The sequence below is a fragment of the Oncorhynchus kisutch genome, linkage group LG3 (genome assembly GCF_002021735.2).
Source record: "Oncorhynchus kisutch isolate 150728-3 linkage group LG3, Okis_V2, whole genome shotgun sequence".
Lineage (NCBI taxonomy): Eukaryota > Metazoa > Chordata > Actinopteri > Salmoniformes > Salmonidae > Oncorhynchus > Oncorhynchus kisutch.
The window spans coordinates 45,893,427-45,962,890 of record NC_034176.2 but is presented as its reverse complement, the minus strand read 5'-3'; the positions used below and the strand labels follow the sequence as shown (position 1 = coordinate 45,962,890).

Here is a 69,464-nt window from a genome sequence, read left to right as displayed (position 1 = left end):
ATTTTGGAATGAGATGTTCGACGAGCAGGTATCGGCATACTTTTGGCTATATAGTGTATCCACTGCTGTACATATAATTCTTAGGATATCTTGTGTATATTCATCCATGCACTGTAGGTATTCCTCTTGTCCAGATGGGATAGGGCAGTGTGCAGTGGCACTGTGTTATCCTCAAAGTTGGCGAAGAAGTTGTTTAGCTTGTCTGGAAGCAAGATGTGATCAAAACAATCTTGAAACGTGGATTCCAATTGGTCAGACCAGCGTTGAATAGTCCTTAGCACAGCTACTTGCTGTTTGAGTTTCTGCCTATAGAAAGGGAGGAGAAAAATGGAGTCGTGATCAGATTTGCTGAAGGCAGGGCGGGGGAGGGCCTTGTAGGCATCCTTGAAGTTGGCGTAGCAGTGATCGGGTGTTTTAGTAGCGCGAGTACTACAGCCAATGTGTTGATAGAATTTTGGTAGCATTTTCCTCAAATTTGCTTTGTTAAAATCCCCAGCTACAATAAATGTGGCCTCAGGATATGTGGTTTCCAGTATCCATAAAGTCCAGTGAAGTTCTTTGAGGGCCGTCGTGGTATCTGCTTGAGGGGGAATATACACGGCTGTGACTATAACCAAAGATAATTCTCTTGGGTGGTGACGTATTCTAGGTTAGGTGAACAAAAGGACTTGAGTTTCTGTATGTTATCACAATCACCCAATGAGTGGTTAGTCATGAAACATACACCCCCACCTTTCTTCTTCCTGGAGAGTAATTTATTCCTGTCAGCGCGATATACTGAGAACCCAGCTGGCTGTATGGACAAAGACGGTATATCCGGAGAGAGCCATGTTTCCGTGAAACAGAGTTTGTTACAATCCCTCATGTCTCTCAGGAAGGAGATTCTCACCCTGAGCTCATTTACTTTATTATCCAGAGACTGGACATTAACGAGTAATATACTATGGTGTGGACATATCAGACCAAAGGACAGATTTACACCGGTCTAATGTCTATTGCTCATGTTTCTTGGCCCAAGCAAGTCTCTTCTTCATATTGGTGTCCTTTAGTAGTGGTTTCTTTACAGCAATTTGACCATGAAGGCCTGATTCACACTGTCTCCTCTGACCAGTTGATGTTGAGATGTGTATTTTACTTGAACTCTGTGAAGCATTTATTTGGACTGCAATTTCTGAGGCTGGTAACTCTAATGAACTTATCCTCTGCAGCAGAGGTAACTCTGGGTCTTCCTTTCCTGTGGCGGTCCTCATGAGAGCCAGTTTCATCATAGCGCTTGATGGTTTTTGAGACTGCACTTGAAGAAACTTTAAAAGTTCCACATTGACTGACCTTCATGTCTTAAAGAAATTATGGACTATAGTTTATCTTTGCTTATTTGAGCTGTTCTTGCGCTAATATGGACTTCGTCTTTTTCTTCGTCTTTTTCTTTATACCACCCCTACCTTGTCACAACACAATTGATTGGCTCAAACACATTAAGAAGGAAAGAAATTCCACAAATGAACAAGGCACAAGTGAAATGCATTCCAGGTGAGAGCCATGTTTCCGGAGAGAGCGTACTAACGCTTGGCCTGTCTACGGGAAGTTGATGCTGTTGCTATGCAACCTCTTGCTAGCTTGTTAGCATAACAAATTAATAGTTAGACATTTTACGACTTGGGGTTGCGTTTCAAACTCATAAAATACACACCTTCGTCCACTTACCCTCGCCTTATGCCCTGGGGGAATCCCCGCAGCCATATTTGTCAACGGTCCAAATGATTAGCCAAGCAAGGGAAGTTTGCAACCCAAGCAGCCCTCGTTTTTAATGGAGTTTGCGTGTGTTCACTTCGGGGATTGAAACTCCCTATAATTAAATTTGCGACGATTGTACATCCGCTAAGAAAAGTCTGCGAAAACTTAACCTCAACGTCAATATGGAGAATGTAAATAAGTCAGAAATTGTGCTACTAATGCACAAACACGTCTCATAAAAGTAATTATGTTTTTGTTTGGTTAGCTTTTGGAAATTGTAGAAATATTTTCTTTCCTTCTTCAGAAGTAGCTAGGCAGGCTAACGTTAGTTAGCTAATTCATTTGCTAGCTATCATACAATAGGCGTATATTAATTAATAATGATATAGTTAATATAAGTAGACATGTAATCATAATTGACTGTAATGCATATAAAACACCCATAAGCTATTGGTGGCTGAAAACACAATCATCGCGGGACGAACTAGTGACGAATTTCCGGGCACTTAATTTGAGGGCTGAGGGGAGAGGGTGTGTCTGTTAAGTGTTTGGAATGCAGCCCAGGTGTGTTATTAAATTCAATCTGGAGTGCCAGAGTGCACTCTGGGCATTGTAAATTGAGAGTGTTTCCCTCTCGAAGCGTTCAGAGCGCACACTGGACGCTCTGGGTGAGGAGTAGGGTTGAGCCGACAAGCACACAAGCTAACTGGCTAACTTGCTAGCTATTCCCTAGCAGAGATGGTCAGGCTGTTTTCATGTCATCCTGAGCGTTGGTGACTGTAATTGTGCTGCTGGCAACAATTTAATCATGCTTTTTTGACAATGTTTACTGACACTGGCCATATTCAACTGATGTTGAGCGTTTTGCCTTGAATTGGCAGAAATCCCAGTGGCTAGATGTGCCAAGCTCATAGAGACATATCCCAAGAGACTTGCAGCTATAATTGCTGCAAAAGGTGGCTCTACAAAGTATTGACTTTGGGGGGTGAATAGTTACTGTATGCACGCTCAAGTTTTCTGTTTTTTTTGGTCTTATTTCTTGTTTGTTTCACAATAAAAAAAATATTTAGCATCTTCAAAGTGGTAGGCATGTTGTGTAAATCAAATGACACAAACTCAAAAATCTATTTTAATTCCAGGTTGTAAGGCAACAAAATAGGAAAAATGCCAAGGGAGAAATACTTTTGCAAGACACTGTAGCTAGCTAACATACCGGTGCATTCTGCTGTAATGCTATGCGGTTCGTAAGGATAGTGTAGCTAACAAATTGTCAGCCAACATTACTTGTTAGGTAACTTATTTGAAAAGTCAATACTTTATTACATTGCTCAACATTTTTTAAACATTTGGCATATTTTCTGCCATTTTCTTCAAATTTTAAAACGTTTAGCCACGCCCGTTTTCTGAAGAATTGTATTATGGGCCCTAAAAGCACGGAAATGGTGTCCTCTGCTTGTATACTTCATATTTGGTGAATGTAACTATATCCATACTATTGTCCAACCCTCTAAATTGTCCACCCCTCCTTTTGTGGCATTGTAATCCATTATGATTTCAGTTTTTTTTTAATGTTGCTGGCCACAGAATCTCCCATTCCTATACGTACTCATGAGTCCCAGATTTTTGCCTTTCTTTGTCACGTAGGATACTAGGGACGTGTCGGCTGTGAACACAAACTCAGAGGAATTGATAGGCCTGTTCCGTGTATTCAACAGCTGAGTTGGGAGCTCTGGGTTGTTTTTTCGTTCTGTTCCTACCGTCATCAGCTAGCTCCTGCCCCAGCTTGTGAGAAGTAAAAAAGTTATTGCATGTGATGTTGTGGCCACGGAGTCCCTATGTCACGTCCAGGACAACCCGCATCCATTGGTTCTTCTCAGGGGCTCCTCCATCTGGCTTCCTTGTATACACTTGCAAGTTCCACATATATGACGAAGCAGCATCACAGGCAGCCCCGATCTTGATTCCATAATTTGCAGGTTTAGACGATATGTACTGCCTGAAGTGGCAGTGGCCCCTAAATGGCATAAGCTGCTAATCAACAGTAACGTTGGGCCCAGGGTTGTAAAACGGGAAGGCGGTCCATCCACTTGTTTACTGACCTGATTGCAAATAGCTTGTCTCTCTGCTGCCGAGCTGGTCTGGTGACTCGGTTATCGAAGCGGATAATCCTGGAAAAAATGTTGAAGTTTTCCAGAGACATTGTTGCATGTAAAAGTTCTCTGCCAGTTTCTGCATCCCAAAAGGATTCTGTGGATTCCCAATTGGATCTGAAAATACCAGCAAGGATAAGAACCCCAAAGTATGCATGTAAATGTGTTTGGTCCATCTCGTTCCATCTCTCTCCAAAAACATGCCTTCCCTCCAATTAGTGAAGTCCAGAATGATTTTCTCAATGGTTTCTGGGATGAACAGTTCAAAAGAACACTTGATGTCCTGCACATGAGAAACAGCCATCTGCGTCAGGTTGCATTCTCATCACATTGGCAGCAATGCGAGGTGGCTCATTCCTTGGGCAATAAGACCATTCAATTTCACAACTTTTTGACATCCATATTGCTCCTCCTCCAGGCTGCTGATGCTGGGGATGGACTAGGGTCAATCTCACCCTCTTCTTCCAACTCACTGTCAGAATCCGAATTGACAGAGACAATGATCCTCATATTCGGAATATTCTTAATCTTCCAAAGTGGAAGATGCTCCTTCCACACTAGCTTCTCTCTCTGAAAAAAATGATTTTATTGCCCTCTGAGCAGAGATTATTTTTGCCAAACTGATTGATTGTGGTAAGGAGCCACACATGCAAAGCTATTTATTTGTTGTGTCCCTCCCCCAACTTGCACCTTGCTGGGATAGAGAGTGGGAAAATTCAGATTTTTTATTTTTTTATTTTTTTTACAATGTATCAAAATAACGTATTGTAATAACATTATGCAGGTTCCCACAGGACATTATGTAGTTTCACACATTACAAATGGTAAAGAGTGCGAGAAATGCAGGATACAGGCAGGGAGACAGTCAGGTTCTTGGTGCTATGTTGAAACAGCAGGCCCAGGGAAGAGGAAGACAGTGAAGGCACACAGCAAAACTTTTTGTTACATTTTTACTTGTTTTCACATACATACACACTTTTCCACACTTTTATTACCCTACGGTTAGTGAGGTTAGTATGAGTATTCGAACACAGCTTTGGACAAAAAAAAGGTCTAAGAAGGCCTCAAGACACAGTAAGTGTTATGTACCTATTTAGTTTTGTGTATTTGTTTACGCAAACAAAAAGTGTAACCATTTTCTCTATGGCAGTCCTGGCTGCCTCATGTTAATTGTATATTATTGTCATCAAACATCACAGCGGAGGACATTGATCTTACCGGAACAGGTGACCATATTGCAGCTAATGGCGGGGGTGCGTATCGCCCTTAACAGAGCTTTACCCTGGGGCATCTAACCCTAAAACAGGGTTTCCCAACCCTCTCCACCAGCTCCCCCAGATTTTTCAAATTTTTGTTTTAACGCTAAACTGCCACACTTGATTTAATTAGTCAAAGGCTTGATGATTAGCTAACTAATTGAACCATGTGGGCCAGTTAAGGGTTAAAATAAAAATGTGAAACGTCTGAAGGGGCCTGAGAAGAGGTTTGGGAAACCCTCCCTTAAAGGAACCCCAAGGGAGATCTTGCTCTTGGCATCTCCCTTGGGGTTCCTTTAAGGGCGATCATTACACTGCTGCCTCGGTCAGGATCGAGGGAAAGATGAACGGAGCAAAGTACAGAGAGATCCTTGATGAAAATCTGCTCCAGAGTGCTCAGGAGCTCAGACTGGTGTCCTTGAGTGGCCCAGCCAGAACCCGGACTTGAACCCGATCGAACATCTCTGGAGAGACTTGAAAATAGCTCTGCTGCCAGGCTCAAAATCCAACCTGACAGAGCTTGAGAGGATCTGCAGAGAAGAATGGGAGAAACTCTCCAAATACAGGTGTGCCAAGCTTGTAGTGTCATACCCAAGAAGACTTTAGGGTATAATCGCTGCCAAAGGTGCTTCAACAAAGTAATGAGTAAAGGGTCTGAATACTTACTGAATGTAATATTTTCATTTCTTTTTTTTTTATAAATTTGAAAAAATGTCTACAAACCTGTTTTTGCTTTGTCATTATAGGGTATTGTGTTTAGATTGATGAGGACAAAAATACTATTTTATAAATGTTGTAATACAACTGTAACGTAACAAAATATGGAAAAAGTCAAGTGGTCTGAATACTTTCCAAATGCACTGTATCTGTCATAGTGGATTCTCATTACTTCTCCTAAAAAACGAATTCCTTTAAGTTAAGTTGATTAATAAATATAACACCATTTTTATTTAATAGTTTCCATTACCAGTACCCATCCTGCTGCATTAAGAATGCTCCTGCACCTATCCCACAATATACAGGTACAGTGTGCTAAAATGCCAAGCAAATGCCATGCCAACCTTAACATTTGTTATCACAGCCAAGATATTATTTTCATTCATATTTTCATGAAAGTATTTGGTTTTTAAGGACTTCTAGTCACATGTTTTTAAAGAACGTAATTCATTACATTCTAATAATTACTCCTGACTCAGGGCGCTACATCCTGTCACTTCCTGCTCTGAACTGCATCTGGGTGTCTGAGACATTGGACAGTGGGGGTGGACGAACTTGTAAAGAGTGGCTACTGGCCAGCCACCGTGACTCACCAGACCATCTTCACAGTGGACCTCTTCAACTCCTTTGAAAACACAAAGGTGTTGGCCACAAGCCTTTGTGGAAATGAAGAACAAAGCACTTTGGCAGGGTAAATGTGTACATACTGTTAGGTTCTAAACAAACAGAGTAAAAACTCAAATGGTTGACTAGGAAAAGCTCAAACCAAGTGTATTCCCCCAATGGGTAAACAGCTGCAAAAGACAAAGACATGTTTCCACCAGCACTAGAATTTATACCATCCTGTTAGGCGATGTCAACTCCTTGCACATCTAGACATCAAATACAGCTCTGTTGCTAGGCAGGAACTTAGGTGGTGACTGTTCCTTCTCACTTCATCTGACCTCGGGCTGAATTCCTAACTCCGGGTCTGAGGTCCTGAGCAGGTTTTCATCAAGGATCTCTCTGTACCTTGCCGCTGAAACATGATGCTGCCACCACTGTGGGACTGTGAGTGCATACAGGGATGGTGCCAGGTTTCCTCCAGACATGTCTCTTGGCATTCAGGCTAAAGAGTTCAAACTTGGTTTCATCAGACCAGAGACCAGATAGTCTTGTTTCCCATGGTCTGAGAGTCTTTGATGCCTTTTGGCAAAGTCCAAGCGGGCTATTATGTGCTTTTTACTGAGGAGTGGCTTCCATCTGGCCACTCTACCATAAAGGCCTGATTGCTGGAGTGCTGCAGAGATGGTTGTACTTCTGGAAGGTTCTCCCATCTCCACAGAGGAACTCTGGAGCTCTGTCAGAGTGACTGATTCTCCCCTGATTGCTCAGTTTGTCCGGGTGGAAAGCTCTAGGAAGAGTCTTGGTAATTCCAAACTTCTTCAATTGAAGAATGATAGAGGCCACTGTGTTCTTGGGGACTTTCAATGCTGCAGACATTTTTTGGTACCCTTCCCTAGATCTGTGCCTCGACACAATCCTCTCTCAGAGCTCTATTGACAATTCCTTCGACCTCATGGCTTGGTTTTTGCTCTGACATGCACTGTCATGTTTAAGGTGGGACCTTAAATAGACAGGTGTGTGCCTTTCCAAATCATGTCCAATCAATTGAATTTACCACAGGTGGACTCCAATCAAGTTGTAGAAACATCTCAAGGATGATCAATGGAAACAGGATGCACCTGAGCGTAATACTTACGTAAATTAGGTATTTCTGTTTTTTACTTTTAATATTTGCAATAATTTCTAAAAACCTGTTTTCACTATGCCATTATGGGGTATTGTGTGTAGCTTAATGAGGGGAAAATGTTGAAATCCATTTTAGAATCAAGCTGTAACGTAACAAAATGTGGAAAAAGTCAAGGGGTCTGAATACTTTACGAATTCATTGTAGGCCCACCCACTTGGGAGTCAGGTCCACCCACTGGGAAGCCAGGCCAAGCCAATTAGAATGAGTTTTTCCCCATAAAAGGCCTTTATTACAAACAGAAATACTCCACAGCACCCCACTCCCCCTCCTTAAACAATCCCGCAGGTGAAGAAGCCGGATGTAGAGGTCCCGGGCTGGCATGGTAACACATGGTCTGCGGTTGTGAGGCCGGCTGGATGTACTGCCAAATTCTCTAAAACGATGTTGGCGGGCGGCTTAGGGTAGAGAAATAAACATTAAATTCTCTGGCAACAGCTCTGGTAGACATTCCTGCAGTCAACATGCCAATTGCATGCGTTGGAAAACCTGGTCTGTTTTAAAATATGATACTCAGCTAAACTAGCACATACTGCTAAGTCTTGAGTTAATTGTGTACTAATTAGATACCAATTTATTTTGTGAGGCAAATGTATATTTTCGGTCACGCAGTTAGTTTGCAATTTTGGGTCTATGCTAGGCAGCGGATAGTGGTCGCTAGATCTGCACTATGGTCTAGGGTTGATGTGCCCAGTAATACACGTGTCCCCAGTGCACCAGCTTGTACACAAGGCTGCAAAGGCGTCATTTCTCTCATTAACTAGCTTTAATGGCGGGCCTTAGGAAAAAAAATGGAAAAATGTGTACTGTCTTAATAAAACACATGTTTCCACCACCATTTTCGGACAATCTAGGATGTTATACAACCTTGGCTGAACGCTATGTGCAACATCATAAATTGTCCGAAAATGTATAAATCAACCAAGATAAGACTACAGCCTGTCGTTTCAAATTGAAACAAATCAGTCAAAGTGGGCAGAACCAAGCTCGAGCTAGCGAGATCTTATTTGCGCGTTCTAGCAACATCTGCATATTTCCCGTAGGGAAGGCAAATCCATCTTCTGTCACTGAGTGGAAACGCCAAGCGGTAGCTTCACTTTTATACATCCGTGATATATCTGTCTCATTGTTCTGTCTGTGGTATACCGGCTGGGCACATCAACACTAGATGCAGAGAAAGATTTGATAACTAACCCATTGTTAGCTCATTGTTAATAGCTGTGGTGTAGATCTAACGCACGCTATCGGCTGCCTAGGCTACATATATGCATGCATTATCAAAGACGAGTTGTGTATGCAATCTCCAGTTATGCACATGCACGTAGTATATTTCAGAATTGTATTAGTGAAGCAAGTGAATTATATTGAGCGTAATTTTTTTTTTAAAGCATACATTTTGAGTGGCATTTTCTAGCTACAGCGAACCCGCCTACTTGTTGGTCTCGTGGGCAAAGAAAGACACGCCGATTTGGGGGGTGGGGGGTAGAAATCTGTACAAGCAGCGCTGTGATTGGTCAGAAAAAAATATTAAAATAAACAACAGGAATTCCCATTGGTCAACATCCATTCGCAAGGAGTCCCGGGTATAGTATTGTTAAAGGCTCTATTTTTTCTCTCGGTCTTGAACCGAAATTGTTTCCGATCTCCTCAGTTCCACAACCAAATAACGAAATGGTATGTGTTTATTATCTGTAGCGATACTTTTATTAACTACAGATTCGTATAGAATTTGTTTATGGTTTAATTGTACATTCGCTAGCATTACGTGCTACTTCTTCAAATTGACTGAAAAGCAACGCTAAATTAGCGTTTACCAGCTAAGTTAGCAAGGTCGGGTTCCTAGCTACTAACGTTACTGTAGCTAGTTAAGAGTTACTTTTAAACTTTATTTTCTGTTTGGTAATTGCTGGTGTTACATTTCCCACATGCATTACATCTTATGCTATTTCTGCATGCAAATAATGTGGCAAGTAGGCTACTAACGTTAACTAATTTCAATAGTTAACGTTAGCCTAGCTATTTTTTTTCGTGTTGGCTGGTCTGGTTGCTCCGCGGCAGTTCTCTATCATGTCAATATTGCAAAATCTGTCGAGGTGCTCTAACTAGATACTAATAATTAGCCATCAGCAAATGACTAATTCAATTAGTTTATGTAACGCTCCACTTTGCAATAGTGTTATCCAGCTTAGTTAGTTTTCTCATTTGATGCCAGTTGAGTTGTTGCTTGTCAAGAATTGGCGGGAAACGCAAACCAAAATGGGGTGATTCGCCTGGCTTTCTAGTTAGCTAACCATCTTCATAATTAGGTATTTATATACGGACATATTAATCAATCTTGAGTTTTGTCTAGGTAACGTTAGCTATGTCAGCCAGGCAAGTGAAGATTGCTGACCTGGGACACAGTCAGGTTATTTGGGCTCCCTTTGGGTCCCAAGGATTTAAGAAACACTGACATTTGATGACAAATGTTGACAGACGTGCAAAATAGCTGTGAAGAGATTATCGCTGTACGAATTCCATGGTTGATGGTGTAGGAATTGATAAACAGAACAATGATTGATTCAAAAGTTTTTCTATTTAAATTATAATTCAAAACTCTTGCCGCCGACAATCATTAGATAATTTACTGTTATTCCCCAAATGTAGATTGTTTCATCACAGGTTGAGGAATGGCTGAAAAACACTCATTTAAAATGAACCCTACAAATAGCAGTGTTGGGTGATTTGGAAAGCATCGTCAGTCAACAATATTATAATAATACTCATCGGAAAAGGTATCTTTAACTTGCACTGGATACTATGCCATTTTTTTTAAGGCTTGAAATGAATTGGGTAAAGTAGTTGGCACATGGAAATCAAGAGGGTGGTCTACAGAGGTAGATGGGCTGGGATTAAAAAGCTCAAGGTTAATGGTTATTACTGGTAACACTAAGACATTTACAGTATACATGTGTGCATAAAACCAATCTTTGTTGTGAATGCTGTATGTCAAAATGTTTACTTTGTCTGAAGAGGTAATATGGGCCAATTAACAAGAGTTAGGATTTATCTGGTCATTTGGGGAAGGGGTACTTGACTAAAAAATAATGCATGCAAATGACATGGTTTCAAGTCTCATTCTACTGGCTAATTTTGTAATGCTGTGTCTTGCACCATCTATTCCAGGCTGGTGGTAAGGCAGGGAAAGACAGTGGCAAAGCTAAGGCGAAAGCGGTGTCGCGCTCCCAGAGAGCTGGACTGCAGGTAAGATTTGAATACCACTACAGAGACCTTATATACTGAACAAAAATATAAACGTAACTTTTAAAGTGTTGGTTGCGTTAGCTGAGAAATTATCCTGAAGTGTTCCGTAATCAAAGCTTATTTCTCTCAATCTGTGTACAAATGTTTACATCCTTGTTGACGAGACTTTCTCCTTTGCCACGATAATCCACCTACCTGACAGGTATGGCATATCAAGAAGCTGATTAAATGTCATGATCATTACACAGGTGCAGCTTATGCTGGGGACAATAAAAGGCCACTCTAAAATGTGCAGTTTTGTCCACAGATGTCTCAAGTTGCAGGAGTGTGCATTTGGCATGCTGACTGCAGGTATGGCCATCAGAGCTGTTGCCATAGACTTGAATATGGACTTTCCTGCAGTTAGCATGCCGGTTGTACACTCCCTTAATCTTGACACATCTGTGGCATTTTGTGGCAACTGCACATTTTATTGGCCTTCTATTGTCCCCATGCTGTTTAATCGGCTTCTTGATATTATCACATTTATGCACAGAATTTGAGAGCAATTACCGTTTCATGCATATTGAACATTTCTGGGAACTTTTATTTCAGTTTGAAACATGGGACCAGTGCTTAATATGAGCCGGATCCTGCTGGAACAGGATCTGGCACCTCTCAGTTTGGGGCCGTTTTGTTCTGCATTTGGCCGGATCCTCTCGTTGCATGAAGAATCATTTTCACTTTTTGCAATATGTCGATTCTAACAAAAGCTCATTGAGTTGCCTCTGTTAATTAATACACACACACAAATCACCTGAAAGTTGGGCCCAATATTCTAAGTTTATTTGGGTTGATTTGCACAACATTAACTTGTGTTTGAGACCAACGCGTGGCTGTGTGAAGCACTCCAGTATGTCTCAGAACTAGAATGAAATTCACTTTCTGTAATTTCTCTACTCTGCTAGACGTGAGCCTGCAACTCATCTCTTTAGCGTTGCATTTCCTTATAGAATGATAGCTGAACGAACTGCAGCACCCCTGATAATTATAAACACATTTGCCAAAGTTATAGAATTACTGCTGTCTGTTCAGAAATTAAATAATTCAGAATAGCCTACTACACCATGAGGAGGCCTATAATTTAGCCACAGGGGATTAATAGATTTATTCTTTGGAAATGGTCTAGCTGTATTGCAGCCCAATAACCAGGAATAGCCTACAGTCAGGAATGTGTGGCATATCTGTCAGTGAAAACAATGTGGACAACAGCCCATTAGCAAGATTTCAAATACAATTAAGGGGAAACGCGTTGTAAAGGGAAGAGTATGCTGTAGGCTACTAAAATATTTGATCCACTTCCAAATATTGTTTAACGAGAGGCTTTTGGCACGAGAGCTTTGACAATCACCAGCGAGTGAGCTGCCCATCATTGGGTAATCCTAAAAAATGGTTTACAGCTTAATTTCCCCCTCTTATTGTAGCCTACAGTACGTCTCCATATACGTAGGCTATTGATGGAATCAAGGCATGGCAGTTTTTATTGATCTGTTTGACAGTGTCAAAGTACCCTGCCATTCTGATCATTTGTGCGGTATTAAAGATTCTGCCAAAGTCTCCAGTCATGTAAAATGATGTCAAATTCCATGAAATGTGTTAAAAATAACACATTTTTCCTGGACCCTAGGCTACTAAAAACACTCCCATTTGTGCCACATCTGTAAGTCCCTCTACTGATCTATACCATGACGCAAATGTGACTATGCATGCAATGCTTTATTATAAAGCTGATAAACATTTTACTCCCCAGGTCACCCCCCCCCTCCCCTCATGTGTACTTTGGGCTGGCACCTCACGATTTGACAAATGAAGCACTGCTTAACACTTTACAAGTTGCATTTCATATTTGTTCAGTATGTTTAAATTGACTGACTTCCTTTATGAACTGTAACTCGGTAAAATCTTTGAAATTGTTGCCTTTCTATTGTTCTCTCTGTGTACAGGAGATTGGGATAGTAATTCAGACGGACTTTATCCAAAATGGATAGTTATTTTTCCTCGTTAGTCTACACCATGCCCTATAATAACAAAGCGAAAACAGGTTTTTAGTAATGTTTGCCAATGTAATTTTATATTTTTATTAAGTTCCTTATTTACTAGGGATGCACGATATATCGTAATCACCCGATTATTGGCTAAAAATGCCAGCATCGGCCCGGCGTCAAAGCTTAGGTGCATACCTATATAACGTAGGTAGATGATTCCATGAAAAATAGTGCTAAACAGAACAAAAGCAGAAATGCTAGGCGCACACTTCAAGTTCAAGTTGAGCAGTCATTTGAAAGAGTAAGAACTTCAGTGAGAACTCAAAGGCGAAATCCATTAACGCCAAAATAATGAGATTCATTGCCCTTTACAATCAACTGTTCTGTCATGGATGATGTTGGCTTCCACCGACTGGTCAAGCACCTCGAGCCCCGGTACACACTACAAAGTAGGTGCTATTTTCCAGATGTTTCCCTACTGGAGTTGCACAGTATTGTTGAAATGCACATCTATGGGCGTCACTGCTATTAGCTTCACGGCTGACATTTGGACCAGCGACATCAGCCCCATGAGCATGAGTCTGGCGGCACAGTGGGTCGATGAAGATTTCGTACAGAGGAAAGCTGTATTGCTCGCACAAGAAAGTGCTGGTTCTCATACCACTGCTGCCATTTCGATGGCATTTGAGAACGTTTAACTTGGAAACATGAACATGTTCCTAGTGCCAATCCAACAACTGACTCAAGAAATAAGCTAATCAAATGCATCTGCAGCAGACGTGATACCCTCTGTCATGGCAATGAAACGCCTGCTAAATTGCCATAAATGTTTAATGATTTTCAACTTGTTCCCAAATTTAATGTAATTGGTTCAGTTTGTTTTTGATATTTTAAACTGCGTGTCGTGATCGTGTTTTGGTGTAGGGGGACAAAATAATTCTATACATGATGCGCGCAGTTATTTTGGGTTCCGTTTAAGCCAGTGCTACAGGGAGACAGAACCGACAGCTGATTGTCGTGGTTGACCAGGAACTTACAATCCCTCCATCAGTGCTCCCTGTCTGCAATAGGCTGGACTGGGGGCTTGTAAGCCTGTTGTCTGGTGAGGACCTGCCTTACATCACCGGCAACAGCGTCACCTTTGGGCACAAACCCACCGTCACTGGACCAGATAGGACTGGCAAAAAGTGCTCTTCACTGACGAGTCGTGGTTTTGTCTCACCAGGGGTGATGGTTGGATTCGCGTTTATCGTCGAAGGAACGAGCGTTACACCGAGGCCTGTACTCTGGAGCTGGATCGACGTGGCGGGTCCATCATGAACAGATACTCACTGTTACTTTTGAACCCCCCCCTTATTCAGGGACCCATTATTCATGTCGCATGTCTGTGGAACTTACTCGATTTATGTCTCACTTGTTGGTTCTTGCTATGTTCATACAAATATTGACAGTGAGAATTTGAACATGTTTTTTTTTTTTGCTGAGTTTATATATTGTATATATTATTGCATATTTAACGTGGGAAAAATATCCACATAGTATTAAAGTTGTCTTAAAGTTCTCTTAGCTGTGTGTGGCTCCGCTCATTAATTATTTTGCTCCAGTGAGAACAGAGCTGAGACTGTCGTAGCAGCAATTAGCTTATGAAGGAATTAGCAGTTAGCTAAATGCAAAGGAGCAACATGGCACGCATTGGCGAGCCAGGACTAGAAAACGCCCAAAATCATTCATGTCTGGTAACATTTCGGCTTCCCTGTAAACTATAACAGGGCTTGCCAACGAGTGGTGGATATAATGTCTACAACATGTAGGCTCTGATCATTGCTGATAGTCTATTTGAGTGGCAATGCGAGTAACATGACTACTCATTTCTGCGAACATCACCCTGAAGTTCCAATTTGGCGAAAAAATTAAATGGCAACAACTTCTCCCCACAGCTTTCAGGCAACAATATGCGGCTGACTCCCGTATGGCTAAAGAAAGCAACGCAGCGATAGCAAAATTCATAGCGGCAGATGAGACCCTTCTCTATGGTAGAGAATGCAGGGTTCAGGAACATGTTTGAAGTGGTCGAGCCGCACTTCACTATTCCTTCCCGGACACATTTTGCCCAGACATTAATACATGCCTTCTACAAAACAACTTGCGTGCGAGTTGTCAAACGCGGTCTGTCACTCTAACAGACAGTTGGACGTCGAGAGCTACCTTACTGTAACGGCTCATTTCATTACAGCAGAGTGGGAGATAAAAAGCCATGTCCTTCAAACACGTCCCCTTCAGAGTAGTGAGAAGTGTAAACTTGAAGAGCTAAGAGAAGTAGTTGCAGTGTGGAAGTTGGGGAGATATAATATAATGATCCCTGTGACAACGCTATAAATATTATAAATGCATTTACACTAGCTGGATTGGGGCCACAGAGGATGCTTTGTTCACATTGTTGACTGGGGGGCAGTATTGAGTAGCTTGAATGATTAAGGTGCCAAGAGTAAACTGTCTGCTACTCAGGCCCAGTTGCTAATATATGCATATCATTAGTGGATTTGGATAGAAAACACTGAAGTTTCTAAAACTGTTGTCTGAGTATAACAGAACTCAGGTGAAAACCTGAAGAAAAAAATCTAACCAGGAAGTGGAAGTGGGAAATATTGAAGATAGGAAGTGCAACATGACCAATATCCTACTAAGGCTTCCACTAGATGTCATCAGTCTTTAGAACCTTGTTTGATGCTTTTACTGTAAAGTGGGGCTGAATGAGAGGTGAGTCAGGTCTGGCAGAATGCTTTTAGCTTGTGATGTGCGGTCTTGTGAGTGACTCACGGTCGCGTTCCATTGCTTTTCTACAGACAAAGGAATTCTCCGGTTGGAACATTATTGAAGATTTATGTTAACATCCTAAAGATTGAGTCTATACTTAGTTGGACATGTTTCTACAGACTGTAACGGTACTTTTTTGACTTCGTCCGAGTGTTGAGAGAGGTTTGCCCAGTCACAGCACTGAGCATTCCATCAGTTTCCATGGTCCTGAAAACAATGATTCAGAAATCAATGGTGGTATCCCTGCAGTAAGGGATGTCAAGACTGCTATCAGAGGTAACTTGGAGCCTAGATATGCTAAATAAATATATTGGCTCACAAGATTAGCCTTTTGTTAACAACACTCATCTCAGATTTTCAAAATATGCTTTTCAACCATAGCTACACAAGCATTTGTGTAAGAGTATTGATAGTTAGCATAGCATTAAGCCTAGCATTCAGCAGGCAACATTTTCAAAATATTATTTGTGTAGGAGAAATCGCTCCGTTTTGTTCATCACGTTTGGCTAAGAAAACCCCCCAGAAAATTCAGTCATTACAACGGCAAACATTTTTCCAAATTAACTCCATAATATCGACAGACATGGCAAACGTTGTTTAGAATCAATCCTCAAGGTGTTTTTCACATATCTATTCGATGATAAATCAGTCGTGGCAGTTTGGTTTCTCCTCTGAACAAAATGGAAAAATGCACGCACTTGGAGATTACGCAATAGTTTCGACGGAGGACACCGAGCGGACACCTAGTAAATGTAGTCTCTTATGGTCAATTTTCCAATGATATGCCTACAAATACGTCACAATGCTGCCGACACCTTGGGGAAACGCCAGAAAGTGTAGGCTCATTCCTTGCGCATTCACAGCCATATAAGGAGACATTGGAACACAGTGCATTCAAAATCTGGCTCCCTTCCTGTGAAATTTCATCTTGGTTTCGCCTCTAGCATTAGTTCTGTGGCACTCACAGATAAAATCTTAGCAGTTTTGGAAACGTCAGTGTTTTCTTTCCAAAGCGGTCAATTATATGCATAGTCGAGCATCTTTTCGTGACAAAATATCTTGTTTAAAACTGGAACGTTTTTCATCCAAAAATTAAAAGAGCGCCCCCTATCTCGAAGAAGTTAAACGGAATAAGTTTGGAACCAACAAGATGCTTCCTAGAGCTGTCTGCCTGGCCAAACTGAGCAATCAGGGGAGAAGGGCCTTGGTCAGGAGGGTGACCAAGAACCTGATGGTTACTCTGACAGAGCTCCAGAGTTCCTCTGTGGCAATGGGAGAACTTTCCAGAAGGAGACTCATCTTTGTAGCACTCCACCAATCAGGCCTTTATGGTAGAGTGGCCAGGCGGAAGCCACTCCTCAGCAAAAGGCACATGGCCGCTCGCTTGGAGCTTGACTGTCAGACCGTCAAACCACGATTGAACTCTGGCCTGAATGCCAATCCTCATGTCTGGAGGAAACCTGGCACCATCCCTACGGTAAAGCACAGTGCTGACATCAGCATGCTGTGTGGATGTTTTTCAGCAGCAGTGTCTTGGGAAACTAGTCAAGATGAATGGCGCAAAGTTCAGAGATCCTTGATGAAAACCTGCTCAGGACCTTGAACTGGGGGCGACGGTTCACCTTTCAACCACCCTACGCACACAGCCAAGAGGATGCAGGAGTGGCTTCAGGCAAGTGTCAATGTCCTTGAGTGACCCAGCCAGAACCCAGACTTGAACCCAATTGAACATCTCTGGAGAAACCTGCAAATAGCTGTGCAGTGACGCTCCCCATCAAATCAGAGCTTGAGGATCTACAGAGAAGAATGGAGAAACTCAATACAGGTGTGCCGAGCTTGTTCTACCCAAGAAGATTTGAGGCTGTCGAAGGTGCTTCAAAGTACTTAGTAAAAGGTCTGAACATGTATGTGATATTATTTATTTTTTTTGCAAAAAAATGCAACATTTCTTGCTTTGTCATTATGGGTCTAAATACTTTCCGAATGCACTGTATATGCACCATGTCATTCATTTATAATGGACCTTGAGTTTCCGTGGTGTTCTCTTTTCAAAGCAAGAGTAGCAATGCTGTTTTGCATGTTCCTGGTATTAAAAATAACTCTTCCATTCAACTGGTTTGTAATTTTTTGTTTCTCATGTCTCAGTGCTCCTATTACTAGAAACCACTCATTCCACGCAGAGCCTTGGTGTAGTGGCAACACTCCCTGGCAACTGTCCAACAGATGAGATTAAGTCCCTATGTCTGTCCTTCAAGGTTTTTCCCACTTGTCTCTCCACCTAATGTTGCTATGTATAAAAAGCCACTCATCCTCATTCCCCCCCCCCCTGGTTTCTTCCTTCCAGTTCCCAGTGGGTCGTATCCACAGGCACTTGAAGACTCGTACTACCAGCCATGGCCGTGTAGGAGCCACAGCGGCCGTGTACAGTGCTGCCATCCTCGAATACCTCACTGCTGAGGTGAGCCGAACACACCATCTGACACCAATACATTCTGTTGGATTAGACTATTGCTGTCGTGTAAACAATGTCATTTGTGGGATTGGAAAGATATTCTAAGAGTGCTATTGAATAGTAGACCTCTGAATCGTTATTTTTGAGTTAAGGTTTGCTGATTTGTTTCCAGGTGCTGGAGTTGGCGGGCAACGCTTCCAAAGATCTGAAGGTGAAGCGCATCACTCCTCGCCACTTGCAGCTCGCTATCCGTGGAGACGAGGAGTTGGACTCCCTCATCAAGGCCACCATTGCTGGAGGAGGTGAGTTGAGAAGGCACACTGTTATTAGATCACTTGCTCTCACACCATTATACAGACAAACACCACATATGCACCTGTTTTTGGATAATTTATATTGTGTAGTACACACACACACATCGTGTGTGAATGACATAAATGTTGTAACATGCATACACTCAATTCTTGTTTGCTGCTTTTTCTAGGTGTGATCCCTCACATCCATAAGTCCTTGATCGGGAAGAAGGGCCAGCAGAAGACTGCATAGACAGACCATCTTGTTGACTGTGAAGGCTTGTATTCTGACTGGACTGTGTTCGGAGACACTTGTATTCAGACTGACTTGACTGACCAGAACTTCACATTTGATATTTTATTAATATTATAGTTAACGATGAGTGATTAAGTTTTTTTTTTTTTTTTTTTTCATTATTGTAATATTTCCCATAATGAGAGAACTCTTAAGACAAACACATTTGTATTAGGGCTGGGCGATTATGGTCTAAAAATCTGTTATGTTTAAAAAAAAAAAAAGTCTGACTTATGGGCGGTTCCTAAATGTAATTTTAAAAAGTTATTGTACAATTTAAGTCATACACTGCATTTAAAAAAAGTCGAGCAACAATCTAATCCATTGCTTGTGAAATTATACCTAGGCTAAATATAAGCCTTCCACAACACACAAATTATTTTATCAAAGTAGTTTAACATGCTTTTTGCCATCGCTGATCAAGTTTATGGAAATTCCCCTTTCCTTACAAATTTAACCAGAAGCATACATAATATACATTCACTAATAATTAACTTATTGTAGCAGGCATTGAAAATTAACACCAGTTTCAAGCACAAGCCCACGTGCTAGTAGGTAGCCAGCTAATCTTTATATTTCAGGTTTTGCAAACTTGGATCTATTTGCTAGCTAAACAAGGCAGAACAGTGGAGTTATGAACACACCCTTCTGTCTCAACTGTTGAAACAGCATGCTATCCTGTACTTGGTTAAGATTGAAATTTAATGGCCTAATTAATCAGAACGAGACATTGCCAATCATTTTGTCCTTATTGCAGATTTAAGACTAGACCACTACTATACGTCTTTGCTAAAATGCTGCTCGCTGTACTTGGTAGTGCAAGGCTGCATGTGACCAACTGAGCATACATTTTTGTTAGTGTTTGCAATTTCAGTAGTTCAGACAAAGGGTATTAACTTCTCTAAATTGTCCATATGATTTATTTTTTTGATGGACCAAACCTTAATTGTAAATAGCAACTTTTTTGTTGTCAGATCTGTCCAAAATGAGCCCAATGGTTTGAGTTTAGCTTGGATTTAAGCTTGTCACCTGCCTTCCCGCCTTTGGGACATCTCCCATTTTTAGGGTGGAGACGTTCATCTAGTCATTTATATACAGTTCTCTGGTGTTAGTGGGAAGGAGCGACTAAGTCGAGACCAAAAAGACATGAGAACAAACAGACCACAACACTCATGAGAAATACAAACATTGATTCTTGCGATGTAGGCATTTGGAATATCGCTCAAATTAATTTGATCGCTCAGCCCTAATTTGTCTGCCATTTTTTAGATTGTTGGGCAGGACAGAGGAAATAATCATACCTTTGTCAGATTGTGACAGTTGAATTCGATTTGGCAGGGCTTCATAAATGTTTTATACTGAAATGGAATTAAAACTCATTTTTATAAAAACCACAATCAGCTTCGTTTTCTTTGTTTGGCTAAATTTTTAGAATATCCTGTAGTGTTATGAAACTTCGGCACGTTATGCTATGATAAGTGTTGTAATGTTTTTTTATTTGCAAACAGTTCCAACACTATCATGGCTAGGGCTAGAGTGGGTATACTACTGGAAACCTTTTTTTTTTAAATTCATTGTTTATAAAGAGTTGGCCAATTAAGAAATTAATGGCCTTTTTAATAATGAACTCCACAAAAATAGTCTGGTAAACGCAGGCTTAGAATAAAGAATCAGAGAATCAGCTAGTCACTTTCTGTGAATTTTTAAGCAGTTTATGTAATCCAAGTGAGTACGTTTTAAGGCTTAATAATTCATGAAGGTCATGTTAACTGATCATCTTATAGAGAGAACGTATGATCTCCTCAGCCTGTTAACCATGGAAATGTTTCCGCATTTATCCCAATTCCTTTCCCCCATAGGAATGGCCGAACCATAAGAGATGGACTCATCTTTATACCATTATAGCGTCTGTGACAGCGTGGGCAGCGCCATTGAGGCTACAACCCATAGGAATCCCCACCCGGTTGACTACTTTAAAATGGAGTACGCCCTCAATGTCCCTGCCCATGCTAAAATTGCTTTTTGGCCACTACAGTCTTCGGTCTTAATGAACCAGAGTTGACTCATTTCTGTTTTTTAGGACTTCAAGCTGGACTTATTCTATTTGGAATTGTTTTAGATGACCGTGAAGGTGGAAAGCTTCAAGTTCCTTGGCGTACACATCACTAACAAAGTGAAATTGACCACCCACAGTGTTTTGAAGGTGCAACAGAGACTTCAACCTCAGGAGGCTGAAGAAATTTGGCTTGTCACCTTAAACCCTCACAAATCTTTACAGATGCACAATTGAAAGCATCCTGTCAGGCTGTCTCACCACCTGGTACGGCAACTACATCACCCTCAACCGCAAGGCTCTCCAGAGGGTGGTGTGGTCTGCTCAACGCATTACCGGGGGCAAACTACCCGTCCTCCAGGACACCTACAGCACCCGATGTCACAGGAAGGCCAAAAAGATCAAGGATGTTTTCAGTCCCCAAATTCAAGAAAGCGTACAGTATTATACAGAGCCTTAGTTGCATGGAACTTCCATCTTATATTGCTCAAAAAACAGCAAACCTGGTTTCAAAACAGATAAGGCGGCACCTCGTGGCGCAACGCCTCTCCCCTATTTGACCTAGAGAGTTTGTGTATGCATTGATATGTAGGCTACGTGCCTTTTAAAAAAAAAAAGTCTTGTTCTGTTTGTCTTTGAGCTGTTCTTGTCTATTGCTGTTTTGTGTAGACCCCAGGAAGAGTAGCTGCTGCTTTTGCAACAGCTAATGGGTATCCTAATAAAATACCAAACCACCCCACTATTTAGTGGTTAGAGCATTGATCCAGTAACCGGAAGGTTGTCGAATCAAATCCCTGAGCTGACATGGTAAAAAAGTAATTAACCCACTGTTCCCTGGCAGGCTATCATTGTAAGTAAGAATTAGTTCTTAACTGACTTGCCTAGCTAAAAAAAATTTAAACTCATGTTTGGAGTGTTTGCACATTCAGATCAAAATTGCTTTTTTATTTTTTATTTTTTTTAAAGTTCTTTGCCCATAACAAATATATAGTTCTCCCTCCCAGTCATTTTTCAATACAACCTAATCTGTAATTGTAGAGTGAGTTTCCTGTAAATAATATATTCATTTTCTTTTAGCCAGGTAAAGACTGATAGTCTTTTATTATAATCTACTAAACCATTATAATTATAACTAGCTGTACTTATTTCACCACTTACAATGATGGGACGAGTATCAATTAATCTTACCATAATATATGCCTGTATATGTACTACCAAAAAGTACCATAATGACCAAGCTGCTAGACACCCTGAATTTATCCATTCTTACCAATACTACCAGAATCAATATCTGACATCTTTCCATGTAGCTGTACCATAATGCACAGTATATACAAAAGTATGTGGACACCACTTTAAATTAGTGGCTTTGGCTATTTCAGCCACACTGTTGCTAACAGGTGTATAAAATCGAGCACACAGCCATGCAGTCTCCATACACCCACATTGGCAGTAGAATGGCTTACTGAAGAGCTCAGTGACTTTCAACGTGGCACCATCATAGGAAGCCACCTTTCCAGCAAGTCAGTTCGTCAAATTTCTGCCCTGCTAGATCTGCCCCGTTCAACTGTAAGTGCTTGATACCGAGTTCTAAACTGCCTCTGGAAGCAAAGTCAGCACAAGAACTGTTCTTCGGGAACTTCATGAAATGGATTTCCACGCTCGAGCGTGCAACCGCACGCACAAGCCTAAGATCACCATGCGCAATACCAAGTGTGGAGTGGAATGGCTGGAGTGGTGCCATTGGACTCTGGAGCAGTGTAAACATGTTCTCTGGGAGACCAACTCTGTATTAATGCCCATGATTTTGGAATGAGATGTTCATACTGTTGGTCATGTATTGTATATGCATTGCTAAACATGCTGCAACTAACTCCCAAGTAAACCTCCAATTGTCTTCCAAAAAAGTCCTTCCACGAAGGATAATTTGTTTTCTTTTTTGTCAATGTACCTCTTCAGTGTCATTCCGTCTTTTTTCATAACTTGATGCTGCTCGAATGGACTCATTCCTCTCACTTCCTTGGCTGCTCTCTCAAGAACTTCAAGGGGTGGCTAGACCCCTGCTTGTTTTACGTTTGTACACATAGGGCATGATTATGTCTGCTCTGTACCAATAAAAATGCTATCTTGAGTTCATATTCATGACACATTGCAAAAATACTATGTGTAAAAATGACAATGTTATGAATCATAATTTGTATGGGGTTGGTGGCCATTGGCGTTTTGGCTATATTAACCCACACAGCTACAAGGATGCACTTTCATGCTTAGTTTAGGACCTCATATCGTAGCTTATATTTTATTTATTTAATCTTTATTTAACTAGTCAAGTCTGTTAAGAACAAATTCTTATTTACAATGACAGCCAACCAAAAGGCACAAGGCCCTTTAGCAAGAGACAGCACAGCACTACATAAAGAGAGACTTTAGACAACACATGGTAGCAACACAACATGGTATTAGCTCAAAACGGGGTACAAACATTGTTGTGCACAGACAACAGCACAAAGGGCAAGAAGGTAGAGACACCAATACAATGCAGCCACAACTGCTTTGCAGAATTGCATCTTGTCTATGCCGCTTGGTCATCGCTCATCCATATATTTATATGTACATATTCTTATTCCATCACATTACTTAGATTTGTGTGTATTAGGTAGTTGTTGTGGAATTGTTCGATTACTTGTTAGATATTACTGCACTGTCGGAACTAGAAGCACAAGCATTTCAATACACTCCAAAAACATCTGCTAACCATGTCTATGTGACCAAAAAAATTTTATTTTATTTTTAACTGTCAGTAAAGTGTCCATGATTGAGTCTTTGAATGAAGAGATGGAGATAAAACGTTCAGTTTGAGGTTTTTTTTGCAGCTCGTTACAGTCGTTAGCTGCAGCAAAGTGAAAAGAGTGCTTTGGGGACCTTTAACAGAATATGGGCAAGGGTGGAACGGGTGTTGCATGTGGAGGATGAGGGCTGCAGTAGGTATCTCAGATATTAGGGAATGAGGCCTAAGAGGGTTTTATGAATAAGCATCAACCAGTGGATCTTGCAATGGGTATATAGAGATGACCAGTTTACAGAGTAGTATAGAGTGCAGTGATGTGTCCTATAAGGAGCATTGGTGGCAAATCTGATGGCTGAATGGTAAAGTCAATCTATCTGCTTGAGAGCACCCTACCTGCCAATCTATAAATTACATCTCTAATCTAGCATGGGTAGGATGTTCATTTGAATCAGGGTTAGTTTGGCAGCTGTGGTGAAAGAGGAGTATTACGATAGAGGAAAACAAGTCTAGATTTAATCTTAGCCTTCAGCTTTGATATGTGCTAAGAGAAGAACAGTGTACCGTCTAGCCATACTCCCAAGTACCTGTATGAGGTGACTACCTCAAGCTCTAAACCCTCAGAGGTAGTAATCACACCGGTGGGGAGATGGGCATTCTCCTTACCAAACCACATGACCTTTGTTTTGGAGGTGTTCAGAACAAGGTTGAGAGAGCTTCCTACTGCTTGAGTTATGTTGTTGATGTAAATTGAGAAGAGTGTGGGGCCTAGGACTGAGCCTTGGGGTACTCCCATGGTGACAGGCAGTGACTGAGACAGCAGATATTCAGACTTTATACACTGCACTCTTTGAGAGAGGTAGTTAGCAAACCAGGCCAAAGACCCCTTAGAGACACCAATACTGCTTTGCAAGAATGGAATGGTCTACCGTGTCAAAAGCTTTGGCCAAGTCAATAAAAATAGCCGCACAACATTGTTTAGAATCAAGGGCAGTGGTGATATCATTTAGGACCTTTAAGGTTGTAATGAGACATCCATAACCTGAGCGGAAACCAGATTGCATACCCGAAATAATACTATAGACATCAAGAAAGCCAGCCAGTTGATTATTTTCTTGTTTTTCAAGACTTTTGATAAACAGGGCAACATAGACATTGGCCTAGACAAGGTCTGAGATAGGCTCGGCGATGATAGGGGCAGCAACCTTAAAGAAGAAAGGCTCTAAACCATCTGACCCAGATGTTTTTTAGGGGTCATGTTTAAGGAGCTCCTTTCGCCCCTCGGACTCAGTGATCGCTTGCAGTTAGAAACTTTGTAGCGGGCAGGGGGAAAATAATGAGGAGCATTGAGGATAGTCGCATTAGAAGGAGTAGTAGATGAGGAAATGTTGGACGTGCAAGGAGGCATGGCAGAGTCAAATAGGAATCCTGACTTAATGAAGTGGTGATTGAAGAGCTCAGCCATGTGCTTGTTGTCAGTAATAACCACATCATCAACATTAAGAGACATGGGCAGCTGTGAGGAGGAGGGTTTATTCACCAGGTCTTTAACCATTTTCCAGAACTTCTTGGGGTTAGACCCACAGTGAGAGAACTGTTCCTTAAAGTAACTAACTTTGGCCTTCCGGATAGCCTGAGTGCAATTATTTCTCATTTGCCTGAACTGGCATCATTTTGGTCGGCATCCTGGGGTACTGTCACGTATGCTCCCTCTCCGGCCTCTAGGTCATCAGGCTGCTTGTTATGGCGCACACCTGTCACCATTTTTACCTGAGTATCATCCGACTCACCTGGACTCCATCACTTCCCTGATTACCTTCCCTATATTTGTCACTCCCTTTGGTTCCTTCCCCAGAGAGACAGTTAGCCTGAGTTATGCGTGTGCTAAGCGATTTGCCAAATGGAATTCTTGAGGTGAAGTAAATCACAGATTAACCAGGGGCTGAACCTGTTTTTAATTCTAATTTCCTTTATGGGGGTGTAATAGCAGGTGGGGCTAATTACATTCATAATGCTAGGGGATTGTGTCAGTGTTTAGAAGGACTTGTGATTACGGTTGCAAAGAGTCGGAAACTTTCCGGTAAATTTCCAGCATTTTCCCGGAAATTTTCCAGTTAAGCCCGGGAATTTGGGGAATTTTGCTTAAATTAATTAAAAAAGTTCGCTTATAACAGTGAACCTTTTTTTGTGGGATACACATTTTTTGGTTAAACTATCCCCAATTCAATGGAATTGCAACCCTCTGCATGCACAGTGCATTCTTCAATCACATGTACAGCTGATTCTTGCACACTAATGAGATGCTATTAAGCCCACACTACTACACTGTCTGAGCCAAGGACTACATGCTTTTGGGTAAGTTTAGATTACAATACTGGGTGGGGTGAATATATTTTACATGATATACATGATTTTTTTGTTAACTAGTAAACAGTAGCCTACGGCAAAGTGTGTTTACATCATTTCTAACTTAACAATTTCTGCTAGTTCGTTTTTGCTACCATGCGGGTTTTTAGCTTGCTTGAGCCTGCTAACTGAAGAGTGTTATTTCACCTGTTTCCATACATTTATCTTACGAAGGAGTTGTTTAATCTAACTGCTTAACTATTTATCTGTACATGGAATTGTATATTTTTTTTCTACTCATTTACTCAAAATTATTAATCAGACACCTTATCGATAGCAACAGCTCATGGTCCTCCTGGAATACAACGTTTTTTTTGACTCAATGGAGGAACGTAGCCAGAGAAATGATGATGAATGTCTTGCTTGAGCTGTGTATGCAACTGGTTCACCTCTGATGCTCACAGGCAACGTGTATTGAAAGAGATTTCTGAATGTTTCTCACCCAGCATACACCCCTCCAACCAGACATGATTTATCTACTCATTTGCTGGATGCCGAGTTCAAGTGAATGTCAAGCAAATCATAAGAGAAAGCAGACTGTATTGCAATCATCTCTGATGGGTGGTCGAATGTTCGTGGGCTAGGAATAATTAACTACATCAAATCAAATGTATTTATATAGCCCTTCTTACATCAGCTGATATCTCAAAGTGCTGTACAGAAACCCAGCCTAAAACCCTAAACAGCAAGCAATGCAGGTGTAGAAACAGGGTGTCTAGAAAAAACTCCCTAGAAAGGCCAAAACCTAGGAAGAAACCTAGAGAGGAACCAGGCTATGAGGGGCGGCCAGTCCTCTTCTGACTGTGCCGGGTGGAGATAATAACAGCACATGGCCAAGATGTTCAAATGTTCATAAATGACCAGCATGGTCAAATAATAATAATCACAGTAGTTGTTGAGGGTGCAACAGGTCAGCACCTCAGGAGAAAACTTTGCCAAAGCACAGCCCCCACACCACTAGAGGGATATCTTCAACCACCAACTTACCATCACGAGACAAGGCCGAGTATAGCCCACAAAGATTTCCGCCAAGGCACAACCCAAGGGGGGGCACCAACCCAGATAGGAAAACCACGTCAGTGACTCAACACGCTCAAGTGACGCACCCCTCCTAGGGACGGCATGGAAGAGCATCAGTAAGCCAGTGACTCAGCCCCTGTAATAGGCTTAGAGGCAGAGAATCCCAGTGGAGAGAGGGGAACCGGCCAGGTAAAGACAGCAAGTGCGTGCCTTTCCGTTCACCCTCACATTCCTGGGCCAGACTACACTCAATCATAGGACCTACTGAAGGGATGTGTCTTCAATAAAGACTTAAAGGTTGAGACCGAGTCTGTGTCTCTCACATGGTTAGGTAGACCATTCCATAAAAATAGAGCTCTATAGGAGAAAGCCCTACCTCCAGCTGTTTGCTTAGAAATTCTAGGGACAATTAGTGGGCCTGCGTCTTGTGACCATAGCGTACGTGTAGGTATACACGGCAGGACCATATCGGGAAGGATAGGTAGGAGCAAGCCCATGTAATGCTTTGTAGGTTAGCAGTAATACCTTGATATCAGCCCTTGCCTTAACAGGAAGCCAGTGTAGGGAGGCTAGCACTGGAGTAATATGATCACATTTTTGGGTTCTAGTCAGGATTCTAGCAGCCATATTTAGCACTAACTGAAGATTATTTAGTGCTTTAGTAGTTTGCAGTAGTCTAACCTAGAAGTGACAAAAGCATACTACATCATCTCCACCCTTCAACCAGTATTCTTCAAGAACACAGACACAAGGGACAACATACACACCAGTCTCTACATTGCAGATGAGCTGAAGACAGTTATCAATGACCTTGGACCACAGAAGGTATTTGCACTGGTGACAGGCAATGCTACGAACATGAAGGCTGCTTGGTCTAAAGTCCTACCCTCACATCACACCCATTGGCTGTGCTGCTTATGCAGTGAATCTGCTCCTCAAGGACATCATGGCACTGAAAACAATGGATACGCTTTACAAGAGAGCAAAGGAAATTGTTAGGTATGTGATGGGTCATCAAGTTATAGCAGCAATCTACCTCACCAAGCAAAGTGAGAAGAATAAGAGCACCACATTGAAGCCTCCCAGCAACACACTTTGGGGTGGTGTTGTCATCATGTTTGACCATCTCCTGGAGGGGAAGGAGTCTCTCCAAGAAATGTCCATATCACAGTCTGCTGATATAGACAGCCCCATCAAGAGGATCCTCCTGGATGATGCATTTTGGGAGAGAGTGGTAAACAGCCTGAAACTCCTGAAACCTATAGCAGTAGCCATTGCACGGATTAAGGGAGACAATGCCATCCTGTTTGATGTTCAGACTCTGCTTGCAGATGTACAGTGAGGGGGAAAAGTATTTGATCCCCTGCTGATTTTGTACGTTTGCCCACTGACAAAGAAATGATCAGTCTATAATTTTAATGATAGGTTTATTTGAACTGTGAGAGACAGAATAACAACAAAAAATCCAGGAAAACGCATGTCAAAAATGTTATACATTTATTTGCATTTTAATGAGGGAAATAAGTATTTGACCCCCTCTCAATCAAAAAGATTTCTGGCCCCCAGGTGTCTTTTATACAGGTAACGAGCTAAGATTAGGAGCACACTCTTAAAGGGAGTGCTCCTAATCTCAGTTTGTTACCTGTATAAAAGACACCTGTCCACAGAAGCAATCAATCAAATCAGATTCCAAACTCTCCACCATGGCCAAGACCAAAGAGCTCTCCAAGGATGTCAGGGACAAGATTGTAGACCTACACAAGGCTGGAATGGGCTACAAGACTATCGCCAAGCAGCTTGGTGAGAAGGTGACAACAGTTGGTGCGATTATTCGCAAATGGAAGAAACACAAAAAAACTGTCAATCTGCCTGGGGCTCCATGCAAGATCTCACTTTGTGGAGTTGCAATGATCATGAGAACGATGAGGAATCAGCCCAGAACTACTCGGGAGGATCTTTTCAATGATCTCAAGGCAGCTGGGACCATAGTCACCAAGAAAACAATTGGTAACACACTGCGCCGTGAAGGACTGAAATCCTGCAGCGCCCGCAAGGTCCCCCTGCTCAAGAAAGCACATATACATGCCCGTCTGAAGTTTGCCAATGAACATCTGAATGATTCAGAGGACAACTAGGTGAAAGTGTTGTGGTCAGATGAGACCAAAATGGAGCTGAGATGTGTGCACACCTGGTGGCCAACTACGAGAAACGTCTGACCTCTGGGGTTGCCACCAAGTACTAAGTCATGTTTTGCAGAGGGGTCATATACTTATTTCCCTATATAAATGCAAATCTATTTATACAATTTTTGACATGCGTTTTTTTTTTGTTATTCTCTCTCACTGTTCAAATAAACCTACCATTAAAATTATAGACTTTGTCAGTGGGCAAACGTACAAAATCAGCAGGGGATCAAATACTTTTTTCTCTCACTGTAAGAGAAGAAATCTGTACTGCCCTGCCCACTTCACTGTGGCTCCAAGCAGAGGAAACTGCAGTTCTGAAATACATCAAAAGCGTGAGGACTTCTGCCTGAAGCCCATACACGCCGCAATGTACATATTGGACCCCAAGTGTGCTGGCACGAGCATCCTGTCTGGTGCAGAGATCAACACAGTCTATGGTGTCATCATTACTGTATCTCGACACCTTGGCCTGGATAAGGGTAAGGTTCTTGGCAGTCTGGCAAAGTACACTTCCAAGCAATGACTTTGGGATGGAGATGCTCTATTGCAGTCATGCCAACATATCTCATCAGCCACCTAGTGGAAGGGGCTTTGTGGATCTGAGGCTCTTTCAGCCTGTTGCCTCCATCATCCTCCAAATCCCACCAACATCAGCCGCCTCAGAGCGCAACTGGTCCTTGTTTGGGAACACACACGCCAAAGCACGCAACAGGCTGACCAATACAAGGGTTAAAAAATTGGTGGCCATCCGGGCAGATTTTAGGCTTTTTGAGCCTGACGACCAGCCATCCTCAACAAGGTTGGAAAGTAACAGTGAAGATGAGGCCTCAGAGTCTGATGTTCAAGAGGTGGACATTGAGGAGGTCCAGGGAGAAGACATGGAAGCCCGAGAGGAAGACAACCAAAAGCTTTAGTTTTCAGACTATCATTTGTTGGTTCCGTTTTTCGTTTTTTGGTTCCGTTTTATTTACTTAACAAATAAGGAACACTCAAAATGTGCACTTATAAATTATAACAATTTTAATCAAAATACAGCTATAGACAGAAGTCAAAGATCAAACATCACACATACAACTGATATCTCTCATGAGTTCTGCCCCATAGGAAAAGTCCAAGTTGCTTTAATCATGCCTGTAGTCAACCCCCTGTGATGTCACTGCATACGTCATTACCTGCTACTTCTCAGACCAAGCCCATGCACACACAGCTATACTAACTTGCAAGAGATACAATAGTTCCAGTGTTTTCTAAGGCCTCGGCAGTAAATGTCCACTCCTCCAAGTTGATTTATAGAGGTATGTCTGACTAGCCTCTTATCTCTTCTACTCCCCTGCAGGGCTCTTTGTTCATCTTTGTAATGCTTTCTCACAGACTCCATGTATTTATAAGAGGCAGAGACTTAGAAAAGATTGGAACAATTCTAAAACCTTACAACGAATATATGTATTATTAATCTGTAGTCTAGGACCTTATAAATGTAGATGAGGAGGGGTACCATAGCCCCTCCCCTTCTATTAATACAACATAAGAATAATCAATTATTATAATACATCTAACATTTAGTGCAGCCCCTATCATGACCCCAATTTGACCCCATCACATTTTATGTTGAAAACGTTTTTGGGAGATGCGATGGATCGTTGGGGATCATTCAATATTCCCTTTCTTTTGTTGTTCAGTGAAATCATCCCATGTGAATAGTCAGCTCATTTAATTAAAGTTAAATTTGTAACTAAATTGTTTTTTATTTCTATTGGAAGGATTTAATCATTGCAATTATGTCTACTTATGATAAGGTAAACGGTTTATGTTTCTGTCTCCATATTATATGGTAAATATATCCCATGCAAAAAACATCTACATTTAAATAGTATTAATATTCATTTGCATATATTTCCTTCCCATATATTCCCATTAATTCCCACAGAAAGTTTCCACCTCTGAATATTCCCCAAAATGTACAACCCTACTTGTGATATTGATGTCATCTCTCTCTTTCTCTCTCTCTCTGCAGAATGCAAGCACACCCACTGAGCTAAGAGAGATGAAGGGAAACCTCTCCCCTTGTTTCACTCCTAGCCTTTGAAAGCCCTATCTCAGTGGCAATTGAGACACATTTCCTGTGTTTTCTTCTGTTTAAGACAAGACCCCTGGGAGTCTACTGATGTTATACACCTCTCTCTCTTTCTCTTTCTTTCTCTCTCCAAACACACACACACCTAGTCTGTTTCTTTGTCGTCACTTGTGACCTTTACCTTACTCAAAGTGAGGTAGTGGTAAAAAAAAAATAGGTGTGTAAACTTCCTACACTTTCAATACATTTTTCTGCAAAAGGTGAGTAAAACTGTACCGCAAAAAAAGTGTTTACTTGCGTTTAGCCTCCACTACACCGCTGCCTCCTCGCTGTTGAATCTGACCCAGAGATGAACTTTCTGCTGTCAACCTGCATTTACAGTCTACATGTTTATCCAGTGTTAGACTGTCACAACATAGATATATATCAAAGCACTTGAACAACCCCAGTCAGGTTCATAATTATTGGCACCCTTGATAAAGATGTGCAAAAAATACTTTAAAAACATTATACAAATACTGAGCTATATTGTATGCTCCAAAAAATTGGGAAATTATGTTATTCTATGCAAATATTATTCCTCATAGAAAAATTATTGGCACCCGTTTTCAATATCCCTTGCGAGGATAACGACGCTAAGCCTTTTTCTTAACTGTTTTATGAGATTGGAGAACACGATGGGAGGGATCTTAGACCATTCCTCCATACAGAATCTTTCCAGATCCTTGATATCCTTCATCTGCTCTTATGGACTGCCTTCTTCAATTCAAAACAGCTTTTCAATCAGGTTCAAGTCCGGAGATTGAGATGGCCATTGCCAAATGTTGATTTTGTGGTCAATTAATAATTTCTTTGTGGATTCTGATTAGTGCTTGGGGTTATTGTCTTGCTGGTGTTGCAGACATCACACTGCTATCTAAAAAAGAAAATAGCCCCATAATATCAAAGATCCACCACCATATTTTACTGTAGGTATGAGGTACTTTTCTGCATACAGTATGCTTCTGTTTTTCAACACCTAACACAGCACTGGTGTGTGTGTGGCCAAATAGCTCTATTTTCAGGTCATCTTACCCAAAGCAGGGTTCCAGTCCAAGTGCCAGTGCCATTTATCAAACTCCAGGCGGTGCTATGGCCAGATGACATGGAAATAGAGCTATTTGGCCACACGCACACCAGTGGTGGGTTTGGCGTTGATAAAACGGAAGCATATGAATAAAAGTACCTCATACCTGCGGTAGCCTAGTGGCTAAGAGTGTTGGGCCAGTAACTGAAAGGTCGCTGGTTTGAACCCCTGAGCTGGCAAGGTAGAAAAAAATCTGATGTTCCTCCCTTGAGCAAGGCAGTTAACCCTGAATAACAACTGCTCCCCAGGCACTGATGATGTGGATGTCACTTAAGGCAGCCCCCCAACACCTCTCTGATTCAGAGGTTAAATGCAGAAGACACATTTCGGTTGAATGCATTCAGTTGTGCAACTGACTAGTTATCCCCTTTCCCTTGAAATACGGTGGTGCTTCTTTGATGTTATGGCGCTATTTTGCTTCCACTGGTCCTGGGGCCCTGGTTAAGCATCATCAACTTGGGTGGCTAAATAAAAACACCCGTAGGCCTCCAGGTGGGCAACCCTGGTGTAAAATAATATAATTTCACTTAAAAAAAATATATATACACTTTTTTGCTAATCTTTTCAAGGTTACCAATAATTATGAACCTGATTGAACATAATAATAATAATAATAATAGAGATTGTGGTTTGACTATATTTTAGAATAGCACATACATGGTGCTGACCTGTAACTGTTGTAAGTGTAGAGATAATACATGTATTAGACTTACACACAACTGTTAAAAGTAAACACACTGTATGTGTATTTAAAGCCTTACGTGTTATTATGTATTTGACCTGCTGAGATATAGGTCATATGTGTAATGAACACGATGGGAGACAGAGAGCTGGTTTTAAGCGCAGCAGGTGTTTATTGCAAAGAACCACAGGAGGAGGCAGGTAGCTGGGTCCAGGGGCAGGCAGAAGGTCATACACAGGGGTCCAAAAGGGCAACAGTACAGGCAGGGAAAAGGCTAGTTGTCCGGGAGATCAGGAAATAGGTAGATTACAGGAAATCCGATAGTGAGTCAGGCAACAACTATCATACAAGGGAGGAGTAGAATCACGGCAAAAACTGCTCCGATAGACTTGTGTCGCAAAACATATAATACCTCACAGTGATGGGGGCAAAGAACTGAACAAAATAATGTGTGATAATGACATACAGGTGTGTGAACAGGTGATTAGAATTCAGGTGATTGGGATCTGGAGAGTGAGCTGCGTTCAGGGGATCTAGGTTTTTGAGAGTGTGGGTTGGAAGCAGACATTACAATATGATCTTTACAATACGTTCTGTCTAGGCCTAGTAATGTATTTTAGTTGGTACCCCCCCATCGCTATGTTCTATTAAATATAGTTATTTTCTCTGGGTTAAAGTACAACAGTACACATTTATTGAAGAAGATTTTAGAAAACATACTTACAATGCATTACAGCTCAAACACCTTAAAATCTAAATTCAACAATCCCAAAAATATACATTTCTATTGAACATTTCATAGTAAAATATTAGAATAATAACAAGATAAGTACACATGATTATCTAAATGAGGACATTATTTTAGCTCACAGGCATACTTTTTACAATGGTAAACGATTTTGTGAAAATGGTAAGCAGCCTCAATCTTCAGACTCGGTTTTGAAATAGCTTCATATGGGTACAGTAGATCTTCAGATGGACTGACCTTTTATGCAATTAAGCATTCAGTTATAGTGCAACAATAAGCCCCATCTAATTTCAAAGCCTTCTTCTACCCTCTATTTTCTGTACACTTATACATTTCCTCCAATGGTATCTGCTCTGAAACTCATTTTAATGACCATCAAAATGACAAGATTTGTTTTTGTCGTGATTGTTCACGATACAATTGTATGGCACAGTTTATTGTAATTATTTTCTTACACTCGATTTCATTCCAGTTTGTGCAACCAAGGCCAACAATGACAGGCACCAGCAAGAGTCATGATCAGGTGCTATTAGGACCACCAGGCATACAGTATTAGAGAATGGGCACTTCAGTTCATGTTCTCCAGCAGGTAGTACCATTAAAAAAAAACAGATCACTAGAATGGATATTCCCATTCAAGTCAATGTTCCGTGATGGGTGGACCAGCTGCCATATTGAATGTACCCACCATCTATTTCTATGGGTAGTTAGAAATAGTGTCCCTCAGTGAGAGTTATCTTACACAGTCTATGCTTGTTGTGCTTTTCACTCCCAGGCCTGGCTTGGTTCAGCTCATTGACAGTAAGACAATTGAGAACATTCAAAACGTAACACCTCTAAAGATCTTTAAAATCGTCTGTGTGCATCTGTGGTTTTATCCTTTCATCTCTCAGTCAATTCATCCACCCACACCCTTCAATTAACACATAAATTAATCCATCCGCACACCCAACAGTCTGCACAGCAATCTATTCATCCATTCATCCCATCCACCCCCCTACCTGACAGTCAACACACCAATCTATCTATCCGTCCAATTAATCAACAGTAACTTCACACAGGCCAATGTCTTTTCACTGTTGACCTGCTCTTAGTGTCTCTAAGAGTCTCTAAGATTACGTTCTAAATGGTACCCACTCTGCCCAAAAGTAGTGCACTACATAGGGAACAGGTGACCATTTCAAAGGCATCCCAAATATTTGCTATTATGGCCAATATCTCCAGTTGGCCCTGTCTGTCCCCTCTCTCTGTCCCATTAAAGGTGGTATCAGAGAAATAAAGGGCCTTTTGTTTCTTGATGCACAGTCAGCACCAGGAGAAGGAACGTCCCACCATTTCAAAGAACAGGCGGTTGGGTTCTTTGAAGTATCGGCAGAGCTTCCTGAAGGCCCGGGAGCTGAGAGGAGCGTGGGGCCTCCCCTTGGACTCATCCAGACACTTGTCATGGCCCCCAGCAGAGAGGAGGCAGTAGAAACCTTTAGTTGTGTTGAAGTAGAAGTTGGAGGGAGTGATGCGGGGCAGCAGGTCCAGGAACCTATAGATCATTTATTTATATTATTTAACGAGGCAAGTCAGTTAAGAACAAATTCTTATTTACGATGACGGCCTACTACAATGATGGCCTACATTAGATGAGATTAGATTAAACACTTTAATCTCCTCAATGAGGCAACTGAATAGCATCTTACACAATATAAGTTACATATAGACAAAAGTAACAGGTGGGCCATGAAAGGATCTTCTCTTGGAGGCCATTTTTTATTCAGGCCAAAGGGAAGATGGCGGAAATGGATGTTCTGTTCGAAACTGATGGCGGGTCGCATAAAGATGAGAGTGAGAATGAGTGGGCTACAGTCATGAAAAAGAAAGGAAACAAAATAAGTAAAGTTGTGATGGAAGCTAAGAAGTTTCATGGGTGCTTTGGGTGAGGTGGCGTTGGTGGCAACCGCAAATTCTGGTTTTAGTTGGATTTTTAGTGTGTCCGTGGAACATACTTTGCGCCTCAAAAATATTTTTGAATGCAGTTTTGTGTATGGATTTACGAAGCAGGGCGCTTGTCTCTGGGGTTGCGCATGAAGTGGATGCAGATGATATACCTGAGGAAGTAGATGAAGTGATTTGTGCATGATGACTGACCTGTGTGGCGAATGGAGTAAGGAAACCCACTTCGTCCATATTATAATGTCTCTCCCTTCTCATGTAAAGCTAGGCTTTATGAAATATCCTTTAAGAGCTGTTGTTCTTAAGCTCCTCCAGTGTAATAAATGCAAAAGATTTGGGCATGTCTCAAGTGCAGATAGGGGGGAAAAAAATCATATGCTGCAACTGTGGTGTCCACAGAAGTTTGGTGGCACCTTATTTGGGGAGGATGGGCTCGTGGTAATGGCTGGAGAGGAATAAGTGGAATGGTATCAAATACATCAAACACATGGTTTGATGCCATTCCATTTGCTCAGTTCCAGCCAGTATTATTGCTCAGGAGCCTCCACTGGTGGTGGCGAACATATTCTCTAGTCCCTGGATTGCGCTGTTAGGGTGAAGGAGACAGGTGTGGGGAGAATAAGGGCTGTCCAGTTTGTCTCCTATCTGGAGATGGAGAAAAGAGTTGAAGGAGCGAGTGGCGTTGAAGACGCCATGGTAATTGAGACTGCACCAGTGAATGTTTCTCGGCAATCAAGGGAACCTGATATATAACATGTAGAAAAGGTGGACTTTGCAGCATTTATTGCAGTGGTCATAAACTGCACAGCACAATCAGACAACATTTGAATTATCGTGCAGCAGTATGCTTTTTGGGACTCAGTGAGTTTACAGCCGAGGCATTGCAAGAAATCTTGTCAAAGGATGCTCCGCCCTCACGTGCCCCTCAGCCTGTGTAGGGATGTGATGTTATTTTTTTTGTGTCTGTTTTTGTTTGTTTACATGATGTCGTTTTTATCCCCCTTTAATACAATGGATATTTTTTCTATAGTTTACCACCTGTACAGTAGGTGGCGGCATGCACCTCTAACGTGTGTTTGTGGACCGCCATAATAACATATAAGATGAATAAGAAGAAGACTGCTATTTCCGGGTCCTTTCAATGAACTTCCAGTTCGTTGTGTTTGGGGTGCTCATCTCTGTGAATTTTTACCAACAATAGACATGAGGCTAAATGTATTCAAAAAGCACGGTTGGTTAAATATGTAGGCTACAAGTTAAAGTGCGTGGTGATAAAGTTGAACTTAGGCCGTTTTATTCAAGTATAAGCCTGTGTCCCAAATTGTACCCTATTTCCTATATCGTGTAGTATTTTTGACTAGCCATCCCATTATGGAATGTCATGTTGAACAACAAAGGAGCTGATTGACTGACTATCCTTTGAAAATGTCTGCTGTGGCTTTGGCTACCTAGCATCTCCATCCCTGGATTGAGGTATGTTTTCCTGAGCTATATCTCATGCCGGCTCCATGGTTTCCTGGGCAGCCTGCCGTTCCAACCTTACAGGGAAGATGATCAGTGATCGTAAGGTCATAATCTTATAATGTCTACTTTTGACCAGAGGGTGTGTTTTTGGAACACACCCAAAAATTACATTAGGTATAACATTACCTCTCCGCCCTCCGGAGCTCTGGGAAGGGGTCTCTGATGAGGGCCTCTCCGTCCACCACATGGACCTGCTCCCTGGGGAAGACTTCCAGCCAGCGGTCCAGGTGTTGGTGGTACAGACTCCTCTGCAGGGCTTTGTAGGCCGGGTCAATGTGGCCCTGGCGGAGCAGCAGCTCTTCTACAATAGAATACATGAAATAGAGTAGAATATAATATAATATTTAGAACAGAAATGTATATTGTCTTTGCTTTTTCCTAACTCTTGGCACTCATATAGGTTAAGAGGAACAGGATCTGAGGTATGGAGCACTGGAGGGATTTACATTTTTGTTGTTAACTGCATTTCTCAAGTGAATGATGGTGGTGGTAGTAATGATCTGACACAAGCAGCCCCCAATTATCTATCGCCTGGGACTTGAACTAGCAACCTTTCGGTTACTGGGTCACCACTCTAACCCCGGTGCAACTTACCTAGAGACTTGTAGGGCTTGTGGCGGGTCACCCTATTATGGAGAACCTGGGTGTAGTCGGAGACGAGGCGCTCAGCGGGGTCCCGGACGATCAGCAGGAGTCGGACAGCAGGGTTCATCTCCCAGACCCGCTGAGGGACCTGGGGAGAGGAAAAGTAGCCAGGAGTTTTCTCCACCGTCACTTGCCCAGGCAGGGTGAAGGGCATCTGGGCACGATACCACGCCAGCCCACGCCGGTAGTGCTCTTCCACGTTGAAGTAGTGCACCTAAAAATAAAGTATGTAGGGTTGTTTAATACCTTACCCCCCCCCCCCCCCCAAAAAAAATGTACTTCTGTAAAGTCTGCATTCTAGGATTTTATCTTGTTCTTTCATTCTGTTATGCTGCATGACTATTTTCATACCATTATGTTAAAGCTTTGAGAGTAGTCTATTGTGTGAAAGTGCTTTACAATTTAAGTTGAGATGGTCATGATGATGTTTCTATTTATCATTACCTCAGCCTTGGCCACCTCTACGTCCGGATGGAGGTTGAGCATCTCCAGGAGGGCCCTGGTGCCACCTTTACGCACGCCGATGATGATGGCTCCAGGTAGTCGCTGCTTGGTGGCATTACGAGAGGGGGAGGATGAGGGGGAAGAATAGCCAGCAACTCTGAGCACCCGTAGACAGACACATAGCTGGGTCTGCAGCAGGAGGAGAACTAGCAGGGCTAGGAGAACAGTCCACAGCATGGTGGACTATGGGCTCTGGAGGTGGGAGGATGAGGAGGGGGGAGTTACACACACACAGATACAGGAAGATACCCACAGGCTGTGGGGCTGGGGCAAGGAGGAGGGTGGGGGTAGGGGCTCCTAGGTGAAATGGGTTCAGGATCCAAGGGTCTTCAGTGAAGAGACTGCAAATGAAGAGTTATTTTCCACTGTCAAAAGCAGTTTTAAATATCTGAGTTCATATTTTAGGTCATATAAATGAGTTACATTTAGGGTAGAGAACTCATGAAGACTGGAACTTCTTGTCTGTATTAGGGTTTCAAAGCTACCAGTTAGTCACTGGAACCTTCAGTGATTTTGGCAATTAACAGAAAATCAATGGCAATCTATTGTAACTTTGATCATTTATATTTTAATAACTGTATTCATATATTATAAATGTATTATATCTGTGTCCATGTGTCCATTAGTTTCTAGTATATAGACCATATTGTTAAATACAAAATAGCCCAATTAATGAAAAACGATTCTAGTGAACAATGGCATTATTTCGAATTAACTAAAATCCTTGAAAGATACCAGCCCTAATGCGCATTGTCCCTGCATGTGTCAAACTCAGTTTCCCCCCTGGGGAGCAATATTGTTAATTAAATAATTAATTGAAAGAAAAAAACAAAGTATTTGGTGCAATGTCAAATGGTAAAAGTAGGCTAATGTTCAAGTTCAATTTGTTTTTTAATAACCACATGGAAGTGATGGACACTGAACTATGTGGATGTGGACTAACATCAGAGAATGAACAGTTCCACACAATTTAGATGATAAGTCTCCATCTTGTTAATCTGGTGGAATAAGTAGGGTATCTCTCAGTCCTGGCGTGGGTGGTTCTGTCTGTCACTTGTCCTCAACAGACAGGCAACCAGTCACAGAAGGAGGACTTGTAGAGAGCGATTGCAAAGTCAAGGCACCATGATGACATAGTTTGTTGCTGTGTTCACCAGGCCTTAACATCACTACACAGCGGCGTCAATACATGTAACATGATCCTTCCTCTGACATTGTCTCTCTGTTTCTATTGTTGTTATTGTGTTCAGGCCAGCCTGATGGGGCTGAGTTATTTATTCACTTGTTGTGTGTGTGTGTGTGGGGGGGGGGGGTTCCTGTGTTCGGTTCCTGTGTTCCTTTTTAATTGCACCTTAGGGGAATGTTGTTGCTCCAGCCGCCCCGAGAGTGTGTCTAGTCTCCCTGCTCTGTGTCTCTTTTGTCATCATTACCTTCATCAAGTTAGCTATCAAGGCTGAAGGGTTTGTCTAGTCTCCCTGCTTGGTGTCTCAAAAATAAACATATCCAGGTGTTAGAATGGCCAAGTCAAAGTCCAGACCTGAATCCAATCGAGAATCTGTGGAAAGAACTGAAAACTGCTGTTCACAAATGCTCTCCATCCAACCTCACTGAGCTCGAGCTGTTTTGCAAGGAGGAATGGGAAAAAATGTCAGTCTCTCGATGTGCATAACTGATAGAGACATACCCCAAGCGACTTACAGCTGTAATCGCAGCAAAAGGTGGCGCTACAAAGTATTAACTTAAGGGGGCTGAATAATTTTGCACGCCCAATTTTTCAGTTTTTGATTTGTTAAAAAAGTTTGAAATATCCAATAAATGTCGTTCCACTTCATGATTGTGTCCCACTTGTTGTTGATTCTTCACAAAAAAATACAGTTTTATATCTTTATGTTTGAAGCCTGAAATGTGGCAAAAGTTAGCAAAGTTCAAGGGGGCCGAATACTTTCGCAAGGCACTGTACATAGACGCTCTGGCTTTACTCAAAGTCAGTGGCATGTCGTTAGTAAAAATTTAAAAAAGCAAGGGACCTAAACAGCTACCCTGGGGAATTCCTGATTGTACCTGGATTATGTTTGAGAGGCTTCCATTAAAGAACACGCTCTGTGTTCTGTTAGACAAGTAACTCTTTATCCACATTATAGCAGGGGGTGTAAAGCCAAAACACATACGTTTTTCCAGCAGCAGACTATGATCGATAATGTCAAAAGCTGCACTGAAGTCTAACAAGACAGCACCCACAATCATTTTATCACCAATTTCTCCTAGCCTGTCATCAGTCATTTGTGTAAGTGCTGTGCTTGTTGAGTGCCCTTCCCTATAGAAGCATGCTGAAAGTCTGTTGTCAATTTATTTCCTGTCAAATAGCATTGTATCTGGTAAAACACAATTTTTTCCAGAAGTTTACTAAGGGTTGGTAACAGGCTGATTGGTCGGCTATTTGAGCCAGTAAAGAGGGCTTTACTATTCTTTGGTAGCGAAATTACTTTAGCTTCCCTCCAGTCCTGAGGGCACACACTTTCTAGTAGGCTATTGAAGATGTGGCAAATAGGAGTGGCAATATCGTCTGCTATTATCCTCAGTTTTTTTCCATCCAGATTTTCAGACCCCGGTGACTTGTCATTGTTGATAGACAACAATAATTTTTTCACCTCTTCCACACTGACAATTCTTGTTTTTCATAATTTGGTCAGATATACTTGGATGTGTAGTGTCAGCGTTTGTTGCTGGCATATCATCCCTAAGTTTGCTTATCTTGCCAATGAAAAAGTAATTGAAGGAGTTGGAAATATCAGTGGGCTTTGTGATGAATGAGCCATCTGATTCAATGAATAATGGAGCCAAGTAGGCTTTTTTTCACCTAAATGTTATTTAAGGTGCCCCAAAGCTTTTTACTATCATTCTTTATATAATTGATCTTTGTTTCATAGTATAGTTAATTTTTATTTAGTTTAGTCACATGATTTCTTAATTTGCAGTATGTTTGCCAATCAGTTGGGTTGCCAGACTTATTTGCCATACCTTTCTCTTCATCCCTCCCATACAATTTTTCAATTCCTCGTCAATCCAAGGGGATTTAACCGTTTTTACAGTCATTTTCTTAATGGGTGCATGCTTATTAGTAACTGGAATAAGCAATTTCATAAATGTGTCATGTGCAGCGTCTGGTTGCTCCTCATTACACACCATAGACCAGCAAATATTTTTCACATCATCAACATATGAATCACAACTAAATGTATTGTATGACCTCGTATACACTATTATAGGCCCAGCCTTTGGAACTTTGGTTTTCCTAGATATGGCTAATATATTGTGATCACTACATCCTATGGATTTGGATACTGCTTTAAAGCAAATCTCTGCAGCATTAGTAACGATGTGATCAATACATGTTGATGATTTAATTCCTGTGCTGTTTTTAACTACCCTGGTCGGTTGACTGACAACCTGAACCAGGGTGCAGGCACTGGTTACAGTTTGAATTTTTTTCTTGTGTGGGCAGCTTGATGATAGCAAGTCAATATTTAAATCACCAAGAAAATATACTTATCTGTTGATATTACATATTACATACATACATATCAAGTATTTCACACATATTATCCAGATACTGACTGTTAGTACTTGGTGGTCTATAGCAGCTTCCCACAAGAACGGGCTTTAGGTGAGACAGATGAACCTGTAGCCATATTACTTCAACAGTCTCTAAGCTTTACAGGAATGTGGTTCTGAATATTGGCCAGAACACCGCCCCCGTTGGCATTTCTGTCTTTTCGGTAGATGTTGTAACCATGTATTGCTACCAATGTATCATCAAAGTTATTCAGAGAGTTTCAGAGATGTCATCTGTTACAAGCAAGTTATTGACCTCATGGACCTTGTTTCTCAAGCTGCATATATGGGCTATTTTTATCAGTTTTCTGGGATGCTTGATTGTTTTTAATGCTTTACTGGGAAGCGTATCAGAAGTAGACTTACTCATGTAATTTATTTTGGAGCAGGGTGCACAAAGTGGTCTTCCTACTAAGGGCACACCGCCTCAGTGCTAACAGTGTATCTCTGATTCATAGGCTCATGATTACTGCATACACTAGCTGTAGGATAAACAGAAGTATTCGGTGAAATTAGGGGCACATAAATTAAGTGACTTACATTGTGTTTGCCAATGCCCCTAGGATCATGTACATTTGATGCAGCATTATGATGACTCATTGTCACAATGGTAGGTCATTAACTGAGCTGGCCTTGGATCATTGACCAGTCGATTGAACCCTCTCTCTCGCTCTCTCTTTACAAAAGCCATTTTATAAATTAATATAATTCTCGTTCCCCATTTCGCTATATTCTCTTCTTCTCTTTCAACATTTTTCTCTCTCCCAGCATATATATCTCTCACATGAAGATGCAGACATGAATATAATACATGATAGCTGAGGAATTACCCTAAAGGCTATGGTAACGCACACAGAAACCTCTTATCTACTCATCAATGAATCATTCTACAATCCCACGTTGCATCACACTCAGTTCCCTGAAATGTTCTAATCGCACAACTTTTTATTTCGGTAAGAATAGAGTGGCAGAAACTTGCTTTGGGAACAGTCCGAAACACAGTACATCATGAATGTTCTCGCTCTTATCACAACACTGGCAGAGACGGCTGATATGAGAGGAGTTCAGAGGTAGTATGTGTATGCACATCCAGTTACTTTTAGATACTTGGTATGAAGGGTCAAGTCATGAAAAAAGGACACATCATATTAATAGTGGACTTTACAGTAATGAGTGATTGGGGAGGGATTGGTGTTTCATTATAGAGTCAGAGGAGGGCCTCTAGCCCAGGCAGATCCCAGTGCTAGGCACATGTCTTTAATTTGTTTATCCCAAACCTTAACCCTTAACCAGAATGACTGCCTCAACTTAACCTTCAAAAATCTATGTTTTCAATTTCACAATTTTGTGAGGTCTTGTTGCTCATGCCAGCTTTTAGTTCAGCTCTGTTCAATAGGAGAGCTTCTCTCCCACTAGCAGACAGCAGGCTACTCCTTGTGACTCCAATTTGGCACCATGCAAAAACCACAACAACAAGGCTTAGATTGTCCATGGTGAGTGGGGCTGTGAGAGTTCCACATGGACTAACAGTATTTCTAGGCTGAGAGAGGAAACTTTAATGAATCTAATTATTTGTGAAATATAGATGTAATATACTGTCACACCCTGATCTGTTTCACCTGTCTTTGTGCTTGTCTCCACCCCCCTCCAGGTGTCACCATCTTCCCCATTATCCCCTGTTTATTTATACCTGTGTTCTCTGTTTGTCTGTTGCCAGTTTGTTTTGTTTCGTGAAACCTACCAGTTTTCTAGTCCTTCCCGGTTTTGACCTTTCTGCCTGCCCTGACCCTGAGCCTGCCTGCCGTTCTGTACCTTGCCCCACCTCACTGGATTATTGACCCCTGCCTGCCCTGACCCTGAGCCTGCCTGCTGTTCTGTACCTTGCCCCACATCACTGGATTATTGACCCCTACCTGCCCTGACCCTGAGCCTGCCTGCCGTTCTGTACCTTGCCCCACCTCACTGGATTATTGACCCCTGCCTGCCCTGACCCTGAGACTGCCTGCCGTTCCGGACCTTTTGCACCCTCTCTGGATTACCGACCTCTGCCTGCCTTTGACCTGTCGTTTGCCTGCCCCTGTACTATAAATATACTTTTGTTTCTTCGACACTGTTTGCATCTGGGTCATACCTGAAACCTGATAATATACTATATAATATAGCAGTGCTTATTCTGTTTTCTCTTTCTCCTCTTGCTTTTTCTTGGCTAGTTTATGGGTGTGTGGATTTTGTTAGTTTGAATATTGCATGGTTTGGTGAGCTGCTTCTTACTTTGTATCTCAATCTGCATGTGTTTACTCTTTGTGTGTGTGTATATGAACACACGTCTCTGTTTGCGGTTCTGTGCCTTAGAACTATCTTTTGGTGGGTGCTGGTATTTGTGGTTGGGGGTGTCGGGGATTATCCTGCACAGAGGGACAGAGGGAGGGATGGAGGGAAGGCGGGTAGGGATGGTGGGGACAGATGTAGTCTGTGTGTTTGTTCCCTGTGTGTGTGTGTGTGTGTGTGTGTGTGTGTGTTCTCAGCGGGAGTGTGTGTGTAACGCAGGCAATGAGATTGGCCCTAGTAGGGGGTGGCATAGTGAAATCCAGTTGATTGCCAGCCTAGCCATATCACCAAGGCTGTTGGACAGTAGATAGTCTCTCTATGTCTTTCTCTGTTTCTCTGTTTATGTCTGTTTCTTTCTCTCTATTTCTTACTGTCTCCTTCTCTCCATTTGTTTCTCTGTTGCTCTCTCGGTCTCCTCCTTTCTCTCTCGGTCTCCTCCTTTCTCTCTCTCGGTCTCCTCCTTTCTCTCTCCCGGTCTACCCCTTTCTCTCTCTCGGTCTCCTCCTTTCTCTTTCTCAGAGAGTGGCGCTTGCAACACCAGGGTCGTGGGTTCAATTCCCGCTGGGGCCACCCTTCTGAAAAATGCATGCAAGTCGCTTCGGATAAAACCGTCAGCCAAATGGCATATATTACTATTGTGAATGTGTTATCATTCTTTCAGACAACTATCACAACAAACCCAACCATATTATTCAATATAATGTATTTGCACACACAAATGACAAAGAACATCTTCATATAGTCTCATTATATTTTCATTCCATGTGTGGATAGACAAAAATCATCCAAGGGAGATCTATAAACAAATTCAACAAGGACATGAGAACAACATAGGACACTAACTCAAAAAAGTTCTGGGACACTGTAAAGTCCATGGAGAATAAGAACACCTCCTCCCAGCTGCCCACTGCACTGAAGATAGGAAACACTGTCACCACTGATAAATCCACCATAATTGAGAATTTCAATAAGCATTTTTCTACGGCTGGCCATGCTCTCCACCTGGCAACTCCTACCCCGGTCAACAGCACTGCACCCCCCACAGCAACTCGCCCAAGCCTTCCCCATTTCTCCTTCTCCCAAATCCGTTCAGCTGATGTTCTGAATGAGCTGCAAAATCTGGACCCCTACAAATCAGCCGGGCTAGACAATCTGGACCCTTTCTTTCTAAAATTATCTGCCGAAATTGTTGCCACCCCTATTACTAGCCTGTTCAACCTCTCTTTCGTGTCGTCTGAGATTCCCAAAGATTGGAAAGCAGCTGCGGTCATCCCCCTCTTCAAAGGGGGGGGACACTCTTGACCCAAACTGCTACAGACCTATATCTATCCTACCATGCCTTTCTAAGGTCTTCGAAAGCCAAGTCAACAAACAGATTACCGACCATTTCGAATCTCACCATACCTTCTCTGCTATGCAATCTGGTTTCAGAGCTGGTCATGGGTGCACCTCAGCCACGCTCAAGGTCCTAAATGATATCTTAACCGCCATCGATAAGAAACATTACTGTGCAGCAGTATTCATTGATCTGGCCAAGGCTTTCGACTCTGTCAATCACCACATCCTCATCGGCAGACTCGACAGCCTTGGTTTCTCAAATGATTGCCTCGCCTGGTTCACCAACTACTTCTCTGATAGAGTTCAGTGTGTCAAATCGGAGGGTCTGCTGTCCGGACCTCTGGCAGTCTCTATGGGGGTGCCACAGGGTTCAATTCTTGGACCGACTCTCTTCTCTGTATACATCAATGAGGTCGCTCTTGCTGCTGGTGAGTCTCTGATCCACCTCTACGCAGACGACACCATTCTGTATACTTCTGGCCCTTCTTTGGACACTGTGTTAACAACCCTCCAGGCAAGCTGCAATGCCATACAACTCTCCTTCCGTGGCCTCCAATTGCTCTTAAATACAAGTAAAACTAAATGCATGCTCTTCAACCGATCGCTACCTGCACCTACCCGCCTGTCCAACATCACTACTCTGGACGGCTCTGACTTAGAATACGTGGACAACTACAAATACTTAGGTGTCTGGTTAGACTGTAAACTCTCCTTCCAGACCCATATCAAACATCTCCAATCCAAAGTTAAATCTAGAATTGGCTTCCTATTTCGCAACAAAGCATCCTTCACTCATGCTGCCAAACATACCCTTGTAAAACTGACCATCCTACCAATCCTCGACTTTGGCGATGTCATTTACAAAATAGCCTCCAATACCCTACTCAACAAATTGGATGCAGTCTATCACAGTGCAATCCGTTTTGTCACCAAAGCCCCATATACTACCCACCATTGCGACCTGTACGCTCTCGTTGGCTGGCCCTCGCTTCATACTCGTCGCCAAACCCACTGGCTCCATGTCATCTACAAGACCCTGCTAGGTAAAGTCCCCCCTTATCTCAGCTCGCTGGTCACCATAGCATCTTCCACCTGTAGCACACGCTCCAGCAGGTATATCTCTCTAGTCACCCCCAAAACCAATTCTTTCTTTGGCCGCCTCTCCTTCCAGTTCTCTGCTGCCAATGACTGGAACGAACTACAAAAATCTCTGAAACTGGAAACACTTATCTCCCTCACTAGCTTTAAGCACCAACTGTCAGAGCAGCTCACAGATTACTGCACCTGTACATAGCCCACCTATAATTTAGCCCAAACAACTACCTCTTTCCCTACTGTATTTCATTTATTTATTTATTTTGCTCCTTTGCACCCCATTATTTTTATTTCTACTTTGCACATTCTTCCATTGCAAATCTACCATTCCAGTGTTTTACTTGCTATATTGTATTTACTTTGCCACCATGGCCTTTTTTTGCCTTTACCTCCCTTATCTCACCTCATTTGCTCACATCGTATTTAGACTTGTTTATACTGTATTATTGACTGTATGTTTGTTTTACTCCATGTGCAACTCTGTGTCGTTGTATGCGTCGAACTGCTTTGCTTTATCTTGGCCAGGTCGCAATTGTATATGAGAACTTGTTCTCAACTTGCCTACCTGGTTAAATAAAGGTGAAATAAAAAAATAAAAATGTTAAATGAGAGAGACAAATCTGTCATACTCATTGCATGAGTTTGGGACTACTTCAAACATTTTCTTGCTATTCCATAAACTAGCTACCACAACGAAGCTAGCTTTCACAACAAAGACAGAACATTTTAAGCTGTAGTCAAATGTAGGATCTGGAATACTTTCTAATTGTATGACCTGACTAGGTAAACATTCGTGTTTCCTGTTCGCTTCACATGGTCAGGAACAACTCCTGTCACAGGCAAGCTACCCTTTCTGGGGAAGAACTGTGTGTGCGACTTTTCAGAATGCGGCTGGGGGAATGTGTCTATATGACAACGTCTATTTCATTGACAGACTGGTCACAACCTTGAGGAGTATAAGACTAATGATGTCTTCTTGAGCCCATGCAGCATCTGAATTTGTTATAGTATCTGTGTGTGTTTGTGTGCCAAAAAGGCACTCCTAAAGCCTTAAGAAGCCCCTCGGCGTGTCCTCCTCCTTTACATGAACAGGCTTAAGTTTGAACATCAGATCTCGTTCTTCAGAAGAATGAGGGTTGAAAAGAGAGGGAGGGGGGAAAGGGAGAGAGACGTTCTGGAGATAACGCCTGTTATCGGGGTCCAGAAAGTCTCTGTTTCCCTGCCCCCTCTCTTTCTCGCTCCTTCTCCCTCTTGCTCTTTCTGTCTCTCTCCCCTTCTCTCCAGCAAAGACACCGACTGCAGAAATCTGCCCACCGATCCCCGACTGGGTTTCAAATTAGACTCTTTACAAAAACTCCACACCAGCCGCCCAACCCTCTCCCCCCTCACACACACCCCACCCCAGACACACTTTTCTCCCCCTCCCCAGCCATTCGTGCTTTAAGATCTGGGTCAATCGTATCAAACACTCAAAAGAGCTCTCTATAGTCTGTGTGTGTATGGCACATTGATAATGAGGATGGTGATGTGTGTATGAGTGTGTGTGTGTGTCAGAGAGATGGGCAGGGGGGTGTCTGGGTTAAAAACAGGGTGTTTCGGGGGAGTGTGTGTGTGTGTGTGTGTGTGTGTGTGTGTGTGTGTGTGTGTGTGTGTGTTTGGGATCTAATTAAAGATGCCTCTGGCATGCAAGTGTGTCTGGGCGCAGGCGTTGGCATACACCCCATGCTAATGTCTGGAGTGTGAGTTTACTGTTCATGGCAGTCTGGCACAGGGCAGTGCATGCGTGTGTGTGTGCATGTGTGTGTGTTAACATGGCAGCCTGTGCCATTTAGATTTGGATAGGTTAAAACAGACAGACAGTCAGAAAGAGAAAGATAACAGGCTGCCTGTCAGTCTGTTTAGCTGCACCAGAAGGTCCCAGGGTACAGTCTAGTGTAGTGTGGAGCGCTGACTCCTGATGCTGAATCACACACACAGTTACATGCACAGATGTAGGCTTGAAACAAATGCACAGAGGTAGCTAAGAGCTTACAGAGGTAGCTAAGAGCGTACAGAGGTAGCTAAGAGCGCACAGAGGAAGCTAAGAGCGTACAGAGGTAGCTAAGAGCCCACAGATGTAGCTAAGAGCCCACAGATGTAGCTAAGAGCCCACAGAGGTAGCTAAGAGCCCACAGAGGTAGCTAAGAGCCCACAGAGGTAGCTAAGAGCCCACAGAGATAGCTAAGAGCGTACAGAGGTAGCTAAGAGCCCACAGAGGTAGCTAAGAGCGCACAGAGGAAGCTAAGAGCCCACAGATGTAGCTAAGAGCCCACAGAGGTAGCTAAGAGCCCACAGAGGTAGCTAAGAGCCCACAGAGGTAGCTAAGAGCCCACAGAGGTAGCTAAGAGCCCACAGAGGTAGCTAAGAGCCCACAGAGGTAGCTAAGAGCCCACAGAGGTAGCTAAGAGCCCAGAGAGATAGCTAAGAGCGCACAGATGCATACAGGCACCTCCCTTCCCCCACATATCAACCAACCAATACAAACACGTGTGCACGCACACACTCAAACACACAACCCCCCCCCCCCCCCCCTCACGCACACACCCTTGTTTACATGCTCACTGTCCAATGTAGCACATATGTTGGTTTTCACACAGTAACGTACTGTAGCTCTGACAGCCTGCTGTCACTATCTGGCACATTACATCACAGTGGATATAAACAACCAGGTTTGACACGTGGATCACTGATGGAGTGAAAGCAGGATACGGGGACTACTCTAACTTCCTCTTTTACTCCTCTTTCTCATTAAACCGTGATGGATCTTGTGTGCTTGTGTAGCTCCTGGTACCAAACTACAGTCACTCATTTCACTGGCTGTTTGTTGTCAAGAGAAAGTCAATTAGGATCTATGTGTGTGGGCAGGGTGTGTGTGCATCTGTGTACTGTACTGGATATGAGCAAGGGTGTGTGTATGTGGTTTGGGGGATGTGCGTATGGGTGTTTGGAATGGGGGCAAGTAGACATATGGGGGAGGTCTGTCTGGTCAATATAATTATGGGCTAGTGAACAGTGGTGGAAAGTACTCAAGTAAAAACTCTTTAAGGTACTACTTAAGTATTTTGGTATCTGTACTTTACTTTACTATTTATAGTTTTTGCAATTTTTACTTCTCTACATTCCTAAAGGTAATGTACTTTTTACTCCATACGTTTTCCCTGACACCCTAAAGTACTCGTTACATTTCGAATGCTTAGCAGGACAGGAAAATGCTCCAATTCACACACTGCCTCTGATCTGGCCGAAGCACTAAAAATAAATGCTTCACCTGTAAATTATGAGTGTTGGAGTGTGACCCTGGCTATCTGTAAATTTAAAAAAACAATTAAACAAAAAAAACAAGTATTATTGTGTCGTCTGTGTGACAATACAGAGGCGGATGCAAGATGCAAGCAACGATGGTTTAATGAATACAGTTTACAGCAGCAACAGGACAGACAGACTGTACTCAGACGGAATCCGACCCAGGGACTAGGGCGCATCTTCCGATGATAGCGTGCTGAGAAATCCAGGGGAGTGTGTCCGGATGGGTAGGAGGGAGCACAGCAGATAATCCACACAAGGGCGGTGAGAGATGAGCACGGACACACGACACAACCTCAGAGAAGTAACAACGATCTGACAACAAGAAACACTGGTTACAGAACATATAAAGGGAAGATAAGTGATTCCAGCTGGCACAAACAATCAGGCCGAGATTGGGAACCACGCCCACACAAACACGGGAGAGAGGAGGCAGTGGATTCATGAACCGTGACAATACCCCCCCCCCTAGGAACGCCTCTCGGCGTTCCCAGGCGAATTTACCCGTCGATTGAAATCGTCGATAAGGGAGTGATCCAGAATGTCCCTAGCAGGTACCCAACTTCTCTCCTCCGGGCCGTAACCCTCCCAGTCCACCAGGTACTGGAATCCGCGTCCCCTCCTTCTAGAGTCCAAAATACGATTGACAGAAAAGGTGGGTTCCCCATCAACAAGTCGTGGCGGCGGGGGAACCGGGACCGGCGGGTTAATGCGTGCCTGAAACACAGGTTTTATTTTAGACACATGAAAGGTAGGATGAATTCTCCTATACGCCAGAGGAAGCTTGAGCCGGACCGCCACCGGACTAATGATCCTGGTGACTTTGAACGGGCCGATAAATTTGGGGGCAAGCTTGTTCGAAACGGATCGGAGTGGAATGTTCTTAGTAGAAAGCCACACTCTTTGGCCAACGACGTATACCGGAGGCTTCGACCGGTGGCGATCGGCCTTAGCCTTGGTGCGCGCCCCCACCCGGAGAAGAGTCTCACGGGCTCTGCTCCATGCGTGACGGCACCTCTGGATGAAAGCGTGAGCGGAGGGAACAGTGACCTCGGACTCCGTACTGGGAAAGATAGGTGGCTGGTAACCTAAACTACACTCAAACGGAGAGAGACCCGTGGCTGCCACTGGCAACGAATTGTGAGCGTACTCAACCATAGAGAGTTGTTGACTCCAGGAAGAGGGATTCTTAGAAACCAAACATCGCAACACTCTCTCCAAATCTTGGTTGGCCCTCTCCGTTTGACCGTTGCTCTGGGGATGAAACCCTGAAGACAGGCTGACACTCGCTCCCAGTAACCTACAAAACTCTTGCCAAAACTTGGACACAAATTGGGGCCCCCTGTCAGAAACTACGTCCATCGGCAGGCCATGTAAGCGAAAGACGTGATCCACGACAGTTACCGCTGTCTCCTTGGCAGATGGTAATTTAGGCAAGGGAATAAAATGAGCCGCCTTCGAGAACCGGTCCACCACGGTCAAAACAACCGTCTTGCCCTGGGAGGGCGGGAGGGCGGTAACAAAATCTAGCGCGATGTGGGACCAGGGTCTCGAAGGGACCGACAGCGGTTGGAGTAACCCATCTGGGGGTCGATTAGAAGTCTTCCCAGTGGCACAAACCGAGCAAGCCAAGACAAAACTGTGAATGTCACGAGCCATCAGTGGCCACCAAAAGCGTTGCTTAACCAAAAAGCTAGTGCGACTGACTCCTGGATGACACGCTACGTTGGAGCAATGCCCCCACCGAATAACATCGGACCGACACCCCTCCGGCACAAACAACCGATTAGGCGGGCAACCGGGCAGAGGCGTTACCTCTTCTAAGGCCGTTTTGACCCTCGATTCAACCTCCCATGTGAGTGTGGAGACCACTAGGGTCCCGGGTAGGATGCACTCGGGAGTGGATGGGCGTTCGGAATGGTCAAAAATGCGAGAAAGGGAATCGGGTTTGACATTCTTGGAACCCGGGCGATACGAGAGAGAGAAGTCAAAACATCCGAAAAAGAGTGCCCACCGCGCCTGCCTGGAGTTGAGTCGCTTGGCGGTTCTGATATATTCTAAATTTTTGTGATCGGTCCAAACTATAAAAGGTACCCCCGAACCCTCTAACCAATGGCGCCACTCCTCCAGTGCTAACTTCACTGTCAACAACTCTCTGTTGCCAATGTCGTAGTTGCGTTCCGCAGGTGATAACCGATGGGAAAGGAACGCGCAAGGGTGCATCTTGTCGTCAGAAGAGGAACGTTGGGAAAGTACCGCACCTACCCCCACCTCTGAAGCGTCCACCTCCACCACGAACTGACGCGAGGGATCGGGAGCTATGAGGATGGGAGCTGAAACAAAGCGGCTCTTGAGTTTGGCGAATGCAACCTCGGCTGTATCGGACCACCTGAACGTCACTCTGGGGGAGGTTAAGGCGGTAAGAGGAGCGACTATCTGGCTAAAGTTGCGAACGAAACGCCGGTAGAAATTGGCGAATCCCAGAAACCTCTGTAGGGCCTTACGGGAATCTGGGCTTGGCCAATCCACCACAGCCTTAACCTTGTCAGGATCCATGCGAATACCTTCAGTCGAGACGATGTAACCAAGGAATGGAACGGATTGTGCATGAAAAATGCATTTCTCCGCCTTGACAAAAAGTCCATTCTCCAACAACCTCTGAAGCACTCGTCTGACGTGCTGAACGTGTTCCTGGAGAGAAGAAGAAAAAAATCAGTATGTCATCCAGGTAAACATATATGAACTGATCAATCATATCTCTCAGCACGTCATTGACGAGTGCCTGGAAAACCGCTGGGGAGTTGGATAGCCCAAAAGGCATGACCAAATATTCGAAGTGCCCTCTGGGGGTATTAAACGCGGTCTTCCATTCGTCCCCCCCCTTATGCGAACCAAATGATATGCATTCCGTAAATCCAACTTAGTGAACACGGATGCTCCCTGTAACCTTTCAAAGGCTGAGGACATCAACGGTAAGGGATAGGTATTCTTCACTGTGATGTTATTCAACCCACGGTAATCAATGCAAGGACGCAGAGAACCATCCTTCTTCCCCACAAAGAAGAACCCCGCCCCCGCTGGAGAAGAGGAAGGACGAATGAATCCAGATGCCAGAGAATCAGAGATGTATCTCTCCATAGCCTCCCTCTCAGGAACAGAGAGTGAATATAACTTGCCTTTAGGCGGAGACTCACCTGGCAATAATTCTATTGCACAGTCATAGGGACGATGCGGAGGAAGAGAAGCAGCACGGGACTTACTGAACACCTCCTTCAGGTCGAGGTATTCAACGGGCACGTTAGACAAATCCACTGCCTCCTCTAGAAACACAGAATCAGACACAGACGAACAAGCAGACACCAAACAGGACTCAAGGCACTTGTTACTCCACATGGATATAGAGTTATGACCCCAGTCAACCCTGGGGTTGTGTTGGGTGAGCCAAGGGTGGCCGAGAACTAATGGTGCAAGGGGTGAGTCCATGAGTAGAAATGATAGTGTCTCAGTGTGATTGCCAGAAGTGATGAGTGTAATAGGTTCAGTGGTGTGAGAAATGTTGGGGAGTTCTTGACCATTGAGAGCGTTGACGGATATCTTGTGCGAGAGTGAGGTGATAGGAATCTGGAGTTTGTGAGCGAGCTTGAGGTCCATGAAATTACCCTCTGCTCCTGAGTCCAGTAAGGCTTGGGTGTCGTGCGTGTGGGTGGCCCATCTTAGTCTTACCGGGAGGAGAGTAGATGATGAGGTCTTCTCTGTGGTGACACCACCCGATAGTAGCCTCATGCTTACTACCGGGCCTGATCTTTTACCGGGCAGGAGTGGATAAAGTGGCCCGCTCTACCACAGTAGAGACAGAGTCCTTGGGATCTCCGCCTCTCCCTCTCTTCCCGGGAGAGGCGAGCTCTCCCCAGCTGCATGGGTTCGTGAGCGGAGGCTGAACTGGCCGTGTTCCCGCCGCTGGCATGCCAGCCCTCCATGTCGTTATACGGTCTGTTAGGGCATGCTCGGCGGCCAATACGACTCAGACGAGCGTCGACCCTCAAGGCTAGTTCCACTAGTCCATTTAAATTCCTGGGAAGGTCCAGAACATAAATCTCCTTCTGGATCCGGTCCTCCAGCCCATGCAGGAACATGTACCACTGCGCCTCCTCGTTCCACTGACACTCTGCGGCCAGAGTGCGGAATTGGATGGAGTATTCCGATACTGAACGGTCTCCTTGGCGAAGGTCAGCGAGTAGTCTGGCCGCCTCCCTACCCGCCACGGCCCGATCGAAGACCCTTCTCATCTCCTCGGAGAGTGTCTGGAAAGAGGTGCAGCATGGGTCCTGGTTCGCCCACACCGCCGTTCCCCAAAGAGCCGCTTTGCCTGATAGCAGTGTGAGTACGAATGCTACCTTAGACTGTTCACGGTTGAAGGTCCGTGGCTGCAACGAGAATTGCATGGAACATCTCGTAAGAAAAGCTCTGCAATAGTCAGGATCACCTGAATAACCCTCTGGTGTCGGTAGCCGTGGCTCTAGCTGGGAATCCGGCTCTGGCGGGGCGGGTTGAACTGCCGGTGTAGGTGGCGCATCGAGACCCCTCAGATGTTGTAATTGTTGGGTCAGCTGGGATACCTGCGTCGCAAGGGCTTGTACTGCCCGACCTGTGCTGGAGATGTTCTCCTCTTGTTGATCCATTCTCGTGATACTGCGGGAAATGAATTCGGTCAGACTCGTTGAACTCGCTGCATCCATGGTCTGGTCAGATCGTTCTGTGACAATACAGAGGCGGATGCAAGATGCAAGCAACGATGGTTTAATGAATACAGTTTACAGCAGCAATAGGACAGACAGACTGTACTCAGACGGAATCCGACCCAGGGACTAGGGCGCATCTTCCGATGATAGTGTGCTGAGAAATCCAGGGGAGTGTGTCCGGATGGGTAGGAGGGAGCACAGCAGATAATCCACACAAGGGCGGTGAGAGATGAGCACGGACACACGACACAACCTCAGAGAAGTAACAACGATCTGACAACAAGAAACACTGGTTACAGAACATATAAAGGGAAGATAAGTGATTCCAGCTGGCACAAACAATCAGGCCGAGATTGGGAACCACGCCCACACAAACACGGGAGAGAGAGAGAGAGAGAGAGAGAGAGAGAGAGAGAGAGAGAGAGAAAGAGAAAGAGAAAGAGAGAGGGAGGCAGTGGATTCATGAACCGTGACAGTCTGGTTTGCATAATATAAGGAATGTGAAATTATTTATACTTTTATTTGTCCTTTTGATACTTAACATTTACTTTTGATAATAAAGTATATTTAAACCAAATACTTTTAGACTTTTACTCAAGTAGTATTTTATTGGGTGACTTTCACTTTCTATTAAGGTATTGGATACTTTTCCCACCAACGTGGGTCCTGAACTCTGCCTATCTAGATTTAATATGGGAAGAGGGTACGGAAGAGATGAAGACAGGAGGAGAGAGGGAAAGAGGGAGAGAAATAAAGAAAGAGAAATAGTAAGTAAGATGATAGTGGCGGCAGGTAGCCTAGTGGTTAGAACGTTGAGCCAGTTATCGAAAGGTTGCTGGATCGAATCCCTGAGCTGACAAGGTAAAAATCTCTTGTTCTGCCTTTGAACGAGGCAGTTAACCCACTGTTCCCAGGTAGGCCGTTATTGTAAATAAGAATGTGTTTGTAACTGACTTGCCTGGTTAAATAAAATAAAAACATTTGCTGTAAGGTGGAGAGGAATGAGGAGAGAAGGACCTAAAATCATTCTTTGTAACCCTCTCACCTGGGACCATGAGACTAAGATGGAGAGATGAAGGAAAGGGGGGAGAGAGAGGAACTGACAAAGAAAGAGGAATGGTAGAAGTAATATACCCGGCCGGGTATGGCCCCAACGCTCCAGCGCCATCCATTTTCAGGACTAGTTGATTCGGCAGGTGAGATGAGAAGGGAAGAGGGTGGCTCTTTCTTTCTGCCTGTCTGTCTGTCTGTCTGTCTGTCTGTCTGTCTGTCTCTCTCTCTGTGTCCTTCTCGCTTGCTGTCCTTCTATCTGTCCCTCGTATTCTCATAGTGGTTCTCTGTGACATATCTAATAGCCTGTGTGCCTCCGTGCTGTATACCCCACTGCTTCTCCAGACTGACACACACACACACACACACACACACACACACACACACACACACACACACACACACACACACACACACACACACACACACACACACACACACACACACACACACACTGAGACGAGGGGGGCGGAGGTGGAAACATTAGAACATCAGGGTTTTAGCAGGGGGTTTTGATTGACCAAGCACTTAAGACTATTACCATCGCCCTCCTCACCCTCTTGCTCACCACCCTCTCACCCTACCTCTCCGCCCTTCCTCTCCCCATACCCCAAGTCCTCAGGCTCTCATTGTGACTGGAAATTAATGAACGCGATCCTCAGTCCCTCCCTCATCCCTCACTCCCACCTTGGGCTTTCAGCTTAAACCTCTCCTATGGTGTTTTCACCATCAAGGTCAAACCAATGCCATGTACAGTAGTACAGTATTGCCCAACAGAGATTTGCCAATGTCACTGTCTGGTGTCCTTGGTCTGATTTTAGGGGACAGACAGTTTACAGTTACAAACTGATAAATATGATACAAATTGGATTGATTGGATTTGATTGATTGACACAACAGCATGGAAGTTCTTTCAGTCAGTGGGTGTGTAATAGGACTTGGTCTTTAGAGTCCAGTCCTATATTGGCATTTCCTCTCCGATGCCCTTTTCCCTCCAGCCTTCCACCCTACTACCCTTCACCCCTGACCCTAATCCTACCCAGGGGCTTCATGACCACACAGACTAGGCCCACCCAAACAGCCCACCCAGAGCTCCCTGTCCTGACTCTCTGCCCCACTTTATCCCACTTTATCTTAACCACTGCCCAGCAACCCCAAAGAGCTAACCCCAGACCCAAAGAGCCAGACCTAGCCCAACCCCAGAAACACAGTCTGTGTGCCCATCCGCCCGTCTGTCTGTTGGTGTCTGTGTAATGTGGGACCTCTCCTGCTCCCTCCATCTGGTGGTCAGTGGGTGGTCCTGTCACCTCTCCTTAAACCAACTGGAGTGTGATGGTCTAGCAAACACTGACTCTGTCTCCACATTAGTGTGTGTGTGCGTGCGTGCGTGCGTGCATGCGTGTGTGTGTGTGTGTGTCTATGATGAGCTGAGGTCATTGTGCACTTGTGCCACCCGTACTGTAAGGTGAGAGGATCTTTGCCCCAACTCTAACTGACATGGTGGAGGACTGCCAGATGAATGAACTTTCTCCCTGAGCTCCTGTAAACACACACTGTTAGCACTCAGCTAAATACACACTCACTTAGTTAAATAACACTCCGCTAGATGACCTCAACATTATCAACAGTTGGCTATTTCTGGTGAGAAAATATACTGGGAAAGGTATTGTCGATTCTATCGATTTACAGTGTAAAGTAAACAAACACTTCCCGTCCCCCCTCCCACTCTAACTTTTTGGAGTGTGTAGCCGTAGCATGCGCCTCATTGCCCTCCAGAGGACATGCTCTCTGCTCATAAATAATGTCCATGTATTATTCACAGCTGCTTCGCAAGCTCCCCCTGCTAATGCCTCCTAATGTGCCCAAACACACAGTTTCCACACAGCCTGGCCTGCACTCACACACTCACAGGGCCAGGTGACACAGTGACAGACAGAGACCCCTTATACAGTTCAGGCCAGTGCACAGGGAGGCTGGGTGACTTTCTCTCTCTCTCTCTCTCTCTCTCTCTCTCTCTCTCGCTCTCTCTCTCTCTCTCTCTCTCTCTCTCTCTCTCTCTCTCTCATGTATGTAATCATAACCACTGAAGCACACTGTATGAACTCTCTGTCCTCTCTCTCTTTTACTCTCGCTCTCTCTTTCTCTTGTTTGTGCATATCTCTCTCACTCTCTCTGTTTATCTTTGTACCTCTCCCCCTCATCACCTATCTCTTCATTGTCCCTCTCTAACATCTTTTGTCATTTAGCAGACACTCTTATCCAGAGCGATTTACAGGATCAATTAGGGGGTTCTTCAACAATCTGAGATGCTAGGCACCCTCTCTATAGCTTCCATATCTCCATGTCAATATGGGTTCATATCTCCCATATTGATATCTCCCATATCAATATCTCCCATATCTCTAATATATCAATATGGGTTCAATCCATTTTCCCACACATGCATCATAGTTTCTGACTGAGCATTGACTCAGTTAGCTTGAGGACACAGTGTGTCAAAGCCAGGGTATGGTATTACGACAGAGTCAACCTCATCCATATGTAACAGTGCCTTTGTGACTCTGCTTAGGAGGTGAATGCAGTCTGAATGAAGAGAGGTTTTAATGTGCAGTACACCAGGGCACACTGTATGATAAAAATAACTATTTTTCAAAGTACAGTACTATGTGATTTTTTTACATGACTTTCTAAGACAGCTGAAACAAAGTAATGGTACCACTATTGACGTAGTAAAAGGTTTATCCCTGAATCGGTCATAATGCACTCTTGACCCGGCCATGTGGGGATTTTGTTTTGATGAGCCAGGATGTCTTGATAAAGCCACAACTCCTCACATCACATGGTGCTGTTGTCCCGGTTAGTGACTGATTCAGAGACAGAGGCTCTATTCACTCTGACCATGTCTCTCACCCTCTCTATCGCTCCCCCACTCTCTATCTCGCCCCCTCCCTATCACTCCCCCTCTCTGTTACTCCCTCCCTTTATCGCTCCCTCCGTATCTCTCGGACCACATCTAAACTTTTCAAACATTACAAAGGTCAACCATTGTTTGGTTAGTTTTACTTTTACTCCTTTGGCTGGTGGTTTCCTCAAGCTTGCTGGAAATATGAAGGGGAAATCTGAAAATATACATTTTGTGGGTTCATTTTAAATTAGCATAAAAAGAGAATGGCAAAACCCCCTACTTTGGCAATTGATTTACAATGAATCTTGAATGAGTTCGAGAGGTTGGTTGGCTTACTCACAACATGATTGATATGACAGGATCAAGAACATGATATTCACATACTGAATCAGACTGTTGTGGTTGGTTTTCACTACCCTGGAGTTGTGAACTACCACTAGTACAGTGACTGTCACACATGCCAGATTAGTTAGAGAGGTTGGCTTACATGACGGATATGACTATCATGAATATGATGTTCAGAGTCCAAGGCAGTTGTGGTTTATAACTTCGCTGGAGTTGTGATTCATTATGGGTGTGTAATATATGCAGCCCACAACACATGCTGTGTGTCCACCACTACCTGTCTATCCACATACCACAAGTTCTCCACTAGTTGTTGCTTAAAAGACCATATCATAAATCTCTCTCTCTCCCTGTGAGCATCTATCTGTCACCCCCTCTCACTCTCTCTCTCTCTTCCTCTCTCTACCAGCATCTATATCTCGCACACTCACTCACACCCACACACACACGCACGCACGCACACACACACACCAAAGTGACATTCACAGACCACTCCCACTGGCCACCCACTTCAATTAATGTCACCATGTCATTGAATTTAGGATAACCTCTAGAGCCGATGTCCGGAACCCTGCAGAAATGCAATTAGCATAATAAAAAAATCCACATGACAATCTGTCTGTTTTAGCTACCCATATCAGTTTTTTTGCCTTGGATGCATCTCAATCCACCGCATCCCCCGATGTCGCACTTATGCATCTGTGGTGACAGAGCTAAAGCGGTGTTTGCCAGACCATGAGATATCCCCAAAAAACGGTTCTCTCACAAAATCGTATGTAGCGTCCGAGAGGTTAATTACCCTTCTATAGAAAGATGAGACTCTCACGAACACAATGGTGCTCTCTGTTTTGCTCTACGACCGCCACAAGCATCTTGGGACTCCTCTTAAGACGGTACAGCCAATCTGCCAACGTCTGTCTGTAGCGTCCGAGCAGTTTGGCCTACACACTAATATGACCCCTCTGTGGAAAGGTGAGGCTCTCACAAACACGTACTTGCCAGTTGAAACATTTTATGGAACTATACAGTACATGTATAATTTGTAAATGTTTCCTGATCGTTCCTATATCTGAGAGATATAATAAAGATCCACAAACATTTTTTATATATATTTTTTTTTACATTGTATTTAACCACTTATTTTTGGTATTGAACAGACACTTCAGAACAAACTTTTTGGGGACTGTCTATGGTTCCATGTAGTGAATCTGTTATTCAATGCGTTTGTATGGACTAATAGCCAAATAAGGCCAAATAAAATTTATAGCCAATTAAGGCCAAATTAAACATCAAATATACACTACCTTTCAAAAGCTTGGGGTCACTTAGAAATATCCTTGCTTTTAAAATAAAATCAAAAAATGTTGTCCATTAAAATTACATCAAATTGATCAGAAATACAGTGTAGACATTGTTAATGTTGTAAATGACTATTGTAGCTGGAAACGGCTGATTTTTAATGGAATATCTACATAGGCGTACAGAGGCCCATTATCAGCAACCATCATTCCTGTGTTCCAATGGCACGTTGTGTTAGCTAATCCATAGTAGGCCAGCGTCCCGGAGTCGCCTCTTCACTGTTGACGTTGTGAGGCGTCTGCTTCTCAAACTAGACACTCTAATGTACTTGTCCTCTTGCTCAGTTGTGCACTGGGGCCTCCCACTCCTCCTTCTATTCTGGTTAGAGACAGTTTGTGCTCTTCTGTGATGGGAGTAGTACACAGCTTTGTACGAGATCTTCAGTTTCTTGGCAATTTCTTGCATGGAATAGCCTTAATTTCTCAGAACAAGAATAGACTGATGAGTTTCAGAAGAAAGCGCTTTGTTTCTGGCAATTTTGAGCCTGTAATTGAACCCACAAATGCTGATGCTCCAGATATTCAACTAGTCTAAAGAAGGCCAGTTTTATTGCTTCTTTAATCAGAACAACAGTTTTCAGCTGTGCTAACATAATTGCAAAAGGGTTTTCTAATTATCAATTAGCCTTTTAAAATTATAAACTTGGATAAGCCTACACAACGTGGAACACAGGAGTGAGGGTTGCTGATAATGGGCCTCTGTACGCCGATGTAGTTATTCCATAAAAAAATCTGCCGTTTCAAGTTACAATAGTCATTTACAACATCAACAATGTCTACCCTGTATTTCTGATCAATTTGATGTTATTTTAATGGACAAAAAATGTCATTTTCTTTTAAAAACAAGGACATTTCTAAGTGACCCCAAACTTTTGAACGGTATTGTGTATATATATCTTTTTTATACTAGGATCTTAATATTAAAAGTGTGTGAAAAATTCAGTGTGTGAATAAGAGAGGGAGAGAGGTCTTACCTGAGTCCCTGTGACACTGAACCTGTGTTTAGGGTTTCCACTGTCTTCCTCCTCTTTTCCTCTTCTCTCAACTCCTCTGTGTCTGATCTCCTTTCAAAGCCTCTGAGAAAATCTAAGTGTTAGATAATTCCGTTCAATGTTTCCCTTTCTCCTCCTTTATTTCCCTCCTTTCTTTTCTTCCTCTTTCCTCTTCTCTGCTGTTTGTGGTGTGCTTGCCCCGCGTTACACTGAGGATATGTGTGTGTGTCTGCCTCTGTGTCAAAAAGAGTGAGTGAGTGAGAGTGTGGTGTTGAGTTTGATTCCGTTGAGTGTCAGAGCGACTGACAGAGAGAGAGAGAGAGCGACAGAGAGAGAGAGAGAGAGAGCGACAGAGAGAGAGAGAGAGAGAGAGAGAGAGAGAGAGAGAGAGAGAGCGCAAAGCAAGCACAAACACATCGACCCCTTAGGGAAATCCCTCCTCCCTCTTCCACCTGCCCCCTGCTCTCTCTCCATCAACCCCTCTCTCCCATTCTTCTCTCTGATTTATTTGTCTTTCACATACTTTCTCTGTCGATATTTCATCCCAACACTTTGAAGGGACTTTTGAAGCTTTCCCTCCTTTTTGTTACTATGCATATTTTGATGATTTCTTTTCAGACATAACTATGCCTTAAGACGTTCTTAAACATATTTGTGAAGACATCTTGAGACATCTTACTGTGAAGATATTTCTTGGGAAATGATGACGTGTCTTTAAAGCCTCAACGTTGTGTGTCATTCAAGATGTATCCAGGCATCTAAAGATGAAGGCTGAGTATATAACAGCATTTGATTTTTACTTGAATACAAATGTGAGTGGGTTTTTCAACCTTCCCATTTCTCATACCATTCAATATAGACATTTATTTGAGAATGAGACTTTGAGTAAAAATCTTTGACCTTTTCAGTTTATTGCTGAGAGACTGCGCTTATCACTTGACATAAAGTGGAATTAGTGGCACTTATGAATAAGGTCTGAAGGTTTTTTCTCTCCTCAATCAAGATCGTTAAAAGCTTTGGGAAAGGCAAGCACATCTTAGCCTTTGTGTCATTTCCTTGATTTTGTAAGGAATGTATTAGCAGTAGTAATTATTGAAGAATAGATGAGAGCAGCAAATGTACCAAGTCCACCTCAGTTTTCAATGATCGAGACACATCACCAACGTACTTATCAAAATGCTCAAAGTTCCACAGACAATCAATGCATCGATTATAACTTTTAGTCAGGAATGCGTGTTCTGAATGAGTTCATTGGATTCATACAATCTAGGTGAACATCGCTAATATTGTTCAGATTTGGTTGGAGGTTAGAGCATGGTGCTTTTATCAACAGAATTGTGGGTTTGATTTGGGCAACATACAAACTGTACTAACTGTATGTTGACTGAAAGCCTGAAAGCCTTTGTTAATTCACCGTAGTAATATCTCAAAGTACATGCATGGCTGAAAGGCGATTGAATAAGTAAGATCCTCAAGTGACCTTTGGGACTTTGGGACTCCCAGACAGGTGTATTGGAGGGGTCTCTTGATCTCATTCCATTGGACCGATTACACTCTTCAGCTTTAGCCCCATAATCTGTTCTTCTAATACAGTGGCAAGAAAAAGCATGTGAACCCTTTGTAATTACCTGGATTTCTGCATAAATTGGTCATCAAATTTGATCTGATCTTCATCTACGTCACAACATTAGACAAATATATTGTGCTTAAACTAATAACACACAAATGATTGTATTTTTTTGTCTATATTGAATACATCATTTAAACATTCACAGTGTAGGTTGTAAAACGTATGTGAACCCCTAGGCTAATGACTTCTCCAAAACCTAATTGGAGTCAGCTAACCAGGAGTCTAATCAATGAGACGAGATTGGAGATGTTGGTTAGAGCTGGCTTGTCCTATAAAAAACACTCACAAAATTGGAGTTTGCTACTCACAAGAAGCATTGCCTGATGTGAACCATGCCTCGAACAAAAGAGATCTCAGAAAATCTCCCCCCCCACACACACCTCCCCCAACCCCCACATGCACACACACACCCTTTATTTGCTGCATATGCCCTTTTCAACAGTTATATTAATCTCTATTTGTGTCTCTGCGCTCTCTCTCCCTGCTGTGTTTTTTTGGTGTGTGTGTGTGTGGGTGGGGGGGGAGATTTTCTGAGATCTCTTTTGTTCGAGGCATGGTTCACATCAGGCAATGCAAAAAATCCAGCATAAAATCCCTCCCTCTACGTAGAGGGAGGGATTTTATGCAGGATTTTTTTTATCACAAATGAAAAGCTGCACCACTGTCGAGGTTCTCCTTGGGGGGTGCACTTCACCGAGCAACCCTGCTCCTCTTATCCTACACCCCTGGGATTCACTCCCCACTCCTCTACTCCTCCCTCTCAACCCTCGTTCTCTTCCCCTTTGCCTCCCTCCCTCATTCGTCTCATCACCCACTCCTCCCTCCCTTCTTTCCTTGTTAGTTCATCATCTCATCCGCCTCTCTTCATCTCCTTCCGATGCTCCAGCTACCTAGAGCTCTGATCCCAGTTTCCACGAAGGCCTCCAACTTTTCTCTTCCTCTTTGTCTCCTTATCAGACTGTGTCTGGGTCTGAAGTCTACCTCACTCTTCCCAGACACTTCTTAGCTTATCTCCTTCCTCTCTCCCCGCAGCCCTCCCTCTCCTCCTCCCCTCTCCTCCTCCTCCCTTCTTTTTTTATCTTCTTCATATGATAAACACTTTTTTTTACGCACACGCCTCTTTATTTTTGGTAGCACTTTATTTGGATAGCCTGGATTTTCCATCTGTAGATGCTCTACAGATGATCATACTATCAACAAACTGTCTGTTGATATGCAACTGCTTGCTAAGGCAGGATAAGGTTTAGAATAAGGGTTAGGGTTAGGGTTAGGTTAAGGGTTAAGTGTAGGGTTAGAATAAAGGTTCAGGTTAGGGTTAGATAGTTAGTTGAAATGTTTCTGATTAGTCTGTAGAGCATCTAAAGATTGTCTACCAAAATAATGTGAAAGACAAGTCAACTGTGAACATCAGAAATGAATAATGCAAGACAGGAAGCAAACCCCACAACAACAACAAAGCACTACACTCAACCGCTACAAGAGCCGCTCTAATTTACAACCTGCCGTTTGTGTTTAGGGTTGTGTGTGTGCGTACATGCGTCTGTGCATGTGTGTGCGTGCTATAAAAACATCTGTAGTGATGGCACACTGTCAGACAGTAGAATAGGTGCTATAGTCGTTAAGTTGCTTCTCCACCCTGAAGTCTCGCTTCACTTGGTTTCTCTATTGCCTACTCCAATAAAAATAACCTCATGATTATGAAATGTAGACCTAATTTAATTAAGGGCTGCATTTGGCTGTTATGGCGTGCATTTATGAAAGAAAAACTAACAGGTCTGTGAGAGCCGGAATTCTTACTGGTTGGTAGGTGATCAAATACTTATGTCATGCAATAAAATGCAAATGAATTACTTAAAAATCATACAATGTGATTTTCTGGAGTTTTGTTTAGATTCCATCTCTCACAGTTGAAGTGTACCTATGATAGAAATTACAGACCTCTACATGCTTTATAAGTAGGAAAACCTGCAAAATCGTCAGTGTATCAAATACTTGTTCTCCCCACTGTATAGCACCTTTTCATTGAGTCTCAAAGTGCTTTACATTGTCATTTACCTCATCCACCATCCATGTAGCAGCACCCAGCTGCTGTTAACCAACGATGAGAAGTTGGATGTGCGAATTATGAAGATTGTTTTGTTGGCTTTGGCTGGTATGTTTTACGACTAGAGTAGACAATACATGAGTAGATGTGGAGAGAGGGAAAAGCAACCATTCAGCAACTATTTAGGAGTAATTTCAGTGTTTCATTCAGTGCCTGAACCTAGATTAGCACTCCTACTCTGAGACCCTTTATGAATACAGACCCTGGACCCTTTTTCTCTCTTTACACTCTTAGCATTTTCTCTCCTCAGAGTACGAATGCACTAATGATCTTTTCTCTTCTTCAATTGAGATCATTCAACAGTCAAAAACACAAGACAAAACCCACTCTGGGAACATTTGGTCAAAGAGAGTTTGGCCCAGTCTTACAGCAGCACCGCTCCTAGTTGGGAGTCTCTTAGTTCTATGGCATATGGTTCTCTTTTGAATCATCTATGGTTCTTTTTAGAATTCAAAAGGTGACCAAAGTAAGTTCATTAGCTATTGATGCTTTGTGTAGTCGTGGCCGCTGAGCCAAACTAAAAAAGAGACCCTAATTAAGCATAGAAACGGAATTACAGAACATTGACTTAAATGGGAATGTCTGTTCTAGTAAATATATTTCTGTGTAATTAGGTAACCACAGCCAGATGGGGTGGGTGAACTCCTGCTTTCCCTCAATGGCCTGTGTTCATAAAGCATCTCAGAGTAGGAGGGCTGATCTAGGATCAGTTTAGCCTTGCAGATAATAATGAATAAGATGATATGGTCATGGGGAACCTGATCCTAGATCAGCACTCCTACTCCTCTGAGCCGCTTTATGAATACAGGCCGTGGTGTTTTTGTGTCTCCCTGTTTGTGAATGTGCCCAGGAAGTAAGTGAGGACCCACCTGTCACCATGGAGATGGGTTCCTATGGGGCTAAGGCCTGTGTGATTGCATCAAGTTCGTTGTTTGAACTTCAAGCCAAAGCACTTGTTTGGACCTCTGTCTTTGAGTGTGTTCCAATGGAGGTAATGAGCTGGGAGGAAACCATATGTGAAGGGTTGCTGGAAAAATTGGTTGGTGGTGCACAGAAAATTCTCCAGTGTTAACTCAACACAAACCACGTTTCCATCCAACCATTTCATGTGGATGAAAGAAGTCACGACCAGGCTGATGGAAACATGGAATGCCGGAATGCCGGTACAAATGCAGACAGACAATTTCTTCATTCGACATGGTGGTTTCTTTTTATGTCTTTAAAATGAGTCATGCAAGAAATGTCAGTGGAAACCCCTTTATGCACAAATATTGATATAATAACCATCTTATCGAAGTAAATTTGGAGTCACGCGATTATATGTTGTGTGGTTCTCCCACTACAACTCTGGAAAGCATACAGTTTATTAGGCTACAGATTAAATAAATTATGATGAACCTCACAGGGTGGTGAAAGTGCAAGGTGATGAGCTTGATGCTCCTTTCCAATAAGTATCGAGGGTCTTATTCTGGTAACATTATGATTTGATGCTTGGCTGCTGTTTGACAAATGCAAATAATATCGCTCTTATCCATAATAATCTCATAGTCTAGGTAACCTACCCGCACTGTATCTGCGACCTGTTGGCTAAAGCACATTTTCCAAGACCAGAGTGGGCACATTTGCTATATAATGCAACTGTTTTTGTGACAAAACCATCAGTAGAGTTGAAAATGCAATAGAAACACATCTAACTTGTTTTTTGCATTCGGTACATCGGTACATAAACAGCAAAAGTCATTTTTATGTGCACTACGTCATCACGCAATATTTTATCCGTAAAAAGTCATTTAGATTGAAACATCTTTGGTGGAAAAATGCGCATATTGTTCTATGCATATTTTAGAATATTTGCATGAAAATCTGTTACAAATTGGATGGAAACCTAGCTACTGACAGTGTCAAATTGGACACTGGTCCAGTGTCTATAGCATTTTTCAGTGTTACAGTGTCAGAGATATGAATGTTGCATTCATCCATTTTATTTCCTGTGGCCTTCACCAAGTAAGATCCTAAGCTAATATAGAATTATATTGTAATTCTTTAACAGAATAAAGCAATTATTTCAAAACCCTAGTTCTACTCTAGTACAAGGTTTTCAGGCCTGCAAGTCACATTATGATGGTTTGCAAAGTGATGTGTAATTCCTTTTGGAATCCAGCCAGAGTTGGGATATACAACAATTCAAATTTTTATTCACCTGTAACCTGAATTCAGAATGACTACGAAAGACTACGAAATGAGACTACCTACACCATCTAAACTAGAACAACCATTTCAGTAACGGGTGCAATAAACCCAAGTAGTTTAGAATTAGTTTAGAAACATTTATGTTATTTAAATTTGAGTAGCATAAGATGAATTAATCAATCAATGTACATGCAAAAACATAGATATTGAAACAAACCGTTTAAAAAAATCGACCCGCAATAGAGCATGCTGTTTTTGTTTGTTTAACAAGGGTTCTCAACACAAACTGGCGTTTGTTTACACCAATGAATGTTAATTTAATACTTACCGAGTTAATGTAACACTAGAAATGTTACACTGAAAAATCATTACTAGGTAACACTGGCCAATTTGCTGTGTGGTTGCATTATTGTTTTAGCCTGGTTCCAGCTGTCTTGCTGTCAACTATAATGACTATCACGTTTAGTAAGATAGCACAAATTGATCTCGGACCAGGCTATTGTTGTTTAGATTGCAATGACAAACTATTTCATACAGTGAGTGAATATGGCTTGTTCAGTGCATTTGTAGGTGGTTTCTTTGACATGGACATAGTGCAAAAATAATATTCAAGTGGTTGTCTGTTGAGAGCAAGAGAGTAGAATGTGTTTGTCAGAGGAAGCTGGTGGGTGGAGCTATAGGAGGACAGGCTCATTGTAATGGCTGGAATGGAATACGGTGACAAGAAAAAGTATGTGAACCCTTTGGAATTACCTGGATTTCTGCATAAATTTCACATAACATTTGATCTGATCTTCATCTAATTCACAACAACAGACTAACACAGCGCTTAAAGAAGCATTGCCTGATGTGAACCATGCCTCAAAACCAAAGAGATCTCAGAAGACCCAAGATTAAGAATTGTTGACTTGTATAAAACTGGAAAGGGTTACAAAAAAAGCCTTGATGTTCATCAGTCCACGGTAAGACAAACTGTCAGTAAAAATTTAGAAAGTTTAGCACTGTTGCTACTCTCCCTAGGCGTGGCCGTTCTGCAAAGATGACTGCAAGAGCACAGAGCAGAATGCTCAATTAGGTTAAGAAAAATCCGAGAGTGTCAGCAAAAGACTTACAGAAATCTCTGGAACATGCTAACATCTCTGATGACGAGTCTACGATACGTAAAACACTAAACAAGAATAGTGTTCATGAGAGGACACCACGGAAGAAGCCACTGGTGTCAAAAAAAAACATTGCTGCACATCTGAAGTTTGCAAAAGAGCATCTGGATGTTCCACAGCTCTACTGGCAAAATACTATGTGGACAAATGAAACTGAAGTTGAGTTGTTTGGAAGGAACACTCAACACAGTGTGGAGAAAAAAGTCACAGTACACCAACATCAAAACCTCACCCCAACTGTAAAGTATGGTGGAGGGAGCATCATGGTTTGGAGCTGCTTTGCTGCCTCAGGGCCTGGACAGCTTGCTGTCATCGACAGAAAAATTAATTCCCAAGTTTATCAAGATATTTTGCAGGAGAATGTAAGGCTATCTGTCCTCCAATTGAAGCTCAACAGAAATTGAGTGATGCAACAGGACAACGACCCAAAACAATGAAGTAAATCAACAACAGAATGGCTTCAACAGAAGAAAATGGCCCAGTCAGAGTCCTGACCTCAACTTCAAGTTCACACCAAACATCCCAAGGATATTGCTGAACTGAAACAGTTTTGGTTAAAAATTCCTCCTGACCATTGTGCAGGCCTGATCCGCAACTACAGAAAACGTTTGGTTGAGATTATTGCTGCCAAAGGAGGGTCAACCAGTAATTAAATCCAAGGGTTCACATACTTTTCCCAGCCTGCACCGTGAATGTTTACACGGTGTGTACAATAAAGACATGAAAACGTATAATTGTTTGTGTGTTATTAGTTTAAGCAGAGTGTGCTTGTCTATTGTTGTGACATATAACATTTTTTGACCAATTTATACAGA

At 42.9% G+C, this 69,464-nt stretch overlaps 2 protein-coding genes across 3 annotated transcripts; one reads left to right on the top strand and one right to left on the bottom strand.

Annotated features, from left to right (window-relative positions):
* The first annotated feature begins 9,190 nt into the window (after positions 1-9,190).
* Positions 9,191-20,164, top strand: LOC109883822 (histone H2A.V). The gene is made up of 5 exons (XM_020475849.2): positions 9,191-9,320; positions 10,812-10,889; positions 18,072-18,185; positions 18,352-18,481; positions 18,664-20,164. Exons 1-5 carry the CDS (start codon positions 9,318-9,320, stop codon positions 18,723-18,725), a joined length of 387 nt encoding a protein of 128 aa, XP_020331438.1. The 5' UTR covers positions 9,191-9,317; the 3' UTR covers positions 18,726-20,164.
* Positions 20,165-33,248: 13,084 nt separating this feature from the next.
* Positions 33,249-61,868, bottom strand: hs3st1l2 (heparan sulfate (glucosamine) 3-O-sulfotransferase 1-like 2). 2 transcript variants are annotated; one of them, XM_020475835.2, is made up of 5 exons: positions 61,548-61,868; positions 38,402-38,653; positions 37,907-38,171; positions 37,439-37,613; positions 33,249-35,381 (listed from the first exon to the last, which is right to left on the bottom strand). In XM_020475835.2, the coding sequence occupies exons 2-5, from the start codon at positions 38,636-38,638 to the stop codon at positions 35,153-35,155; spliced, it is 906 nt and encodes a 301-aa protein (XP_020331424.1). In that variant the 5' UTR covers positions 38,639-38,653; positions 61,548-61,868; the 3' UTR covers positions 33,249-35,152. The 2 variants fall into 2 exon arrangements, with proteins under 2 accessions (XP_020331424.1, XP_020331429.1); XM_020475840.2 differs by having other exon boundaries at positions 33,257-35,381; positions 38,402-38,802.
* Positions 61,869-69,464: the final 7,596 nt, after the last annotated feature.

Coding starts and splice junctions, on each gene's coding strand:
- LOC109883822 (XM_020475849.2), top strand. Junction 10,890..18,071: donor CCCAGAGAGCTGGACTGCAG/GTAAGATTTGAA, acceptor TCTTCCTTCCAG/TTCCCAGTGGGTCGTATCCA. Junction 18,482..18,663: donor GGCCACCATTGCTGGAGGAG/GTGAGTTGAGAA, acceptor TGCTTTTTCTAG/GTGTGATCCCTCACATCCAT.
- hs3st1l2 (XM_020475835.2), bottom strand. CDS start 38,638: ATGCTGTGGACTGTTCTCCTAGCCCTGCTAGTTCTCCTCCTGCTGCAG. Junction 38,172..38,401: donor TAGAGGTGGCCAAGGCTGAG/GTAATGATAAAT, acceptor CTTTATTTTTAG/GTGCACTACTTCAACGTGGA. Junction 37,614..37,906: donor CAAGCCCTACAAGTCTCTAG/GTAAGTTGCACC, acceptor ATTCTATTGTAG/AAGAGCTGCTGCTCCGCCAG.